The following is a 70,587-nucleotide window of genomic DNA, read 5'->3' on the forward strand; positions in this document are numbered from 1 at the left end:
CAAATGGCTTTTTTGGGTAAATTACTTATTGAAGTATAACATGCGGGCAGAAACTGCAAAAATCATAAATGTACAGCTCCATGAATTTTCACAACGTGTAAACTATTTTTTAAAAGATTCTGGAAAAAGGATTATTCTTCCGTTCATTGGATTCATTTGAAGTGAGGATCACAGGCGTTTGAAATAGATGACATCATCTCTAAGCAGAGACGCGAGGCGACTTGGGGCGGGATGTGGAGGCTTGACGTCGTCGCGCAGCAGCTTCCTTTCCCCGCCCACTTTTCTCGCCTGAATAGGTCGTCACTTTAACACGCACCTAGGTGAACCCGGAAGCAAACTGCCCAAACAACCAAACCAAGGACAAGGGCGGGGCGGGCCCTCAATAGGCGCCTGCACACTGGCTAAAGTGAGGCAAAATGCCGGGCTTTGGGGGGTGGGGCTCCTGGCAACAGCACACCGTGCGCGTGCGCAGAGGCGACCTCCACCCTGTGCCAGGTGGTGGGGGGGTAGGGTCCCGTGGCGCCCTCTGCGCCTGCGCCCGGGCGCAAGGTGGGGCCGCAGGCGCCCGCATTCTGGGGTGTGCGCAAAGGTAGGGGGCAACGGTCAGCTGTCACCCGGAGGCGGGTGGTGGAGGGATGGCGACGGCCTCTGGATCCTCGGACTTGGCCGGCTCCGCAGCGCCCCCGCCTGGTGGGGGAGCCCAAGCGGCGGCTGAGGAGGAAGAGCGAGAGGTGGTGCGGGTCCGAGTCAAGGTGAGGCTGGCGGCCCGTCGTCCAGCCCGCCCCGAGCTCCCGGGGGAAGGGAAGGCGGTGGCTGTCCTAGGCTGGAGGGCGGGACCTGAGAATTGGGGTGTTACGTGAGGGGCGAGGCTTGAGGGCAGAGTGATGGTGGCGTGAGTGGAGGGTGGGGGAGAGGCTGGACCTGGGAATGCGAGGGCAGGGCATGGGGCGTGAGGACTGCAAATGAAAAGGTAGAGGCCTCTGGAATGGATGGGTGGAGATTGTGGGTAGAGAGGAGGGGCTATAGGGCTGGAGGAGGGGCCTTAATAGTTGAGTGGGGCCTTGAGAAATGAGGGAGGCTGTTGCTGTCTGAAAAGGAGCCTCTGACATCAGTCAACATATGTGTTGAGAGTGCACTTTTGTGCAAGTCCCCACCCTGGATGAGCGGACATACTCGTCGGGGAGACAAACAGCTCAGTAAATGAGATGCTTCAGACACTGGTAGATGTCATGGGGAAATAACGAAAAAGGTTCGGAACTAGGGAGTTACTTTAGCCAAGGTCGTACAGGGAAATCCCCAGAGAGGTACTGAAGGAGCAGAGACGCAAATAAAAAGGAGTCAGGCATGTGCATATCAGGGGGGAAGAGTGTTCTAGATAGAGGGAACAGCAAGGGCAAAGGCTGGGAGGTGGGGATGAGCTTGGCATGTTCCCTTAGGTTCCCATGTTGCTGGAGCCCAGAGAGTGAGGGGAAGAGTGGTAGGAGGTGAATCGGAGAGGTAAGAGAGGGGCAGATTGTGAAGGGCCTTTGGCATGTACTCTTGAGTAAGAAAGCTGTTGCAGTAGTTCCAGCAGGCAGTCAGTGATGGTGGCTCAGACTAGGGTGGTGGCACTGGTGGTGATGAGAAGAGGGTAGATTCTGGTGAGAAGTAAACAGATCACTTCAGTGTAATAGAGGAAGCTCAAAGGTAGAGGTTTGGGAGTTCAGAAAAGAGAAGATGCCTGAGCTGTGAGTGAGCCAGCTGAAGAAAGTGGGAAGGACGTACCAGACTGGGGGATCTGCATAAGCAAAGGCCTGGAGCCAGAATGTATTCAGAGTATAACTTCCAGGAGTTTGGTAGTACCAGAGTGTAAAGTTCAAAAAAGCTGACTGGAGAGAGGCTGGCTGGGGTCCTATAGGCCCACCTGTTGGGGATCCTGGGGTTCCCTTTGAAGAGATTTAAGCAGGGGAGTGTTGTAGATAGATGTGCTAGATTTCAGCGCGGAGGACTGGTTTAGTGAGGGCCAGACTGGACATGGTGATCCAGGCAACCATCATTGAGGGGATGTAGAAGAAGGATTGGGTGCCTGGACTATTGCAGTAGCCCCCTCACTGGAACACTCCTTTCTCCTTTGTCCCCCACAGACTGTTCACAGAGCAGCCAGAAGGATCCTGTTAAATCCTGAGTCAGACCACATCCCTCCTCTGCTCAGAACCCTCCCAAGCCTCCCCCACCCTCCATTCAGAGCAAAAACAACAGTTCTCCCCATGGCTCAGAACTCCCACCTTGATCTGGTCCCTGCTACTCACTCCATGTCAGCATGATGATGTGACCCCTGATGGCCTACCCCTGTCTTCTCTCCCCAGAAATGTGAGAGCTTCTTGCCACCTGAGTTTCGCTCTTTTGCTGTGGACCCCCAGATCACCTCACTCGATGTGTTACAGCACATCCTCATCCGAGCCTTTGACTTGAACGGGTGAGTAACGGGATGCTGGGGAAAGCCAGTGGGCCACCCACCTCGACAGCGGTTGTTTGGCATTTTTCTTGTTGTTGTTTGGTAAAGGGGGAGGTTGTTTTCTTGTTATTATTACTATTATTATTATTATTGAAATAATCCCACAGTGAACAAACAGCCACATACATATCTTGGAATATTTGGGGAAATCTAGTCATAGGAGTAATATTGCTGAGTTAAACGGTGTATGCTTTTTTAAAACTTCAACAGATGTTTCCAAAATGTTCTCCAGGTAGGTATTACCAATTTACGGTCTCACCAGCAGCCCATAAAATTCCTGTTTCCCTCACACCCTCACAAACACTGGCTACTAGAAAACATTGGAAAATTTGCCAACCTGATAGATGAGGCAGATGTGATGGTTATTTTGTTGTCGTTGTTATTTTGGACGAATGCACATGGTAACAAACTCAAATAATACAAAAGTGATGGGTATTTAGGATGTTTCCATGGTTACAATAGTTACCACACAACATACTTCTTTGCATAGTTGCACAGGTGTATCTGAAGAACAAATTCTTAGTTGTTATTTGACTTTTTGTGCATAAACATTTTTTGTTGTGAAATATAACAAACATACAGATTGCTTTTTTTTTTATGCACGAGGCTGCTTTCTTCCCACTTCTGTCCCTCAGCTACTCTGTTACCCTCCCTAGAGGGGACCAGGTTACCAGTTCCCAATGTGCTCTCCAGATACAAGCCCGTGTGTATCTGCTTCTGTTTGTGAAACAAAATAGAAAAAAACGATCTGACCTCAGGCTGCCCGAAATCCTTGGCACAGTGCCCAGCACACAGTAGGAAGTTGTTTTCAAAACCATCTGTCCTCCTCGGCTTCTTTTGGAAACTGTCCCTGAGGCCTCCAGGGCACTGGGGCACTGAAAGATGCCATGTCTCCTCTGTCCAGGAAGAAGAATTTTGGTATCAGCTACCTGGGCCGGGATCGACTGGGGCAGGAAGCTTATCTCTCACTCCTGTCTGACTGGGACCTCAGCACGGCCTTCGCCACCGCCTCCAAACCTTACCTGCAGTTGCGTGTAGATATTCGGCCCACTGAGGATAGTGAGTACCTGGTGCCTCGCGGGCACTGCTCTGGGATGCCCCCCTTTCCCCGTGGGATGACTCCACTCCTCACAATGCACTCCCTCACAGTGGGCTAGGGAGCAAGGAATCCTGGGTCCAAATCCTGGCTTGGCCACTGGCCCTCAATTTCTTTATCTGTAAAGTAGAGATAAGGGTATCTTAGGGCCATCATGATGATTAAACAGGGAATTCATGTAAAAAACCTGGAAAGGTGCATGGCTGCATAGTGAATGCTCAAAAAGTATTATCTCTAATAACAATAATGATCACATTTATTATAGCATATAATGTAGTAATATATAACTGTATAATGCAATATAATAATAGAGCATGGAGTGAGTATTATATGTTTCAGTTATAATAATATTGTAAATATAACAATGCTGATTATAGTCATGGTAATTGTATTTATTCATTCACTCACCCTGCACTCATATTCATTTGTTTGTTCCTTTTATCTCTCAGCCACTTCCAGTCTTCTCATATTTGTTCCCCTAGTCTTACCTGTACTGGTCCCTGAGAGCCCACAGATAAATTAAGACACAGTCCCCAAAATTTGATTATGGAGCATACATTAGAAAATAATAGTGTGTCAGTGTTAAAGTTCCTGGGTATGGTAACGGTATCATGGTTATAGAAGGAAAATATCCTTGTTCTCGGGAAAAACACAGTTAAGTATTAAGGGGTAAAGCATCATGATATCTGCAAATAATTCAGCAAAAAAATATACAATGGAATATTACTCAGCCATAAAAAGAAACGAAATTGAGTTATTTGTAGTGAAGTGGATGGACCTAGAGTCTGTCATACAGAGTGAAGTAAGTCAGAAAGAGAAAAACGAATACCGTATGCTAACACATATATATGGAATCTAAGGGGAAAAAAAAGGTCATGAAGAACCTAGGGGTAAGACGGGAATAAAGACACAGACCTACTAGAGCATGGACTTGAGGATATGGGGAGGGAGAAGGATAAGCTGTGACAAAGTGAGAGAGTGGCATGGACATATACACACTACCAAACGTAAAACAGATAGCTAGTGGGAAGCAGCTGCATAGCACAGGGAGATCAGCTCGGTGCTTTGTGACCACCTAGAGGGGTGGGATAGGGAGGGTGGGAGGGAGGGAGATGCAAGAGGGGAAAGATATGGGAACATATGTATATGTATAACTGATTCACTTTGTTATAAAGCAGAAACTAACACACCATTGTAAAGCAATTATACTCCAATAAAGATGTTAAAAAAATTAAAAAAAATTTTAAATGTATATATATATGGAGAGAGCAAGATGAAGCAAATGTGGCAAAATGTGAACAGTTGGGGGAGCTAGATGAAGGACATGTGGATGGTCAATGTATTCATCTTTTAACTTTGTCATAGATTTGAAATTTTTTTAAAATAAAAAGTTGTGGAGTGGAAGACACGGTTGCCAGCCTCGGGGAATTCACAGTGCCTATTTGGGGTGACTGAGGCATTTTATTTTACTTTATTTATTTATTTTTAATATTTATTTATTTATTTGGTTGTGCCAGGTCTTAGTTGCGGCTCGCGGGCTCCTTAGTTGCGGCTTGCCAGCTCCTTAGTTGCGGCATGCATGTGGGATCTAGTTCCCTGACCAGGAATTGAACCCGGGTCCCCTGCATTGGGGGCACAGAGTCTTAACTACCGAGCCACCAGGGAAGTCCTGAGGCATTTTATTGATGTCATAATAACATATAAATAGCTAACATGTGTCAAACACTTGGGGCCATTCTGCACACATAATGTTTATTCATTGGATTGTCAAAACAATTCTACAGGGTAGGGACAGTCGTTATCCCCATGTTATAAATGGGGAAACTGAGGCTTATAGAGGGGACAGGACTTGTCCATGTGACACAGACAGTAAGTGGAGGAGCAGGATTTGAACCCAGGTGGTGGCTGAACTGTCTTCAGAGTCCTTGCTTTTAACCATTTAACTCTACAAAATGTGGGGCTTGTTAAGAAAAAGAAACTAGAGAAAAAGATAGGCAGAGGGAGAGAGAGAGAAACAAGAGTCAGAGGGAAAGATAGTGACAGAGACAGGCAGAGAGACAAATGGGAAAAGACAGGTAGCCAGAAACACAGGAACCTCTGCACTGAGCAGCCCTATGTGCTACTATGTGTCAGTCACTTAGCTAAGTCCCCAAGCCTCCATTTCCTCACCTATAAAATAGACACAATAGCACTATTTCAGTAAAGAAATAAAATCTGCCCCACTAATAAACATGTGAAGAAAACCCCAACTGCACAAGAACTGAGAGGAATGCAAATTACACAGAGAGACACACACCCATCAGTTTGGCAAAAGGACATTTAAAAGTTATCTTTTTAAAGAGAATCAACTTTCCAGTTACTGATGAGTTAGTTCTGTTCCTACCATTGTCTTGTTTCCCAAACTCCTGCAAATACACGAGTTTGTTTCTGAATTCCTGATCCCCTTACACTGATCTCTTTGTTCAACCCTAAGCCAATTCTATGTTGTCTTAATCATGTAGCTTTATGATATGTTTTAATGTTCTCCTTTTAAAATTTTTTCTTGAATATTCTCACGCACTTACTGTTCTTTTTTTAAAAATTATTTATTTTTTTTTGTATGCGTTGGGTCTTGGTTGCTACGCACGGGCTTTCTCTAGTTGTGGCAAGTGGGGGCTACTCTTCATTGTGGTGCATGGGCTTCTCATTGTGGTGGCTTCTCTTGTTGCAGAGCATGGGCTCTAGGGTGCGTGAGCTTCAGTAGTTGTGGCACGCAGGCTCAGTAGTTGTAGCGCACAGGCTTAGTTGCTCCGTGGCATGTGGAATCTTCCCAGACCAGGGCTCGAACCCATGTCCCCTGCACTGGCAGGTGGATTCTTAACCACTGCACCACCAGGGAAGTCCCACTGTTCTTTTCATTTAATAGAATTAGCTTATCATTTCATTAAAATCCTGATGGGAATTTGATCGGAGCTGCTTTTTTTGGGGGGGCTGTGCCACACAGCTTGCAGGATCTTACTTAGTTCCCTGACCAGGAATGGAACCCAGTGAACCTGGGCCCACGGCAGTGAAAGTGCCAAGTCCTAACCAGTGGACCGCCAGAGAATTCCATGGAGTTGCATTTTTTAATGAAACTATTTTTTTTTTTTTTTTTTAGCCGCACCACGTGGCTTGCGGTATCTTAGTTCCCCGACCAGGGACTGAACCCAGGCCCTCCACAGTGAAAGCACAGAGTCCTAACCACCGGACCGCCAGGGAATTCCCTAATGAAACTAATCTTTAATTATCCAGTAAATACATTCTCCTTATTATAAATAACGCTGAAGTCTCCTGGAACCAGTGTGCCTAATCTTTTTTTTTAAATTTATTTATTTTATTTATTTTATTTTTGGCTGCATCGGGTCTTCGTTGCTGCACGCAGGCTTTTCTATGGTTGCTGCAAGCAGGGGCTACTCTTTGTTGCAGTGCGCGGGCTTCTCATGGGGCTACTCTTTGTTGCAGTGCGCGGGCTTCTCATTGTGGTGGCTTCTCTTGTTGGGAGCACGGGCTCTGGGCTCACGGGCTTCAGTAGTTGTAGCACACGGGCTCAGTAGTTGTGGCTTGCAAGCTCTAGAGTGCAGACTCAGTAGTTGTGGTTCATGGGCTTAGTTGCTCCGCGGCATGTGGGATCTTCCCGGACCAGGGCTCAAACCTGTGTCTCCTGCATTGTCAGGCGGATTCTTAACCACTGCACCACCAGGGAAGCCCCCACTGTGCCTAATCTTGTTCCCCTACCCTTTTGCCCTGCAGGAGCTACTTTGATCAGTTTGATGTATAACCTTACAGGTCCTTTATTTATTCACACACACATACACACAGACAAATTAATCTACATATAGAGATACGTAAGTGTATTCATATTTGTATATATACACAGACGGTATGTGTTTAACATTAATGGTATCATGCTATACATTAATAGGTAAGTAAGGGCTTCCCTGGTGGCGCAGTGGTTGAGAGTCCGCCTGCCGATGCAGGGGACACGGGTTCATGCCCCGGTCCGGGAAGATCCCACATGCCGCGGAGTGGCTGGGCCCGTGAGCCATGGCTGCTCAGCCTGCGCGTCTGGAGCCTGTGCTCCGCAACGGGAGAGGCCACAACAGTGAGAGGCCCGCGTACCGCAAAAAAAAAAAAAAAAGGTAAGTAAGTGTCCAATCGATGGAGCTGTTACAAATATTATTAATGGAATTCTTGGGATCGTGTTCATGACTGTGAAAGCAACAGGCATGTTGTGACCACTTAGATGGCCCAGTCCCTCTTTCAGGGAAGAAGTCAGTTTCTGTCACCTCTACAGTTGGAAGATTACCAAGCCTAGACCATCAACCAATCTGTGCATTTGTGATATGAATCCTCTTTCTGTCATATGTATTGCAGATACTTTTTTCCAAGCTTATCTTTTTGTTTTATGGCTTTGTTTATGGTGCTTTTCTGATCCTATCAAAAACTAAAATATGTATGCAGTCTTATACATATATCTGTCTTTTTCTTTATGATTTCTGAATTTCTCCTTACTTTGGAACATCCTCCCCATCCACAAGCTTATACAGATATTCTCTTACATTTTCTTCTAATATGCTTATTATTTTCTTTTCTACATATAAATCTCTGTCAGCATTGTGATTAGTAGACCTAGCTTTAAAAAAAAAATTCCAGACAAATAGGTATGTCAGCATCATTTATTAAATAACCACTTTTTCTACACTGATTTGAAATGCCACTTTTGTCATGTACTGAGTTCCCATATGTCCTTGGATTTATTTCTGGGCTTTCTATATTGAATTCCACCAGTTGGCTCTGTTTGTCTCATGCTATGCTAACACCATATTTTTATCACAGTGGTTTTCTGATACATTTTAATAAGGCAAGCATTGCCTTCCTCCCACTATTCTTTTTTTTTGGGCTCTCCTTTTTCTTAACTATTCTTAAATGTGAATTCTTTCATATGAACCTTAAAATAATTTTATCCAGTTCCAGGAAAAAACCCACTACATCACTGATTGGCATTGCACAACATATATAATTTAGGATTTGGGAGGCTTGACAATTTTATGGTAAGGAGGTGCAGTATGTATAGTACATATTGTGTAATACTGCAAGAAGGGCCTGGGGCAGCACACCATAATGAAACGTGCATGTTTCTTCAGAGAAGTGTGTGCATATTCACACTTAGTGAGTTACATAAAGACCAGATATAGGGTTTCCCTGATGGTGCAGTGGTTAAGAATCTGCCCGCCAATGCAGGGGACACGGGTTTGAGCCCTGGTCTGGGAAGATCCCACATGCCGCGGAGCAACTAAGCCCTTGCACCACAACTACTGAGCCTGCGCCCTAAAGCCCATGAGCCACAACTACTGAAGCCCACGTGCCACAACTACTGAGCCCGTGCGCCACAACTGCTGAAGCCCACGCACCTAGAGCCCATGCTCTGCAACAAGAGAAGCCACTGCAGTGAGAAGCCCACGCACCGCACCAAAGAGTGCTCACCACAGCTAGAGATAGCCCACGCACAGCAACGAACACCCAACGCAGCCAAAAATAAATAAATAAAGTAATTTATTTTAAAAAAAAGACTACATATAGTCACACGTCAGTTCAGATCCGGTTTTGCCACTAGATGAGTTTGGGCTTGTAGAAATCCTTTGTCCATTTTATTAACAGGTTCTTTCTTTCTTTTAAAAGTGAATATAGAATATCTCTTTTCCTGTCATGTGTTTTGTCTTTTATTTTTTTTTTAAACTCACTGAGTTATACACTTTATTTATTTTTTAATTTGGTTGCACCGAGTCTTAGTTGCGGCTCACAGGCTCCTCAGTTGCAGCATGTGAACTCTTAGTTGTGGCCTGCATGTGGGATCTAGTTCCCTGACCAGGGATCAAACTGGGGCCCCCTGCATTGGGAGCGCCGAGTCTTAGCCCCTGCGCCACCAGGGAAGTCCCGTGTTTTTGGTGTTGAGCGGTGCTTTTTCTGATATTCACATGGCTGCTCTTGCTTTCTGCTTGTGTTTGCCAGGTATACCTTCATGTTTCTTCAATTTTTAACCTTTCTTTGTCACCTAGTTTTAGTATGTCTCTCACAAAATCTCCGTAGCTGGATTTATGCTTTTTTACACAATTGACAGTGAAATCTTTTGAGCACTTTTCCCCTCCGGTCTCCCCCACCCTCCGTAGCCCGTGAAATGGAAGCTTTGGAACACTTCTCATTCTCATCCTTCTCCTGCTCCCTAACCCTTAACTTCTGGGCTTTGCTCCAACAGTAATTTTTTCTCTTTTTGAATTCCAGTCTATCATTATCTTTTCTTTAGAGTCACTCGCTTATGTTTCAGGAATCCTAACGTAACAATGTTACAAACTCCCAGTCACAGTCTCTTTGTCATTTTATGTTTAACTGTATATATTAAAAACTTGTGGCCTGTCCCCATTTACCCTCCCTTTTGCCTTCCCCCACCCACCTTGAGCCCTTGTAGTCATTCAGTAGTCATTTCTTAGAGAACTTTGTTCTCCTCCAGTAAGGTGCATGCGTTAGATGTATGCTAATGATCAGAAACTTCAGTCGTGGTGGATACGTACTGGGTTGGCTGGATGTGGGACCCTTGGATCTCAGGCCTCTCTTGTCAGTACTCCGTGGGTGCTGCAAGCCACTGTCTTGCTTCCAGAGTTGTGGAACAGAAGCCCATCGGCAATCGGACCTTCTTTCAGTTGTAAGCAGCCTGTTCTTCATCTTTGGAAGCTGGCAAGAGTTTGTCTTCATTCTTAGAATGTGGGCACTTCGCCAGCAGGCGAATAGAGTTGGGGGAGCCCGTGGTCTGTGCTGTTCGTTGATTCATCCTACCTGAGACCTGCCGAGCCACTTCTTCATCTCAGGGACAGTTTCCTTCATATCTGGGTAATTCTGTCTCCACCTGACCCCTTTGCTCCTCCTGCATTTCTTAGGGTTTGCATTGTCAGGTCTCCTGGACTTGTCCTCCAGGTCTCTCTGCTTTCCTCTCAAATCATCAAGCTTTAGCTCTGTGCCTTGACAGGGGCTCCTCTCTTTGGTATTTCAGACCATTGGTGTGACCTTCTTTATTTTACCTGTTGAGTAGTGCAACCTTCTTTATTTTATGTGTTTTCATGTTTTAGAAAGCCCACTCTGGCAGCTGTTGGGAGAGGGTGCAGAGGGGCAAAGGGGAGGCAGGGACTGGTTGGGAGGCAGTTTCAGGTGAGAGGCGTGGTGTGAGCTGAGAGAAGAGGTGGAATTGAAGTGTGTTCTGCATGCAGAAGCTATGGAGCTTGGCGATGGTTTGGCCCTGGGAATTGAGAGAGTGGGAGGTGGCAAGGACATCTGTGAGGTGTGGGACTTAAGCAACTGAACAGGTAGAGACACTGTTCACTCACATGAGGAGCGGAGGAGGAGGTTATGTCTAGAGTGGATCTTGGGCTCCCCTTTTGGACCCCTTAGGTTTACAGTGCCCCATGGGACACCTAAGGAGAGGCAGTGACATCCACTTGTGGCCCAGGGTTTGCTTCCCCCTCAGCTCTGTGGGAGAAAGTACAGTGGACTTCATGGAAATGTTGCTTAGTGACGGCATTTGCCTGCAAATGACAATGGCTTGAACAAATCCCAGTTGATTTGTTTCGTATAATAGAGTTTGAAAGCTACTGGTCTTTGCTGTTGTCAGCTTAGCAGCTCTGGGGCGCCAGGGCCGACATCTCTTAAGTCTCTCGAACTTATTCAGGTGGCCACTGCTGGTTCAGCCACATGACATTTGAGGTGGGCAGAAAGGATGCAAGGGGGAGTAAAGAAGAGAGAGAAGGGACAGACTTCTGCTGATGTTCCAAGGGCCAGAATTGGGTAATATCAAGCATAGCATTGTTTCTTCTGTCTAACATGCATGGCATACCTGTTCTACAAATACTTTTGCTAAACTTTATCTGGGCCCTGGAGTAAGGTAAATGAGATTCACATCCCAGCCCTACCATTTCCTTGGCCACTTACTAACTGTTCCAAGCTGTTTGTCATGGTCTGCAAAATAAGAATGATAATGGTAATCTACACCAATTGTGGGAGGAAAACTAGCAGGAATATAAGATTAAAAGAGTTTGGGCTTTTGAGCTTTGGGCCTGGCCTTCAAATTTCGGTTCTTTCACCCACTTGCTGTGGGGCCTTGGGCAACTTCTAGTCCTGACTCTGCATGTTTCCACATAGAGTGGCGATAATAATAGTGCCTAACTTAGAGGATGGATGTGAATATTAAATGAGTTAATATTTTCAAAGGGCTCAGAACGCTTCCTGGCACTTAGCCGTATGGAAGTGTTGTCTACCGTTCTTATTGTTTATAATGACGTTAAGCCCTGTCACAGTGCCTGGCACATAGTAAGTGCTTGATAAATATTACCTTATATCATTAAAATACTACTATTAGAGTCTGCTCAGCCATTCTGTGAGACAGTTTCCACAAGAGGATTATTCATGGTTTTATTTTTTACGTGATTGGGATGACATGGGAAGGGAGAGTGGAGTGGCTCATTGCCCTGTGGGTGGCCTGGCTTTGGAGGGAGAGGAACCCGGCCCTGAGGTCTGGGGTTCTCATCCGCATTCTCATACGGCGTCATTCTGTGTGCCCAGGCCCGCTGCTGGAAGACTGGGACATAATCAGCCCCAAGGATGTCATTGGCTCCGACATGCTGCTGGCTGAGAAGCGGTCATCGCTGACGACAGCTGCCCTTCCCTTCACACAGTCCATCCTCTCTCAGGTGCTTTCAGGGAGCCACGGGGCCCAGCTGTGATTGGAGGGCAGGGCATCCCTGGCACCCCCGATTCCGAGCATGCCGGTTGGTACCTGCCCCTGGCCTGCCCAGCTGAGTGGTGGCCTCCCTCCCTCCTTCCTTCACAGGTGGGCCGCACCTTGTCCAAGGTCCAGCAGGTGCTGAGCTGGTCATATGGGGAAGACGTCAAGCCCTTCAAGCCTCCCCTAAGCGATGCGGAGTTTCACACATACCTGAACCACGAGGGCCAGCTCTCACGCCCCGAGGAGTTGCGCCTGCGGATCTACCATGGTGGTGTTGAGCCCTCCCTGCGAAAGGTGAGCCTTCTTGGTCACTCATTGGATCCATCACAGCAGTCATGAATAGCTCAAGAGACACATGCGGTGGGCCACACTCTCGGCGGATGGCGTGGAAGTATTCCAGCACAGCAGGCTTACCTTCAGGAGGGGCAGGCTTTTCCAAAGGAGGGCAGAGGCCCAGGGTGGCTGGGTGGTGATGGATCCACACGAGGGTGTGGCAGCTCATCTGTAGACCCTCAGCCTCATCCCTTTCATCCCTGGCCAGGTGGTGTGGAGGTACCTTCTGAACGTGTACCCAGACGGGCTGACAGGCCGTGAGCGGATGGACTACATGAAACGCAAGAGCCGCGAGTATGAGCAGCTCAAGAGCGAGTGGGCCCAGCGAGCGAGCCCCGAGGACCTGGAGTTCATCCGCAGCACGGTCCTCAAGGACGTGCTGCGTACCGACCGGGCCCACCCCTACTTCGCAGGGCCCGAGGACGGCCCACACCTGCGGGCTCTGCACGACCTGCTCACCACTTACGCCGTTACCCACCCACAGGTGTCCTACTGCCAGGGCATGAGCGACCTGGCCTCGCCCATCCTTGCCGTCATGGACCACGAGGGCCATGCCTTTGTCTGCTTTTGTGGCATCATGAAGCGCCTGGCTGCGAACTTCCACCCTGATGGCCGCGCCATGGCCACCAAGTTCGCTCACCTCAAGCTGCTGCTGCGACACGCCGACCCTGACTTCTACCAGTACTTGCAGGAAGCCGGTGCTGACGACCTCTTCTTCTGTTACCGCTGGCTGCTGCTCGAGCTCAAGCGCGAGTTCGCCTTTGACGACGCTCTCCGCATGCTGGAGGTCACCTGGAGCTCACTGCCCCCCGACCCTCCCGAGCATGAGGTAGAGCTCGTGGGCCCCCCCAGCCTGGTGGCAGACACTGGCTTTGGGGGCCACAGGGGACGGCCCGTGCGGCAGAGGCACATGCTGAGGCCCGCCGGTGGAGGAGATGGTGCTTTTGAAGATGCTGTTGACCACTTGGCCACCACCAGCCAGGGGCCTGGTGGTGGAGGGCGTCTCCTGAGACAGGCCAGTCTGGATGACCTCCAGCAACTCAGGGATAACACAGGCCCCAGGAGGGACCTTCTGGTCCAGCTGCCCCACCCAGCTGCCCTCATCAGCTCCAAGTCTCTCTCTGAGCCCTTGCTGAACTCCTCAGACCCACTGCTTTCCTCCTCTTCCCACCCTGATTCCCCATCGTCTTCATCTCCGCCATCCACCCAGGACGCCTCTCCCACTGGTGACATGGCTGCAGGATCCCCCTTGATGCCAGAGGTGGGCTCCCCACAAGACCCTGGGAAGTCCCTGCCACCCCCACCCCCACTGGGCCTGCCCCCGCCCCAGGAGTTTGGCCGAGGGAACCCATTCATGCTTTTCCTGTGCCTCGCCATCCTGCTGGAGCACCGCGACCATATCATGCGCAACGGGCTGGATTACAACGAGCTGGCCATGCACTTTGACCGCCTCGTGCGAAAACACCACCTGGGGCGCGTCCTACGCCGGGCCAAGGCTCTCTTCGCTGATTACCTGCAGTCAGAGGTGTGGGACTCAGAGGAGGGGGCCGAGGCCACAGCCCCATCTTGATCAGACTCCCTCCAGCCCACTATCAGCCCCACCAGATATCCGTTCTTTGCCAAGAGGGCCTACACATGAGACCCCACCTCCCTGCCTGCCAGCCCTAGACACGTGGGAGCATAGTGCCCTCTCTCCCCAGGTCTGAGAGTATGGGGCTCTGCTTCAGTACTGCCCCATGGCAACCACGGCCTCTTTTTTCTGTTTTTGTTGTTTTGTTTTTAACAATTGTACTTTGCACACATGAAGGTCACTGTGGTCTGTGTATTTCTCTGCCTTCTCCCTGGTTTTTGTTGTGGATGGAGTCCCCAGGGCCTCTTTACCTGCTGGAGCTGAAATACTTCCCATTTCAGGTGAAGGGCGGCTCCTGCTTCCCCAGTGGCAGGAGAATGGATGCTGAGAAATCAGTTCTAGAAGGTGAGCCCAGGTCGAGGACTGCTTGAGGAGGCCTGAGGCTGTTTTGTCGTACATCTGTCTGCCTGTAAGGGTCTGGATGATGTCTGTGAATGTAAGTTTTTAGGACAGGCCCTTTGAATGAGGGATGGGAGAGAGAGTTCCTGATTCAGAAAGGGCAAGATTCATTACAAAGACTGGGAAGTATGGGCTACTTAGAAACATTGGGCCAGCTACCTCTAGCATTCCACACGTCACCATTTCTAGGATCCAGCCCCTCCTCTGTGAGTCTTATGCACTAATGCTAGTGGTCCTGGACAGGGGTCTAAGGTTCCTATTCTCGTCACTTGCTCTGGGGACAGCTTAAGGGACTATGGCCTTGCCATGCCTCAGGCTGTCAGCACTAAACTGGGTTTCCAGCTCATGGATACCTGTCTTAACCATTTCAACAATAGAAACCATTTATTTGCCTTCTCCATCCCACTACTGTGGACAAACAAATCAAGCACTGATAAAGCTCAGGCCCTAAAAGGAGTCACCTGCCTGTGTGGAGGATAATGATCCAAAAGAAGTTCATTTTTCCCACTTACCTTCTCAGAAGGCAGATTCTCTCACAGGCCGAGTTGTCTCTCCACAGAAGACATGGCAGATGATGGATGAAGTAACTTGGGGTCCTTCAGGTCGTGGCCTCACTGTGCCAGGTTCTGGCCAGAAGTTGCTGCCCTAGGCAATACTGACAGGTGAGGGGCACGAGGGCAGCTATCCTCTCATCTGTCTCTCCCAAAACAATGTCATATAAAGCTGGAGTTAACTCTTAAAAGGCTCCCATCACCCCCCAGTATTGGACAGGAGGCTGACCACTCCTCAGATGAGGGCTCAGTCACCGGAGGCAGGACAAGACCATTCTGTGCCTAGGGTCTCCAAGACGGTGGGTCTAACAAGTGCGGATAAGGGGCTCAGGCACGCTGGCCCCAGGGGCCATCCAAGATATGGGAGAATCTGGCCCTCTGAGGACCTGAAATGTCCCCTTTGTCAGTAACCAGCTGACACCCTCTGGGTGTATTCTGTGATTTATGAGCTTAGATATTTGAGAAGTCAGACAACTCAATTCTGTGTATGGCAGCTTGGGACCTCTGAAGGCCAGAGGAGTCCTTTCTGTGAACAGGAGGCTCAGATAACCTGAAGGACAGAAATCTCTATTAGTTTCCGAAGTTACTTGGGACTTCTGGTTCCTGCTAAGATGGCAGACAGCACAAGCCACTGATTCCCTTGCCCAAAAACTACTCTGGAGAAACTACAGAGGGAAACATGAGTTCCAGAAACTAGCACAGCTATGAAGACCTATGAGGAGATGGAAGGTTATCTTTAACTGACCTGTGTTTTGAGTGGTAGATGGCTGGAGGCAACAAATACAGGACAGGTTAGAGATTTAAGTTCTGGCTGGTGCCTCTCCCCCATGTTGCCTTGCCTGCCCCCTCATTGCAGAAATCATCCAAACCACTGGTACAGGTGTCTGGTGGGGGGGCTAGTATCAGGGTATCAAGAACCCTGCTGAGGGGAGGAAATGAGCAGCCAGAGGAGTGATTACTCCCCCACTGTCCCCCTCCAGACACCAGGGCTAGTGGTAACACCTGGGAGATGACCCCCCCTCTTAGGGTTTAAGGATGAAACCTACCAGCAGAATTGTTGGGTGGTGTGATCGTAGATGGGAGTGAGAGCTCTACTTGTGTGGTGCCTGGGACTCTCCACCCTTTGGCTCATCTCCCCTCACACCCCTTTACCCCTTGGACTCCAGGTGATTAACCAGAGTCAAGTCTGGCCTTCAGCCTTCCCTCAGTACAGTTACCAGCCAGAACAGCTGCTCACATCAGGGGAATATGAGCTCACTGCCAAAAGAACAAGACACCCGGGCAGTATAATGACCTCCAGTGAAAAATAAACTGGATGTATTAGTTATCTATTGCTGTATAACAAATCACCCCCAAACTTAGCTTAAAACAACAAATATTTATTTTCTCAGTTTCTGAGGGTCAGGAGTCTGGGAGCAGCTTAGCCATGAGGTTTTGGCTCAGGGTCTCTTCTGAGGTTTCAGTCAAGTTGTCAGCCAGGACTGCAGTCAGCTGAAGGCATGACTTGGCTGAACGACCCAACACTAACGTGGCCCACTCACAGAGCTATTGGTAGGAGGCTTCAGTTTTTCACCACGTGAGCCTCTCCATGGGGCTCCAAACAACACGTGGTCCCAGCAGGCAGGCAAGAGATCATAACCAAGAGAGAACTGCAATGTCTATTATAACTTAACCTCAGAAATGGCATACCGTCACTTTTGTTGTATTTTCTTGGTCACATAGGCCTATGTGTTTTACTAGGCCCTAGTAAAACATGGAGGGGAACCACGCAGGATGTGAACATCAGGAGGCAGGGCTCATTGGGGGCTATATCAGACTGGCTACCACACTGGGTGACATACAATATCTGAAGCAGAAATACTGGGACATACAGATGAAGACTTTTAAATAAGTACAATAAGGGAGAAAATATAAAACAGGAACAAGAAATAGAAAAAGGACTCAAAACAAAATAAGGTATGAGTATGATGGTAGAAAAAAGAAACAAAGATACTGTAAATGGAGAAGATGAAATGAGATGTCAAGTTTTAATATAATAGTAAGTACAAAAAACATTTAGAACACCACCCTCAATGGATTTTGTTTTTCTTAAAAAAGGTCCAGCTGTACACACACACACACACACACACACACACAGGGATGTTGAAAATGAAAGGATGAAGAAAATATATAGCAGACTAATAAAAGCCCAAAGAAAGCTGGGAGAGACATCTTAATAACTAACAAAATGAAATTTCAGATCGCAAAAAACAAAGAAGGACATATACTCATTAACAAAGAATATATGCCTACCATAAACACATATACTCCTAAGGAGACCTGAACAATACATTTTTAAGCTTGATATATAATTTCATATATATGACACACATTCCTATATAACCCTCCACTTAACAAATGGAGAAGACTCCTTTTATGCTTACACTTAATTACAAAAAACAGACCCTGTTAGGGCACAAAGAAAGCCTCAGTGAATTCAAAAGTATCAATATCAACCATGTTCTCTGGCCACAATGCAATAAAATTAGCAATAATGAAAAGCAATTTAAAAAAAGGGCCCAGGAGTTCCCTGGTGGCCTACTAGTTAGGATTCTGGGCTTTCACTACCATGGTCTGGGATCAATCATTGGTTGGGGAACTGATATCCCACACAGCACGGCCAAAAAAAAAAAAAAAGGTCCCCAGTTTTGGAAACTAGCATCACTAAATAACCCCTGGGTAAAGGAAGAAATAAAGGAACTTTAGAAATACTTAGAACTAAACAGTAAAAACACTACATGCAAAATTTCTAGGACACAGAAAAATCAGTTATTAAAAGAAAATACATAGCTTTAAGTACATTTATCAGGAGAGAAGAAAGGTTGAAAAATAAATGACCTAGCATTCAAATCAAGAAGTTGGGAAAACAGCAGAGGAACAAACCCATGATTCCATGAGTCATGAAGGAAATATCGTTAAGGAAGGACATAAGTGCCAAAGAGAATTTTTAAAGTAATGATAAAGAATAGCAAAATGAAAAGCTGGTTCTTTTAAAATATTAATGATAGGCCTCTGCCAAGACTGCTTTAAAAGAATGCAAAATACAACACAGAAAAAGGGAAATTATAGACACAAAAAGGCTCAATATTGGAAGCTAATACATTCGAAAACCTTGATGAAAGGCTTAAGTTTCTGGAAAAATTAAAATGTGCTCAGACTGATGCAAAAAGAAATTGAGAAATATAACAAGTTTTAAGAAAATTTGAAATGATAGTTAAAGACACTCCATCTCGGGCTTCCCTGGTGGCGCAGTGGTTGAGAGTCCGCCTGCCGATGCAGGGGACACAGGTTCGTGCCCCAGTCCGGGAAGATCCCACATGCCGCGGAGCAGCTGGGCCCGTGAGCCATGGCCGCTGGGCCTGCGCATCCGGAGCCTGTGCTCCACAACAGTGAGAGGCCCGTGTACCGCTAAAAGAAAAAAAAAAAAGACACTCCATCTCATTGTAACAAAAAGCTTCAGGCCCAGACCCAGATGGTTTTGCAGATGTAGTTCATCAAACTTCCAAGGAACTGTTAATTCCCAAATATGCAAATCGTTCCAGAAACTAGGAAAAAAGCAAAAGCTGCCCAACTCATTTTTTGAGGCTACTATAGTCTTGATTCTAAAACCAGATAAGGAACATACAAGACAATAAAGTTATAGACCCATTTCACTTATGAATATAGATGCAAAAATTCTAATAAAATATTAGCTACCCGAGTTCAACAGTGTTAGTTTAAAAAAAATCATAAGTAGGGCTTATCCCAGGAATTCAAACATAATCCAAATTAGAAAATTAATGAGTGAACTACCACATTAATAAGGAGGAGAAATCATATGATAGTCACAAAGCAGAAAAAAAATTTGATAAAATTCAGCACTTGTTTATGATATTAAAAAAATAACTGAGCAAACAAAATAAGAGTAGAAGAGAACATCTTTGACTTGATAAAGGTTATGTGGCAAAAAGAGCAAAAATGCCCAATAGTAAAAAACAAAACCAAATTTTTTTAAAAGAAAGAAAACAACAAACAAAATGCCTAACAGAGAAAATTTAAACACATTTTCCCTCTAAGATCAGGAATAAGGCAATGATGTTCCCTCTCAATATTGCTACTTAACATACAGCTGGCCAGTGCTGTAAGGAAAGAAAAAGAAATGAGATGTAAGTTTTGGAAGGAATTGATAAAAACCCATTTGTAAATGATATGACTGACTACCTTAAGGAACTAACAATGACCAGAAAAACTGTTAGGACCAATAAGACAGTTCGGCAAGGTTTCCAGATCAACCTATAAAAACCATTTCTCTACAATAAGAAAATAAAGTATCTAGGAAAGAATTTAACCAATACAAAAGACTTCTATAAGAAAAAAAATTGGGGGGCTTCCCTGGTGGCGCAGTGGTTAAGAATCCACCTGTCAACACGGGACACAGGTTCGAACCCTGCTCCAGGAAGATCCCACAGGCCACGGAACAACTAAGCCCGTGCACCACAACTACTGAGCCTGCGCTCTAGAGCCCGTGAGCCACAACTACTGAAGCCCACGTGCCACAACTACGGAAGCCTGCGCGCCTAGGGCCTGTGCTCCGCAACAAGAGAAGCCACCGCTGTGAGAAGCCCTCGCACCGCAACGAAGAGTAGCCCCCACTCGCCGCAACTAGAGAAAGCCCGCGCGCAGCAACGAAGACCCAACACAGCCAAAAAATAATAAAATCTATTAAAAAATTTTTTTAACTCTAATAACAAATACTGTAGGTGATCTGAATAAAAGGAGAGACATCTCATGCTCTTTGCTGGGAAGATTTCGTGATGTATTAGCTATGTATTGGCAACAAATTACTCCCAGACTTAAAACAATAATCATTATCTCAGTTTCAGAGGGTCAGAATTCTGGGAGTGGCTTAGCTGGGTGGTTCTGAAGCTGCGTCTCTCATGAGGTTGCAGTCAGGATGCGGAAGGGGGCTGCAGTCATCTGAAGGCTTGACTCCACTTCCAAGAAGGCCCACTCACATAGCTGTTAGCAGGAGGCTTCAGTTCCTCCATAGGGCTGCTGCATGAAGTACCAGGTACCATCCCATAGAGAAAGCAGTCTGTGTGAAAGCAGGAAACTGAAGTGCCTTTTCTTTTTTTTTTTTACGGTACGCAGGCCTCTCACTATTGCGGCCACTCCCGTTGTGGAGCACAGGCTCCGGAGGCGCAGGCTCAGCGGCCATGGCTCACAGGCCCAGCCACTCCGGGCATGTGGGATCCTCCTGGACTGGGGCATGAACCCGTGTCCCCTGCATTGGCAGGCGGACTCTCAACCACTGCGCCACCAGGGAAGCCCCGAAGTGCCTTTTATGACCTAGTTTTGGAAGTGATGTGCTCATTCTGTGCATTACAAGTGAGTCAAAAGTCCAGCCTACCCTCAAGGGAAAGGGAACTAGGCTCCAACTCTTGAAGGGGGCATTATCAAAGAGTTTGTGAACATATTTTAAAACCTCCACAGGTAATATTATTAAGATATTATTTTGCCCCAAATCTATTAATTCAATGCAATCCCAACAAAACTCCCATTAATGTTTTTTTTTGTTTGTTCTTTTGTTTGTTTTTTGTTTTGGCCACACTGCACAGCTTGTGGGATCTTAGTTCCCCGACCAGGGATCGAACCTGGGCCCCAGGAATGAAAGCACAGAGTATTAACCACTGGACCACCAGGGAATTCCCACAGATGGAATAAAAATATAATGCTGGTTGAAAAAAAGAGTAAAAAAAACCAAAAACAAATGACACTACCATTTAAATTAAAAGCATACCAAGGGACTTCCGTGGTGGTCCAATGGGTAAGACTCTGTGCTCCCAATTCAGGGGGCCTGGGTCCGATCCCTGGTCAGGGAACTAGATCCTGCATGCATGCTGCAACTAAAGAGTTCGCATGCCCCAACCAAGAAGTCTGCATGCTGCAACTAAGATCCTGTATGCCACAACTAAGACCCAGCACAGCCTAAATAAATACATTTTTAAAAAAGCATACACAAAAATGCACATTTTATATGAAATCACACCAAGAGATAACATTAAACCCAATAAAATAGTTAACGGTGGGAGGAAGAGAATGATAGTTGGGTGCAGGAATAAAAGAATAAATAAAATGAGAGGCTTTGCATAGAACAACCATGACGATGTGTCACGAACTGTGAAATATGATCAGAGCGCAGACACCTTGAGAGGTAAATAAGTACCTCTAATTTTTGCATGGGGGCTCAGATTATCAGAGGGCTAAGACTAGCACATGTGTGGACAATGTGAAATCTCTTCACGTCCATCCTGGGCATAGAAGTCTGGATATGGCAAAAGCCAGACAAGTCCATTTTGTGGATGCATACCATACTGTACTCCAAAAGTTAAGTCTAGTCTGTGTTTGGGGTGCTCACCCTTAGCAGGCTGGACAAGTCCATTCTATGGATGACATATTTAGAGTCTCTGAGGGAAAACTAACCCATTCTTCCTTGATGGGGAGTTCAGAAACGAAAAGTCTGTCAAATCCATTCATTGTAAAAGTAGCTCAGACACTCAGAAGGCTGAACAAGAACAAACTGTGGGGAGTGGGCTCAGACACTCTTTGCTTTGGATAAGTCCATTATGTTTTGTGAAAGTCCTTTCTGTGGATCAAGGGTTCAGCAACTCTGAGTGACAGCAAATAATCGTTCTGTTGGATTGGGATTTACTCCTTCTGAAGATTGAAGCATCCTCTTCTGTAGAAGGCACCTCAGGTGGTCCAATGGTAGGGAATTCGAGAAACTGGCTTCAGGAGACTGTCAGATAAGGATGAGGGCTGAAGTTATAAATGAGAAGGAACGATGCCAGGGAAAAGGGTCCCATAACAAGTGGCTAGATGTTGGGCACAGAGAAGGAAACGTAGGGGTCAGGGTCAGGGACTAAGAAACAAAGGGTCTGATGTTAAGGACTGTGAAGGGCGATGACGTCAGGGACAGTGGGGAGATAAAACATCGAGGCCTCGAGAGGTATGAGGTTAGAGGACTAGAAGGTGACAGAAGTTATCAGAGGACGGTAATTATGTCCTCAGGGACCTAGAGGAAGACGTCAAAACCAATGGGGGAGACGACGTCAAAGATGGTGAGGGTGATGTCCGGGACGGAAATGGGTGTGACAGGAAAAAGGCTCGTGCGTGTAAGGGATGAAGACGGCTGGGGCCAGTGGAAAGACGCTGATGCCAGGCGGAAACAACTACACAAGCCACGCCTCCATTTCCGGAAGCGTACTGAGCGCATCGATCCCTTTGCATTGCCGTCCCTTCCTCCCACCCCGCCCCCTCACTGGCGTCAGCCAATGAGCGCGCACGCCGGCACGCGTGACGGACGACCCGTGACGTACCGCTACGTACGCTTTATCAGGAGTCTTCCCGCGCGGCGCCCTTCCCAGTCTCTCGGCTTCTTGGCGGTAGCTGTGTCGTCGGCCTTTTACTTAATTTCCAGGTAAGCAGCATGGTTTGCGGAGCAACCGCTTCTCGCCCCACTGACGTGTGCCACGCCGGGCAAGAGCGAGGTGCGCGAGTGGGGAGAGTACCGGCTTTTGACACGTAGGCTTGGGCTTCTCCGGGGCGAGTGGGTCCCGTGTTCGGAGGTGACACTTTGTTTGGTGTGAGGTTGGCGCGCTCTATCTAATTGCGAGGAATGCCGGGAGGGCTGGCGGCGTGGCTGGTGGCAGTGACCGCGCGACAGCGGAGGCCTGGGTGGGGGTGGGGGGGTTTTCTTACGTTACCGCCGCCATCTTGTTTTGCGGGTGAGGAGGGAGCGCAAGGGTGTTCTGGGCATGCGCGGCCGCACAAAATGACGGGCGCGGTGGCGGGGGATGTTGTGGGCATGCGCGAAGGCGGCCCCCAAATGGCTACCTCGCTGAGTTCGCCCCGTAGATTCCCGCCGGTTTGGCCTTTCTGTGTTTCTCCATAGTTACCCCTTATTTTGTTCCTTTTGTCTCTTCTGTGTTCTCTCTTCTCTTCTCTTTATCTTTTCTCATTTCTCCAATCTCTTTCTCCCAACTACGCTGCTTCTTCTACTCTTTTCCATATTCTCTCCACAGGACTTGAATTTACCGCCATGTCCTCTGAAGAAGGGAAGCTCTTCGTGGGAGGGCTCAACTTCAACACTGATGAGCAGGCTCTGGAAGACCACTTCAGCAGCTTCGGACCTATTTCTGAGGGTGAGACATGGGCCAGACACGTGATGGGGGGGTGTGGAAGGAAGTTTGGGGCCCATGCATTTCAGGAAATGGGAGAAAAGGGTCAGGACCCCAGGCCTTTACATTACTCCTCCTGCTTTTGTTCCTAGGTATAAGACTGAGAACTCGATAACTTTCCATTCAGGATTGGTGGGAGGAGGGTCAAACACCCTTTGCCACTTGTCCTCTTACCTCTCTCCCCTCTCCCTTTTCCAGTGGTTGTTGTCAAGGACCGGGACACTCAGCGATCCCGGGGTTTTGGCTTCATCACCTTCACCAATCCAGAGCATGCCTCAGATGCCATGAGAGCCATGAATGGAGAGGTGAGGCCGCCTACCTGCATAGGGGCCCTGCTCCTATCTGTCACTTCGACCATTCTTTCTGTTTTTCCCTCTGTGTCTGCTAGGGGCAGCGCGGCCACCAAGCTCCGCAGTGCCCACTCACAGGAGCGTGACTGCCTTCTGTTCTAGGGGGTGGAGGGCAGCGGCAGACAGAGCCGGGCTGCCTGGGAGGCGACGACTGGTCCTGCATGAGGCCGAGAAGCCACCTGTGGATGGTTGACCTGCTCTGGGCTTAGGTAGTAGAGTCTGCAGACCTGCGGGCCTGGCCCGGAGAGGACCTCGTGAGTCTTCTGGGATGGACTCTGAAGCCTCAAACCAAGAGAGGTGTCTATCTAGCCCTAATAGTCGGGCAGCTTAGAGGAGTGGGGAGGAGAACTCAACCTGAGTTCAGTCAAGATGTAAGTAGTAGCAGGGGGAACACGGTGGATTCAGGTCATTTTGTGGGATTCTGTAGCTCCTGATAAAGCCATTCTGGTCAAAGGAGCTTGTTCTGGAATGTGGTACCCAGAACCTGGTGCCCAGCAGGAATTTCTGGGCTCTTTTGCCCACCTGCCCAGCCCGCTCTTACCTCATCCCTGCTCTGTTTGACCACCAACCCATCCATCCTCCTTGTGTCTCCCCACACCTAGTCTCTGGACGGTCGTCAGATCCGTGTGGACCACGCGGGCAAGTCGGCCCGGGGAACAAGAGGGGGTGCCTTTGGGGCCTATGGGCGTGGTCGCAGCTACTCTAGAGGTAAGTGCAGTGGTAAGTTTGATAATGGGATATGGAGGAGAGTTGCCTGTTAGCCTATGTCTGGATAATTGTCACTTGAATATTTTTTATCTGCTGTAGGTGGTGGGGACCAGGGCTATGGAAGTGGCAGGTATGATAGCCGACCTGGAGGATATGGATATGGATATGGAAGGTCCAGAGACTATGGCGGCAGGTGGGTAGCCAAGGGGTTGGGGTACTCTGGTGGTGCTCTTCCCTCTCCCCAAGATCTCAGCTCGGCTGCCTGAGTATTCATACATTTCTTACTGTGGTGCTATACTAGTGTTTGTTTTTACACATTATAATGAAACTACAAAATAAGTGTGAAACGATAATTTGGGTTAAATATAACAATAAGATATTAGGTCATATAATTGCAGTGTGCAGTAGATAGTGACACATACACGTTTATTGTACTGTCTTGGTTAATTGTGTGTATTCTATTAATGTTTAATATGGTTTAAAATGCTGTACGTAAGTTATACATAATGTGATTATTTGATGTTTACTTGGTGTTCACGTTTAACATCTCATTTTACACGTTAAAGTTTATATTATAGTACATAAAAATGTGACAGGATTTGTAAGTATACATGGTTTTTAGTATTATCAGAAGGTGTATATAAGATGTTCCTGTGATACTATGTGTTTTTTCCCAGAAGCCAGGGTGGTTATGACCGCTACTCAGGAGGAAATTACAGGGATAATTATGACAACTGAGATGAGGCATGCACACCTAATGTAGGTGAGGCTTCTGTGTTGCCACCGAGCAGACTTCTATGTGTACCAGTCCTGTCCCTCTCACTTTTCTCCTGCCTATGCATACCTCAACAAGCCCACCTGGCACCATTCCTAGGCCTCCCTTGCTCTCAGGTGCCTGTTAAAGGCTAGTCTGCTTTGGCGGGGGGTGGGGGGGGGGTGGGGGTGTTCAAACCTGTCTTGTCTATAATCATCTACTCCTATTGAGCATGGAAGAGGTGGAGGGGTGTCCCTGTTGTCTAGCCTTTCAGCATCCTCATCAGCCCTGGGAAGTGAGCATGTTGGCCTATTCCCAACATCACAATTCTCCCCCTTCTTACTGTTCTCAGATACACAAGGAATAAAACTTCTTCTGATCCAGGACCATCCCTCCAAATGGCTGTATTTATAAAGATTTTTGGAGCTGCACTGAAACATCTGTTTTAGTTACGTCAACTTCTTTTTTTGAGTAGAGCTCCCAAGGTAGCTTGTTAAAGACCTTTCAGAAAGTTCCGTGTGTTTTTTTGTTAAATTTTTCTCCCATTTAAAGACAAATTCTGAGACATTTGTGGAGTCTGGATATATTTTCCTTTTTTTTTTTTTACCAGTTTTTTAGTTCAGGCTCTCAGGAATGTTGGTTCTGGCAAAAAAATGTTTGGCCAGACTGATTTTTTTTTTTAATAATGTGCATTTAGGAACATTTTGAACACAATGTTTAATTATGATTAGGAAGCAATCTCTGTAACTATAAGAAACGAAGAACATGATTACTTAGAGGTGTTTTTTACTCCAGATCTCTGCCTTGATTATATAGAAGTTTCTTAAAAATATTTGTGTCATTTTTTTTAATACTGGAAGAAAAAAATATTCTGTTGTGTTTCATGTAGTGTTTAGGATGTCTTTCAACGAGTTGATTAAAAAGATGAAAACAAATCGATATTGATAGTGCTTTTTCCTTACTCAAATTAAGGTATAGAGGCTTATTACAAATTAAAAATAGAAGAAGTTCAAGAGGGAGACTGAGAAAAGGATTTAGTTAGGGGGTGGGCAGGGACTGCCGAAGGGGTAGAGACCTTGAGTTCAAAGTTTGGTTGAGTTTGGGATTGGTTTTGGTATACATAAGGCTTGTGGGAAGGGTGGGGAGTCCAGGTGAAATCCCCTCATGGCTGGAATTGGGTTTCCTGAGATGGTCTCTTGGTCCTGTTGTGATCATCTCGGTGTCACCTTTGGAATGACTGCTTGGGTTTGAATCTCCCTGTCTTTGAGCATCAGGTAGGTGCCCTTCTCACAAGATTGTTCTGAGAATGTAGGCTAAATCCTGCTGTAAACAGTGGTGCCAGCTCCTCCTCCTGAAATACTGGGGGTGGGGGCAGGTATAGTAAACTCACCTTGGTGTGAGGGACACAGGAGAATCCTGGTTTGAAAACAGGGTTCTAGGAGCACAGCCTCTGGCTTCTGATTCCAGGATTCAAATCCAGGCTCTGCTGCTTTCCACTTATTTGACCTTCGGTGGGTCATTTAACATGTCTTTCAGCCTCATGGACAATTTACATTTTCTGTTGGGGGGGGGGGGTCAAGTGCATTTAATAAGCATGTTTATAGCTGTTAAAAACAGTTGGCAAAGGCATCAACCACAGGCGTTCAGTCTTCCATGGTGGTGTGAGGGTCTTCAGTGGTAAAGTGGTAGTTCCTCAGTTTTAACTCCCTTTAGTCATGGTTCTGGTGCCTGCATTGGAGTCCCATGGGCTCTGTCCCTCTTTAGAGTTTCTGATCAGTTATGTCCATTGCTTCTAATTGGCAGATACTGAGCCAAGTACCACCAGATTGTAAGTTTCAGGACATCCTAAACTGCCTTATTCACTCATTCATGGGGCAGGTGTTAATGGACTGATAGTGTACTCCCCAATGTGATGGTATTAGGAGATGAGGCCTTTGTGGGGGGTTATTAGGGTTAGATGAGGTCATGAAGGCTCCACTGTCATGATGGGATTAGTGCCCTTATAATAGTCACTAAGAAAGCTTGCTTCAGTCTCCTGCTCTCCGCCATGTGAGGATGCAACAAGAAGTTGGCAGTCTGCAATCTAGAAAGTTCTCCCCCAGGAGAGCTTGGACATGCTGGCACCCTGATCTAGGACTCCAGCCTCGAGAAGTACGGGAGATTTCTGTTTATAAACCACCCAGTGTATGGTGCTGTTAAATGGCAACCAGAGCTGATAGGTTACGTGGGTCCCTGTATTGTGAGAGTTCCAGTATTGATGGCCTGTGCCTCCCAGCTAGTTGAGACAGGCCCCAGGACCATTCCTCCCATCCAGTCATGAATTTGTTTTGCCAGGTGGATGGAGACGAGAACTTCAGAGACCTGCCTGGACTGCTGATCCAGGCCCAGGTAAAGGGACATTGTGGCTACTCCTTACTGGTTGAGTACTCAGTCTAAGGCATTCTGTGCTGGGCCTCCAGGGAGTTAAGGCTGTGGGATCTGGCGGGACCACCACTGTTACTGTCTAGGGCGGGGGGCACCTCTGCATCCTACCTCTCAGGAAGTAAAATGTCCGTCTCACAATGTGGCCTGAGACAGGATCCCATAATCACAAAGTTCTGCAACAAAATGATCCCCCAAGTGACATCAACAAAAACCATAAACGTCCTTTCAGAAGGTGCTGTTTAGTAATCCAGCCTTCGGAGGCCCAGTCTCTTGTTTACCTGCTCTAAGGAAGGGGCCTAGAAGACACAGTTTTCTTTGGCACATACTCAGCAATATAATTTCTGGACTTGAGATTGAAAACCCTTATTAAAAGCTTAGTCCTCTTCACTTTGACCAGCATCTCACTAGTGTGCATGTTTCCCGAGAACCCACTGAGACCACAAGCACATTCAAAGGTTCTTTGAGAATCTGTGTCCCAAAGCCTGTGAAGACCAGACTCCTGGCCTACAGGTATTTGTATTTATCTTGCCTACCCCCCACCAAACTTGATACGAACATCTCACAGACCCTGCTTCCTAGCTTAGTTTTTTTATCTGCCTCAGGTTCAACGTGCAAAATGGGAATAATAGTGCCACCTCACAGAGCGGTACTGGAGGTGACATTTAGAACAAGGTAGGTCTGTGATGCTACCCCCAAACCTTGCCCTACATTCTGTTTTGAGGGATGTAAACTTTCAAAAAGCTTTTTAAAATAAGTTGCTGTAAATACTTAGGTATGTAAGAAAGCATATCGGATAACAGTGGGCAGTGTTCCTTCCACTCCTGCTTTTGGAGACAAAGCATGCCACAGTTCCTGCCTAGCTGCATTCCTCTTCCACCTCTCACCCCACTCCAGGCTAGCATGATCCCTTATAATTCGAAGTGCACAGATATCTGCAAAACTAAAAGTCATTTTATTTCAAATTCAGTGACAAGACCTGAAGCTTTTCATAATCTTTATTTTTCCCACTTAGTGTGAATATGTATGCAATACACTGCAGAAGTATTAGTGTTAGGTTATGGAGAACTGCCCTGGAGTCTATGGGACATGGGTTCTAACATAACCAGTGAAGGCACAAAGAAACCTAAGGCTTCTAAATTGTTGAAAACAATCTGTGGCATTGTTCTGCGTAAACATTTCTAATATGCTGTTCTAAATTCAGTTTTAAGCTTCCTTCAAGTAAAATTCAGAAAGTTTTCTTTACTCTGTCTACTTAATAGTCATTCAAGCACAGTACTTGTGGTCTCCATTTTAAACTTTGACTGCAATCCTTAGTAAGAAGTACATTTTTTTAAATTGGGATACAGTCTACCCATTTGTCTATTTAAGTGGAAGAAAGGTTTAATGAATTAAATGTGCAAAATGCCCTGATGTTTTCTAGTTATATTTTTGTTAACAAAAACAGTTGGCTCCAAACCACTGAAATGCTTATGGAGCCTGCAGTTTAGAAAATGCAGTGTGTTTATTATAATTGTTGAACCTGGGTGATAGGTACATGGAAGTATATTAAATCACTACTATTGTAAGTTTGAGACTTTCCATAATAAAGAGTTCAAAAGAAAACTGTTAAGGGTGTGGTTTGTTAGACCTTTGCGTTGGCATGGGAAGTGGATGGCTGTCAGCTATTTTTGGCTGGCTTGCCCCTGTTCCCCAAAGCCTTCTCCATTGTTACAGGAATCTCTATTCCAAGGGCCTCAAGAAACCCTGCAATGCTAGCTTGTATTTCTTGACATCTGACAATACTTTCCAGATGCTGGTCCTAGGGAATTCCCTGGTGGTCCAGTGGTTGGGACTCTGCACTTCCACTTCAGAGGTCACAGGTTCAATCCCTGGTCAGGGAACTAAGATCCTGTATGCCATGCTGCATGGCCAAAAAAACAAAACCAGATACAGGTCTTAGAACCCCTTCCTGCCTCTCCCCACCAATCACAGCCCTCAGGACCCCTCTGGCTTCTCCAGGCAGATGGATCATTCTTTGCCCAGCACCAGAGGTCCTGCCTTCCTTCAAAACCCAGGACCACTTAGAAACCTTTCTCCTTAAGGGTAAAATGGGGATCATACCCATTGAATGAGTCAAGACATGGGAAACACCTAGAACGGTGTCTGGTAGTTAGTTACGTGTAGTCAATAAATGTTACCAAGCATTTGTTATGTGTGCCAGATAATAATAGTAGGAACACAGCAACATAATGACAAATTTCTTTGCTTAGGAATCACATATTGGGGTCTACGGATGATAAAGTAATAAATTGGTATGTGATGTAATGTTAAAAAGTGACAAGCATTAAGGAGAATAAAGCAGAGGGAATGAAGAGTGTGGAGGTCTTACACAAGATGGTGTAGGGAAGGCGACTCGAAGGAGGTGACCTTACAACAGAGACTTGAAATTAAGAGGGAGAATGGTAGGGGAATGGGTCCGCCACGGTGCTCTGGCTCCCTAACATGTCTCCTCATAGGCCACGTAGGCAAGCTGATCTAAGTATTGGGAGAACGCCCTGTGATCCTTGGAACACAGAGCATGAGAGGCTACGTGGCCATTTCTCATTAACACCCTCTCTACCAAGGAGACTGCCATGAGACGGTTTCTCATCTCCCGAGGTTCTGGTGAGGTATGAGGCTTTCTGTTCCTTCTCTCCCCCAATTTAAGGTTATAGAACTGCTTAGCATGTACTAGCTTCTTGGCAACACAGTATCCTACCACCCGTGCTGCAGTCATCTGGCCCCTTTTTATTTCTGCGTTACCCTGCATGAGGGACATGAGCTGGCATCTGTGGCTCTTCTTGTTTCTGCTGTCTATGTAAGTAGCAAACATCTGAATCGAACCAGGGTATGTTTCTTTACCAGCCAAATATCTCAGCCTTGCCTTTCCTTGACATCTGGAAGAGGAGAATTAGAGGCAGAAGAAAAAGCAAGTAAGTGCAAAGGCCCTGAGTTGGGAGCTTGCTTGGTGTGTGTGAGGAACAGCAAGAAGGTCAGTGCAGCCAGAGCAGAGTGAGTGAGGGGACTAGTGACAGGAGGTGAGGTCGGAGAGGTGACGGGGCCTGCTTCTGTAGGGCCTCTCTGGCCACGGGGAGGACTTTGGCTTTTTCTCTGAGAGAGATGGAGCAGGGGTCTGAGCAGAGGAGGGAGGGCCATGGGCTGACTTGGGTTGTAACAGGACCCTCTGGCAACTGTCAGGACAGACTTGGGGAGGGGGGCAAGGGCAGAAGCAGTGAGGAGGCCACCACAGTAGTCCAGGCCAGCAGTGGTGGTGGCGGCAGTGGATGTGGAGAGGAGAGGTTGGATTCTGGTTACGTTCTGAAGGTAGAACCGACAGGATTTGCTGACAGATCAAAAGCAAAGGGGGTGGGATGAGAGAGAAATTGTTAGGAATCCACACTGGAGAACCTCACACAAAGTAACTTGGGAATTGGTGTTAAATAGTGTAGTGGTTAAGAGCAAGGATTCTGGAACCAGGTGGCCTGGGTGTAAATCCAACTCCATTGTTTACTGGCTGTGCAGCATTGGGCAGGTTACTTCATCTTTTTGTCTTCATTTCCTGATTTGTGACATGGGATAATAGTACCAACTTCATAGGGTTGTTGTGAGTACTAAAGAAGGTTTTCTATGTAAAATATTTCGAACAGTGTCTGGCACAAAGTGCTTTGTTATCAGTAATGTTAGCGTAGGATGAGTAGAAGTATTTGTTTGCAGGCACAGAAGAGAGTGTTCCAGATCTCAGGAACAATTTGTGCAGTTTGAAAAGGATGTGCAAGAAAGCCAGTGTAACTGGAACATAACCAGATAGAGTAAGAGCAACAGGGGATGAAGTTGGAGAGGAGGCCTAAAGAGGTCGGCTTCTCACAGCAACTGGAAGCTGTTGTAGATTTCAGGGCCGATCTACCAGTGCAGAAGGTCAGAAGAGAGACAGGAGTGGAAATTGATTTGGGACTTGATGCGGGGATGGGGGGTGGGTGGGGGCACATACAGAGAGGTGAGAGAGGGATAGGGTACTGTTGTCAACACTCCTGGCTAGTTATCGGAGGTGGTAGTTTCTGGTATCCAGGATAAGAAACAGTCCAGTTCTACTTCCTGCCTGGGTCCAAATGCTAGTTTTAATATTTTCTATGTCTGTGGCCATGGACAGTAAACCCCTCCAGGGTTCACTTTCCTCATCTTCAAAGTGGGGCTAAATGTTGCACCTACCTCATTAGGGCTGTTGTGACAGTTCTATAAGATGGATATTGTAAGAGCTTGGTAAATGCAGGCGGTCACCAAAACCAGGTGAAACGTACCCCAAGAAAGCAAGGATGGCTTAATATTTAAAAAGCAACCAGATGTAGGTCAGTGTATTAACAGAAAAAAAATGAGACGAATCAAGGGCTGTGCCCATGTAGCTATATCACCTGAGACTGAGGTACCAAACCCAGGGTCCAGTTTTGTTTTGTTTTGTTTTGTTTTTTGCGATACGCGGGCCTCTCACTGTTGTGGCCTCTCCCGTTGCAGAGCACAGGCCCTGGACTCACAGGCTCAGCGGCCATGGCTCACGGGCCCAGCCGCTCCGCGGCATGTGGGATCCTCCTGGACCGGGGCACAAACCCGCGTCCCCTGCATCAGCAGGCGGACTCTCAGCCACTGCGCCACCAGGGAAGCCCCCAGGGTCCAGTCTTGCTCAGGCCCTCAGTTTGGCCCTGAATCACTCACTGGGTAAATGCAATTGAGATCTTAAGAGTAGAGTGGGGCTTCCCTGGTGGTGCGGTGGTTAAGAATCCGTCTGCCAATGTAGGGGACACGGGTTCAAGACCTGGTCCGGGAAGATCCCACATGCCGCGGAGCAACTAAGCTCGTCTGCCACAAGTGCTGAGCCTGTGTGCCACAACTACTGAAGCCCACGCACCTAGAGCCTGTGCTCCGCAACAAGGGAAGCCACTGCAATGAGAAGTCCACGCACCGCAGGGAAAAGTAGCCCCTGCTCCCTGCAACTAGAGAAAGCACCGCGCAGCAACAAAGACCCAATGCAGCCATAAATAAATAAATTTTTTTAAAAAAAAAAGGAAAAGAGAAGTGTGACTCCAGTTCTAGCCCTGTGAAGTGATTTCTCTTCTGCATCAATCACTTCCTGGCCTCACTGGCCTTATCCACACATTCACTGTCCAGAGCTTTGCGTATTTGGCTCCTTTTCATTCAGGTTCCAGCTTAAATTGTTTTATTTTAAAAAATTTTATTTTATTGAAGTGTAGTTGATTTACAGTGTTGTGACCAGCTTGAATTTATTTCTCATCCCTGCCCCCTTCACCCACCGCTCAGCAATGCTAACCAAACTACTATTTTAATGATAGCACCAATTTAAAAAAGTGATCTTATTTATCAATTATCTTTCTAGCTAAAATGGCAGTACCATGAGAGTGGGGACCTTTTGTCTGAGTTACTGCTGTTTTTCCAGTACCTGGCACCTAATAGGGGCTTGATAAATATTTGTCGGAAAGCTGGCTTGCTATTGCAGCTTGCTGGAGGCTGCTCAAATGGTCTGTGAGGCTTTTCCCAAGTGTAGGAATCTGGTTTCTGACTCAGACCATGGAAAGTTGTCACCATTAAGACTTTGGGGATTGTGAGAACTTTGGCTTCAGAGGCAAACATTTTCCTATCAGGAAATGGTCAGATTTAAATTATGATCTTGTGTCCCAACCCCCACTTCTCCAGTTTGGGAAGAAACCTCAGGGATGAGATAAGTGAATAAGGACTCAGGGTCTACACGCCAGTTACACCTCAGCTCCGTGTGTCCTCCCACTTTGCTCTCTGGCCTTGATTCTTAGCACACCCCTGTCACCCCAAGCCACCTGAGCTTTCCCTCAAATGGTGCTCCTTTTAGTTCCTGAGGATGAGGCCCAACTTCAGGTTTCATTTCAGCCTGTGATAGTAATGAAAAGCAGACACAGCCGGTGGGGTCCAATGCTCGCCTTTGCAGTTATAAACTCTGGAGGCCAAATAGGCAGGAGGCACATGAAGAAAGGAGTCCTAAAAAAGACATGGCCCCTGCCTGTTTCTGCCGTCACTTAAGTTACTATTGTGATGTGGCATTATCTTTAAACTGCTCTGGCTTACCTGTCTTTTCTGTCCAAATGTGTTTTTGTTTGTTCATTCAGCTAGGACCCTCAACCATCACTCTGACAGTAAAATAACCCCAGACTCTGTTAGAGTGGGTGGGACTTGTGGTCCCCCATGGACTTGAGCTTTTTCAGATATCATGATTGTAACCAAGGTCACTCACAACCTCCAGGAGCTGCTTCTGGTGACTTGATACTCCCAGGCCTGAGACCCTTCTTTCCCCACCCACTGACCTGCCATTCATGTACATAAATTCTGCCCCTTTCTCTCCAGGCTCCCAACAAACAAAGTGCCTTCTGTCATCAGCTTGTTGTTCAAAACCCATTTTTAATCCAGTAAGAGTGTGTAAATGTTTAAAAACAAAAATTGAAAAAATGCAGAGCACATAAATGTAAGAGGTGGCTGTGGTCATTCTCATTCACATTATTCTGTACCAGATTTACCTCTGGCAGATGGATCTGTTATCGGGAAAAGTTATTAAAACAACTAACAGTAGTCAGCATTTAGTGGATATCTTCTCTGTTCCAGATGCTTGTCTAAACTTTAAAAATATTAACTCATTTAGTCCTCACACTAAGTCTATGAGGCAGTTTTTTTCAGATGAGGAGGCTGAGTCACAAAGGGGTTAAGTGACCTGCCCAAGACCACATAGTTGTCAGAGCCTGTGGCAGTGGCCAGGTTATACTGCCTTCTGAAAAGTACTGTCCTACTTCCTGGAATGACAGCAAATGTTCTCGCAACAGGTGTCGTTCTGAACACTTTCTCTGCATTAATAGCTAATTCATATTTATAACAACCCTGTCATTAGTATCTTATATATAGTATCTTATATATAGTCTTCTAGGAATGAGGTTTTTAAAATAATTTTTGAAATTTTAACATGAATATTGTAAAAACAAGAACAAAAAATCAATTCTGGCAGTGAGACAGTAGATCTCCTTGGTATTGCTGACTCCTGTGATTTCTTCCCACTACGTTTCTTTGTTTTGTTTGTTTGTTTTTTGGCTGCACCGGGTCTTAGTTGTGGCACGCGGGATCTTTTAGTTGTGGCATGTGGGCTCTTAGTTGCAGCATGCAGGATCTAGTTCCCTGACCAGGGATCGAACCCGGGCCCTCTGCATTGGGAGCATGGAGTCTTAACCATTGGACCACCAGAAAAGTCCCCTCACCACGTTTCTTTGGAAGCTGAATGGTGGGGTGAAGGGGTGGGGTTCTGTCCTGGGAGGGTCAAGGTGAATGGGAAAGGCATTGATTGTATCATCCTTTACGGCAAAAAAAAAAAAAAAAAAAAAAAAAAAGAAATACAGTTGTTCATCAGTGTCTGTGGCCGATGGGTTTTAGGACCTGCCATGGATACCAGAATCCGCAGATGCTCAAATCCCATAATTGGTCCTCCGTATCCGCGGTTATGCATATGCGGATTCAACCAACCACAGATGGTGTAATACTGTAATATTTATTGAAAAAAATCTGTGTGTAAGTGGACCCGTGGAGTTCAAACCTGTGTTGTTCAAGGGCCAACTGTAAACCCAATGCTGGTCACAGATAGGGGTCCAGTTCAACAAAATGTCACCCTTGAACTTCCTGGGCTTCAGGTTTCCTTATCTGTAAAAAGGAGGTAGTAATGGACCCACAACATTCAGCTATTAGGATTAAGTGGATAATACATGTAAATCACCTTAAACAGTGTCCAGCACATTGTCCAATAAATGTTAGTGGTTACACGTTTGTGCAAAGTTTATTCTTTAGCAATCGTGAAACAAAAGAGTGTTCAATATCCTGAAAAGACCACCCATAGCTTAGTTACATGGACAAGGGAGGTTGCTGCATTAGTACAGTACAGTGTGGTCTATTTTTGTTAGAATACAAAGGGCAATACGTTTTTGGCCGTGTCTCATTTAAGGTTGCTTTAAAAAATACTGTTCAGATTATTGTATTATAAAAATAGTGTGGGGACTTCCCTGGTGGTGCATTGGTTAAGAATCCACCTGCCAATGCAGGGGACACGGGTTTGAGCCCTGGTCCGGGAAGATCCCACATGCCGTGGAGCCCACATGCCTAGAGCCTGTGCTCTGCAACAAAGAGAAGCCACCGCAATGAGAAGCCCGCACACCGCAGCAAAGAGTAGCCCCGCTCGCCGCAACTAGAGAAAAGCCCACGCAAGGCAACAAAGACCCAACGCAGCCAAAAAATAAATTTATTTTAAAAATAAATAAAAATAAAAATAGTGTGAAAATAACACTATTTTTATAACACATACAATAATCTGAACAATAATGAGAATTGTGTCAAAGTCAAGATCCGAAAGGAAGCTACTAAACATTGTGTTCCAACTTCGTACATTGTATATCCTGGTCACCTTAAGATGAATAGAGATGCAGCTTCTTGTTGGAGTTGAAATAAGGATGATTTCAGATAGCCTCCTGGGATCCAAACCCCAAAGCTTGTTGTACCTATTTATATCTTCTGGCTTCAGAGACTCACGCCCAGACCAAGCTCCCTGGGAGTATCCAAGCCGCCCACCCCAACACAGACACACAGAAAGGACTCTTCTTACTCTGGGCGTGCCTGAAGGCCCATCAGTCACCTAGGAACTGGAGAATTTTCTGGGGGCCTCTGCATGTTTGATTATTTTTTATTCTGCACTTCAAATCTTGCTTGGCCAAGATGGTGCTGCTAAAAAGCAGCTTATACCACTCTTTCAAAAAAAGTCCTTTCGTTTTTTTTTTTTTTGAAAGTCATAGTTCTGATTTTCAGTGAGTGATTCGCATACTAGCCCCTGTCCCTGTGGTCCCTGGACATTGTTCTTGTGTACACAAAAAAATGCCATTAGGGACTGAGGCTGGATAGACCTTAAAAGGGCGGAGCCTCCATCCTTGTGTCAGAAGCTACTGTCCCTTAATGCGCTTGCGTGGTTCTCCCACGCCCTGGGGAGGATTCCTATCGATCTGTTCTGCGCTCGGAAGTTCTTCCTGGCAGCAGGCGGCCATCTTGCTGGAGCTTGAGAGAGGAGAGAAGGGTGACACTGGTTTCAGGGCCGCCCCGGGAGCCTCAAGAGCGGGAGGCAGCCCCGGAGGTGGTCCCTAATCCCGGGTCCTGCTCTTGGACCCGAGAAGGGAAGGCGGGGGGCGGTGGGGGCAAGATGGGTGGAGAATGCCAACAAGGATTGCTAGGCGGCGGGAGGAGGGGCGTTGCTATGGTGACCGGGGAGGGGCGGGGCCAGGTCTGCTGTGAATCATCTGGGCGCTGCCTGGGAAGGGCAGGACTGGGGTGGTGACCATGCTAAGAGCCGGGTGGGATATCGTGACATCCTGGACTGGAGGGACTCCGTGTCTATGGCAACGATCGCCTGGCGGAAGGGGCGGATCTAGATCTCTTCACTTGAGACGCTGACATTCCAGGCCCTTGTCCCGCAGGCTCCCGCGGGCGGACGCGCCGGAAGAGGAGGCCGGGGAATGGCGGCGGTGTGGCAGCAGGTCTTAGCAGTAGACGCGAGGTGAGGCGTGGGGTCGAAGCTCGCGGGAGCGGAAGTTACGTGGTGCATGCGCAATGGCGATAAATGAGGCTGGGCGGAGAACTTGCCTTATGCAGCTGAGTGGGCTTGCTGGAGGTGAGCATGCGCAGTAGCAGGGTGTGGGGCTTGCCCGCAGGGAATGACTGGCAAGCGAGGGTTGTTAAACAGCATGCTAGGTTAATGCAGTCACATGTGGGCATGCGCAGAGTCTGTGGTATTGGAGCCTTTGTCGGTGGGGGGGTGATAGAGCCCATGCTGGTGACATCCTGTTCCCCACTTTTGCCCCCAGACTTCTCTTACCATCACTTCCCCAGTCTGACCCAATCGCCATACTGACCCACCATTGCCCCATGCTAACCTCCGTCACCATGTCAGATTGGTCCCTATTGTCTACACTGACTCAGTCACCCCATACCAATTCCAGCAGAACTGCAGACTGCCTCCATTGTGCCCACACTGCCCTCATTGCCATGCCCATTATTACTGCGGACACACCCTTATCACAACACTAGAGTGACCCCCATCACCACTGCTGATCACTTGCCATCCTGACCTATCACTGCCACACACCTCATTCTCCTTCCCTATCCCCTGAGCTGATTGATTCCCTCTGTCCTGTGCCTGCTGCCCGCCTTGCCTCCTGCCATCGCAGGTACAATGCGTACCGCACACCAACGTTTCCACAGTTTCGGACACAATATATCCGACGGCGCAGCCAGCTACTGCGGGAGAATGCCAAGGCTGGGCACCCTCCAGCATTGCGTCGGCAGTACCTGAGGCTGCGTGGGCAGCTGCTGGGCCAGCGCTACGGGCCCCTCTCTGAGCCAGGCAGTGCTCGTGCCTATAGCAACAGCATCGTCCGCAGCAGCCGCACTACCCTTGACCGCATGGAGGTGAGCTCCTCCCCACGCCACCTGCCTCCATATATATTCACTCAACAGACTTGTCGAGCACCTGCTATGTTCCAGGCACTGTTCCTGGCTCTTAGGATGAGCAGAGGGCAAAAAGAGATACTGTATGTCATAAATCAACAGACAATAAGATAAATAGGTTGATAAGCAGGCAATAAACAAGATAAATAGGTCAATAAACATAGCAAACCAGGTAAACAAGTGAATAACTACCATGGCTTGTAGTGAGGAGTGCTAACATGGAAAAATAAGGCTGACTTGGGGAATGAAACAGGACAGGTGTTGGGAACAGAGAGAAGCTATTTTTAATGGGGATGCTCAGGGAAGGCGTCTCTGAGGAGGTGACAATTGAGCTGAGACTTGAATGAGGCAAGAGACAAAGCTGAGTGGTTTTCTGGGGGAAAAGTGTTCATTCTTTGTTCAAAGAGCATTTGTTAAGTATTTGCTGAGTGGGGCAAGGGTGAGAGTAGGGGAACTAGTGCAGAGGACACCACAGTAGTCCAGGTGACGGTGGTGACAGTGGAAGGGGTGAGAAGGGATCTGGTTCCAGCATGCGGTACCTCAGTTGCCTGACCAGGGATCGAACCTGCGCCCTCTGCAGTGGAAGCGCAGAGTCTTAACCACTGGACCACTAGGGAAGTCCCATGGTTCTGGGTATATTTTGAAGACTCTAGATCTCATAGGTTCTTGAGGGCTGTTTGCAAGGTGTGCCTACCCTGACCCTCTGTTTGCAGGACTTCGAGGATGACCCTCGGGCCCTGGGGGCCCGTGGGCACCGCCGCTCTGTCAGCCGAGGCTCCTACCAGCTGCAGGCACAGATGAACCGTGCCGTCTATGAGGACAGGTATGCACCAGGGGCAGCTGAAGGTTTGTGAGGAGGAGGGGAGCCACAGGGCGATGGCAGGCCAAACGCTAGTACCTCCCTCCTCTCACCCCTCACTCCTGTTGGGTCCTAGGCCCCCCGGCAGCGTGGTTCCCACGTCAGCGGCAGAAGCAAGTCGAGCCATGGCCGGGGACACATCGCTGAGTGAGAACTACGCCTTTGCGGGCATGTACCATGTTTTTGACCAGCACGTGGATGAGGCAGGTGAGCCCGTGGATGGTGGGTCCCGTCACCACGCATTTGCCCAAACAACTGGGTGACAACCACCCAGTGCATCCTTTTCTGGAATGCAGAGTCTCAGGCCCACCTCGGAGGAATTGCTGTTCATCACACCTTTCGCAAAACCTAAAAGCCCTCTGCAAAGTGATCTGCAAAGTCTTGGTTACTTTGTCTACCGTAAAGGGGCTCAGCAGTTTAAAAGAGCACTTTGCAGAAGGCTTCTGGGGTCATGAGTCGCTTGAACGAGCTTAAAACCTTTGCTGCAGAGAAATCTCCTTGCAAAGGGCAGAGTGGGTTTTGCAAACTGCCAAGACCCTGGTAACTGTGAAGTGCTTACTGAGATGTAGAAGGCTTTTCGCATTGCAGAAGTCATTTGCAATCCATAAAGTACCTGCCAAGATTTAGGGAGCTTTGGGTAGAGGGCCTTCTGGGGTTCCAACTCTCTTTCTCAGCCAAGGAAAACCCTTTGCTGAGGCCACTGTGCCTGGTGCAGTCGGTCCCGGCCCCTGGCTCACACGTCAGAACCTTCTGTAAATGAAAGCACCCGGTGAGCGTGGCAGCTCTCACAAATGGCTCCTTGGCCTTGCAGTCCCCAGGGTGCGCTTCGCCAATGACGACCGGCACCGCCTGGCCTGCTGCTCACTCGATGGCAGCATTTCGCTGTGCCAGCTGGTGCCCGCCCCGCCCACCGTGCTCCGAGTGCTGCGGGGCCACACCCGCGGGGTCTCCGACTTCGCCTGGTCCCTCTCCAACGACATCCTCGTGTCCACCTCGCTTGATGCCACCATGCGCATCTGGGCCTCTGAGGACGGCCGCTGCATCCGGGAGATCCCTGACCCAGACAGCGCCGAACTGCTCTGCTGTACCTTTCAGCCGGTCAACAACAACCTCACTGTGGTCAGGCTCCAGAGCACCCCCTTGCCGAGGGCGGGATGCCAGGCCAGGAGGGCTGTCGCAGGGAGTCGGGATAAGGGGGTCCCCTCTAGTCCATCGCCTCCGTCCTCCTCTGACCAGACTCAGAGGGAAACAGGGCAGAACTGGGGACGTGGTTCTTGGTCTGGGATGGCCTCACTGTGGTAGACTCCGGGGATGGGGGGCGGTCTGGGGGTAGGGTCACGGTCCCATCAGCAGTAGTCCTACCGTTTTCCAACTGCAGGGGCTGCTGGTTGGGGAGCAGGATTACTAGTCGGAAACCTTGTTTCATCTCAGTGGCAGCATCATGGTGGTCCGACCCTGATAGAGAGTCAGAGGACAGGGGAAGGAAATGAAAAGTCTGGCCAGGTCCTGAGTGGGGAGTAGGGGGAGCTGGCCCCGTGAGCCTGTGCTCTGGGATCCTTTCAGCTGTAGCAGCAGCCGCCGCCCTAGTATAGTCAAGGCTCCAGGAAGGACCAGGCAGGCCCCTTGAGTTCTGGGAGAAGCTGTCTCTTCTGTTCAGATTGCAAGAGGGACTGGCTGGGGAGGATGACCAGCCTGAGTCACCTTCCAGTCTACCGGCCCACCCTCACTGTGATGAGAGTCCAGTAGGGATCAGCCAGTCCCATCAACAGCAGCCCTGCTGTGGTCAGACTCAAGGAGGGAGTGGCTGGGAGCAGGGTGATGGTGTGCGGGTCTCACACACAGGTGGGGAATGCCAAGCACAACGTGCACGTCATGAACATCTCCACGGGCAAGAAAGTGAAGGGTGGCTCCAGCAAGCTGACAGGCCGTGTCCTCGCTCTGTCCTTTGATGCCCCTGGCCGGCTGCTCTGGGCGGGTGATGACCGCGGCAGTGTTTTCTCCTTCCTTTTCGACATGGCCACAGGTAGGCAGACCCTAGGCCTGCATCCAGCTGCTCACACCCTCACCCTTCTGGTGCACAGTCCCAACCCTCACCGTTGCCTCCCCTCCTTCTGCTGCCACAGGGAAGCTGACCAAAGCCAAGCGTCTGGTGGTACATGAGGGCAGCCCTGTGACCAGCATCTCCGCCCGCTCCTGGGTCAGCCGCGAGGCCCGGGACCCCTCGCTGCTCATAAATGCTTGCCTCAACAAGCTGCTGCTCTACAGGTGGGTCTCCTCTCTGGGCCGCCTGGAGGTGGGGGGCCTGCCGCCTCTGTCAGACTGAGACGAGAGCCCTGTCTCCCCAGCAGACTAAGCCATGGAGGTTAACTTCATTGAGGGGAGAGGTTCGGTCTCCTAATAATAGTAAAAATCTGATCATGGTGACATCAATAGGAGCAGTAATAGCAATAGCTATCATGTGCGTAGCAGTTGCTGGGCCAGGCCCTGTTCATATCCCCTCATTTAATCCTCACAGCAACCCTGTGAGGTGGGTGCTGTAATCATGTCCATTTTACAGATGAGCAAACTGAGCCATAAAATAGACTAGAGTCCCCTTAGAGCAGTGGCCTGCTTTCCCTTCCTTCATTTTTTTTTAAATTTTTTCTTTTGAAGCTGGGAGTTTTACTATCCCCACTCACTTATGCCTGTCATCTAAATGCAGTTCTCGGCCTGGGCTGCATGCTGCTCCCTGCAGTAGCTCGGGTTCATTCCTTTGAATAGCCATGTGGTATTCCACGGTGCAGGGGTGCTGTAGTTTGGTCAGTCATTCCCTCTCTTTGTGCCTGTCCTAAAATCAGGATCTCTTAGGGACCCTTAGGAAAAGAAACTAGCAAATTAAACAGCAGAGGCTCCCCATTTGTATCAACAGATACAGTTTCCAAACTGTCACTAACTCACACACCATCCCGTGCTTTATAGGTTTATGCAGTCGTCTCAAAACTGGATTTCATGAACCTTGAAAAGACCTCAGGTGCAGGGGTGGGGACACAAACTGGCCCACCATTCGTCCCCCTCTGGGACTGAGGCTGCCCCCTAACCCACTCTCTTCCTCCTCTCAGAGTGGTGGACAACGAGGGGACCCTGCAGCTGAAGAGAAGCTTCCCCATTGAGCAGAGCTCGCACCCCGTACGCAGCATTTTCTGCCCCCTCATGTCCTTCCGCCAGGGGGCCTGTGTGGGTGAGTCCCATGGGGTCGGGGTGTCTGGGTGGCCAGGGAGGGGCAGGGACCAGGGCTGGTGCTGATCTGGCTCAGCTGTCACGACATCCTAATGCCCAGCAACCTCACACTTTGAACACAGACCCCCCAGACAGCCCAGAAACCTCACAGCCTAAGACACAGACCCCTCCCCGCCACCAACAAAGAGCTCAGAGACCTCACACTCTGGACGCAGAGCCAAAACAGCTAGGTGACCTTGCATCTGGGGATGGTCCACCCCAGAGCCCCCAGCCCCGGGACCTTACACCTTGGACATAAATCCCTCAACACCTCAGAGACTTCACATGCAGGGCACCCCGCTGCCTCCTGCAACACCTCCTGATGGTCTCTCATCTGGGCAGTGACGGGCAGCGAGGACATGTGCGTGCATTTCTTTGACGTGGAGCGGGCAGCCAAGGCCGCCGTCAACAAGCTGCAGGGCCACAGCGCGCCCGTGCTGGATGTCAGCTTCAACTGCGATGAGAGCCTGCTGGCTTCCAGCGACGCTAGCGGCATGGTCATCGTCTGGAGGCGGGAGCAGAAGTAGGAGACTTCCAGCCTTGCCACTGTCCACCTTCCCACCCGCCTCCGGCCCCAGCCTTGTGTTTGTAAATAAAGTTCCTGTGGTTGTGCCGATGACTGGCTCCCAGGTCTTCTGGGGTTGGGATGGGGGAAAGGGCAGCTCTAGGACCCAAGATGGGATGGGGGTTCACCTCCTCATTCATGCCTTCATGCATTGATTCATTGATGGATTCATTCAACAGCCGTTTATGAACGTCTGCCATGTCAGAGGCACCACTTCAAGTGTTTTACACAGTCACGCTTTGGACAGACATCGTGGAGCACCTCTGTGCGCCGGGACCTGTTCTAGGCACTGAGAGTACAAGCTGTGACTTAAACTGACAGGAATGGCTGCCCCTCGTGGGGCTTACGTTCTAGCGGAGGCAGGTAGATAATAGACAAATATATAACAGGTGAGCTAAAGCTGAGCGTTGTGAGGAAAAAGGGCAGGGGATAGAGTGCAGGAGTGAGGGGAGGGTTAGGCTCTTTTTGGTGTCCTGATCAGGGAAGATGTTCCTGACAGTGTGAAATTTATTTTTCTTTAATTTTTATTTTATATTGGAGTATTACACTAGGTCCTAGTTGATTATTTTATGTATAGAAGTGTGTATATGTTAATCCCAAACTCCTACTTTATCCCTCCCTCCCACCTTTCCCCTTTGGTAACCATACACTTGTTCTCTAAGTCTGTGAGTCTGTTTCTGTTTTGTAAATAAGTTCATTTATATCATTGTTTTAGATTCCTCATATAAGTGATACCATATGATATTTGTCTGTCTGACTTACTTCACTTAGTATGGTAATCTCTAGGCCCATCCATGTTGCTGCAAATGGCATTATTTCATTCCTTTTTTATGGCTGAGTAATATTCCATTGTATATACGTACCACATCCTCTTTATCCATTCATCTGTCAGTGGACATTTAGGTTGCTTCTGTGTCTTGGCTATTGTAAATAGTGCTGCAGTGAACATTGTGGGTGCATGTATCTTTTCAAATTATGTTTTTTTCTCTGGATCTATGCCCAGGAATGGGATTGCTGGATCATACGGGTGTTTTTTTTTTTTTTGGTTTTGGGGTTTTTTTAAATATCTTTATCAGAGTATAATTGCTTTACAATGGTGTGTTAGTTTCTGATTTATAACAAAGTGAATCAGCTATACATATACATATATCCCCATATCTCCTCCCTCTTGCATCTCCCTCCCACCTTCCCTATCCCACGCGTCTAGGTCATCACAAAGCATCAAGCTGATCTCCCTGTGCTATGCGGCTGCTTCCCAGTAGCTATCTATTTTACATTTGGTAGTGTATATATGTCCGTGCCACTCTGTCACTTCGTCCCAGCTTACCCTTCCCCCTCCCCGTGTCCTCAAGTCCATTCTCTACGTCTGTGTCTTTATTCCTGTCCTACCCCTAGGTTCATCAGAACAACTTTTTTTTTAGATTCCATATATATGTGTTAGCATATGGTATTTGTTTTTCTTTTTCTGACTGACTTCACTCTGTACGACAGACTCTAGGTCCATCCACCTCACTACAGATAATTCCATTTCATTTCTTTTTATGGCTCAGTAATATTCCATTGTATATATGTGCCACATCTTCTTTATCCATTCATCTGTCGATGGACACTTAGGCTGCTTCCATGTCCTGGCTATTGTAAATAGAGCTGCAGTGAACATTGTGGTACATGACTCTTTTTGAATTATGGTTTTCTCTGGGTATATGCCCAGTAGTGGGATTGGTGGGTCGTGTGGTAGTTCTATTTTTACTTTTTTAAGAAAGCTCCATACTGTTCTCCATAGTGGCTGTATCAATTTACATTCCCACCAACAGTGCAGGAGGGTTCCCTTTTCTCCACACGCTCTCCAGCATTTGTTGTTTGTAGCTTTTCTAATGATACCCATTCTAACTGGTGTGAGGTGATACCTTATTGTAGGTTTGATTTGTACTTCTCTAATAGAGAAGATGGGAGATAGATAACCCAAATTAGTGATGTTGAGCAGCTTTTCATGTGCTTCTTGGCCATCTGTATGTCTTCTTTGGAGAAATGCCTATTTAGGTCTTCTGCCCATTTTTTGATTGGGTTTTTTTTTTTTTTAATATTGAGCTGCATGAGCTGTTTATATATTTTGGAGATTAATCCTTTGTCCGTTGATTCAGTTGCAAATCTTTTCTCCCATTCTGAGGGTTGTCTTTTTGTCTTGTTTATCATTTCCTTTGCTGTGCAAAAGCTTTTAAGTTTAATTAGGTCCCATTTGTTTATTTTTGTTTTTATTTTCATTACTCTGGGAGGTGAAACCAGAAAGATATTGCTGCGATTTATGTCAAAGAGTGTTCTGCATATGTTTTCCTCTAAGAGTTTTATAGTTTCCGGTTTCACATTTAGGTCCTTAATCTGTTTTGAGTTTATTTTTGTGTATGGTGTTAAAGATTTGTGTTCTAATTTCATTCTTTTACAGGCAGCTGTCCAGTTTTCCCAGCACCACTTATTGAAGAGACTCTGTTTTCTCCATTGTATATTCTTGCCTCCTTTGTTGTAGATTAATTGATCATAGGTGCGTGGGTTTATTTCTGGGCTTTCTATCTTGTTCCATTGATCTGTATTTCTGTTTTTGTGCCAGTACCATACTGTTTTGATTACTGTAGCTTTGTAGTGTAGACTGAAGTCAGGGAGCCTAATTCCTCCAGCTCTGTTTTTCTTTCTCAAGATTGCTTTGGCTATTTGGGGTCTCTGACAGTGTGAAATTTAAACAAAGACCTGAATGAAGTGAGAGAGCCATAGTGTGTGAGGAAGAAGAATATCATAGGTAGAGAAAAGGCAGTTCAGAGGCACCAAGGCTGGAGTGTGCCAGGAGGACCATTGTAGAGGCCAGTGTGGCTAGATTAAGGTTTGCTAAGAGATGAGGTTGGACAGGCCCAATCCTGGAGGGCTTTGGGGGCACAGTGAGGACTTGAGCGTTTTTGCTGAGTGAGGCGTGAGTCACCAGAACATTTTGGGTGGAGTAGGGACATGATCTCACTTGGTTGTAAGAGGATCCTTGTGGGCACTGTGAAGAGAACAGACTGGAATGGGGGAGCGGGAGCAGGGGGATCAGTCAGGAGACCCTGCAGTAGTTGAGGTGAGCAGTGATGGGGACTTGCACCAAGGTGGTGGCAGCAGAGGGGCTGAGGTAGGAAATGTTGGCTTCTACCACAGGGGTTTCATCCTGTTAAGTCTGCAGGACTCCGCTGGCTCCTCAGGGAGGCTGAGGCTTCCAGGCTCCCCCCACCCCTGGGCCAGCCGCACCCTGGGCCCCACACCTGTCGGTGCATTGGTTGTTTTCCGCAAGCAGGGAGCAGAGGTGTTGAGAGCGCCAAGGTGGTGCAGAGCAACTATGGACCCTGAGGCTGAGGTAGCGGCTCCTGTTGTGGGAGGAAAGGGATGGGGGATCTCTCTCCACCCCAGAGAAACTCCAGACTACCCCTAGCTCCTCCCATGCCCACCCAGGGCTCAAATTCGAGGCCTGGAACATCTCAGAGAACACTGAGTAATGTTCAGTATTTGAGAGGAGCCCTGAGTGAGGTCAGAAAGCTTGGGGTGTAGACAGGGAGATTGATAACCCAAATCCCTTGTCAATGACCTGAGTCACCAGGAAATGTCAAAGTTCCAGGGTATCAAAGAGCCTCTTGCTCCAGCTGCTCCCTTCCCTCCAGCTCCATAGGCTGCCACATCCAGATGTATCAATGGGAATTATAGCTACCGTCTTGAGACCTCAGGGTCAGTCCACAGAGTCAGAGACCCCGACCTGGCCCAACATTGTTGAGCTGCTGAACTAACACCAGCAGTCTTGTTGAGGGAGGAAAATAACCTCTTGTTCATTCAAGCCACTGCTATTGGACAGTGCAATTACTTGTAGCCAGAAGCATTTCTATCTGGTACTTCCATCTGACAGACCTTAAGGTAAATGGTGATGAGATGTGGTGATAGTCCAGAGAGCTGGACTGTTCACAGACTCAGTGATTTGCTAGGAGGATTCTCAGTCTCCTCAGATGGTTGTATACATGGCTATGATTTTTACAGCAAAAAGATACAGAGCACAGTTAGCAAAGGGAAATGGCACATGGGGTGAAGTCCAGGGGAAACAGGCACAAGCCTCCAAGGGTCATCTTCCAGTGAAGCCTCACAGGACACCCTTAATTCCCTCAGTTGTGACAACACATGTTAAACACTGTGAACCACGGAAGCTTGTTAGAGACTCCGCCCATGGTTTCTATTAGGGGTTGGTCATGTAAGCACCCTCTGCCTGGCACATACCCAACTCCCTGACACCCTGAAGGAAAGCAGGTGTTTAGCATAAACCACGGTGCTTGGACGAACAATTCAGGCACAGTGGGTCACTCTTATCAATTAGAGAGTGGTGGGAATCTTCCTGGAATCTAAATTTCCAGATGCCAGCCAAGGGCCCCCCTTAAAGCAGGCCTTTCCAAAGACAGCAATTGAGGCCTGCTGTTAACTCTTTTCTGCACAGTATGGAGCACCAAAAAGACGCTTGGTTTCCACTAAGGTTAGCAGATCACAAAATCATTTCGGGGAGCCTCATTTTTCTCTAATACTTTCTTCTTTTCTTCACATTTTTCATGTCTTCATTGCATCTGGATTCAAGATGGCTGATCACAGATGTTGTTATACATGATTTGGGGGACTTCTTCCTTGCGAAATTTTGAGGTAACAGAGTTGACCTTCTGCTTTAAATTCTTCATAATGATTTTCTTGACTTACAACCTAAGGGGAAATAAATAAAGAGCAAATAATAAAAAAAAAACTTACTGGTCAGACTTGGACCTCTGTTAACTTGTTCGTCATCACTGTGCCTCTGATTTAACATCAGATCTGAAACCCTTTTTTTTTTTTTTTTTTTTGTGTGTGTGTGTGTGGTACACGGGCCTCTCACTGTTGTGGCCTCTCCCGCTGCAGAGCATAGGCTCCGGACGCACAGGCTCAGCGGCCATGGCTTACGGGCCCAGCCGCTCCGCAGCATGTGGGATCTTCCCGGACTGGGGCACGAACACGCGTCCCCTGCATTGGCAGGCGGACTCTCAACCACTGCGCCACCAGGGAAGCCCTCAGATCTGGAACTCTTAACCACTCCACCATCAATACCCCTTTGGTCTTATCTGGAACTGAAATTCTGCTGACTATTCTTTGGTCCAACCTTGAATGCAGGCCTCTAGTTAATATCCCACTATCACTGGCTTTCTGCTCTGACTGGGCCTTTTTAAAAAATTTATTTATTTTATTTTATTCATTTTGGGCTGTGTTGGGTCTTCGTTGCTGCATGCGGGCTCTCTCTAGTTGCGGTGAGCAGGGGCTACTCTTGTTGCAGAGCATGGGCTCTAAGCACGCCTGCTCCAGTAATTGTAGCTTGTGGGCTCTAGAGCACAGGCTCAGTAGTTGTGGCACACGGGCTCAGTTGCTCCATGGCATGTGGGATCTTCCCAGACCAGGGCTCGAACCCATGTCCCCTGCATTGGCAGGTGGATTCTTAACCACTGTGCCACCAGGGAAGTCCCAACTGGGCCTTTTTGAACTCTAGAATCATCAAGGCATTTCTGGTCTGACCTCAAATTCGGGCTCTGTTAGCCTTTACTCCTTCAAGACCCGCTTTGATCTGAAGTTTCACGTGGGTATCTCTTAACTAATCCAACATGATAGGCTTCTCATTCAACCAAAGCCCAGAGCTTTTTCAGTTATTCCACTGCTGGTGCCCTTCTGCCCTGACCTCTATAAACTGTTCCACCATCATCAGCCCTCTGGTCTGACTGGGAGTGGAGACTTCTGTTAACTATTCTAACATCAAGGTCCTCTGATCTGATTTTTTTTTTTTTTGATCTGATTTTTTTTTTAAACAACTTTCTTGGAGTATAATTGCTTTACAATGGTGTGTTAGTTTCTGCTTTATAACAAAGTGAATCAGCTATACATGTACATATATCCCCATATCTCCTCCCTCTTGCATCTCCCTCCCACCCTCCCTATCCCACCCCTCTAGGTGGTCACAAAGCATCGAGCTGATCTCCCTGTGCTATGCGGCTGCTTCCCACTAGCTATCTGTTTTACATTTGGTAGTGTATATGTCAATGCTACTCTCTCACTTCGTCCCAGCTTACCCTTCCCCCTCCCCGTGTCCTCAAGTCCATTCTCTACGTCTGCGTCTTTAGTCCTGTCCTGCCCCTAGGTTCTTCAGAACCATTTTTTTTTTAGATTCCATATATATGTGTTAGCATACGGTATTTGTTTTTCTCTTTCTGACTTACTTCACTCTGTATGACAGACTCTAGGTCCATCCACCTCACTGCAAATAACTCAATTTCGTTTCTTTTTATGGCTGAGTAATATTCCATTGTATATATGTGCCATATCTTCTTTATCCATTCATCTGTCAATGGACACTTAGGTTGCTTCCATGTCCTGGCTATTGTAAATAGAGCTGCAATGAACATTGTGGTACATGACTCTTGTTGAATTATGGTTTTCTCAGGGTATTTGCCCAGTAGTGGGATTGCTGGGTCATATGGTAGTTCTATTTTTACTTTTTTAAGGAACCTCCATACTGTTCTGCATAGTGGCTGTATCAATTTACATTCCCACCAACAGTGCAAGAGGGTTCCCTTTTCTCCACACCCTCTCCAGCATTTGTTGTTTGTAGACTTTTTGATGCTGGCCATTCTGACTGGTGTGAGGTGATACCTCATTGTAGTTTTGATTTGCATTTCTCTAATGATTAATGATGTTGAGCATTCTTTCATGTGTTTGTTGGCAATTTGTGTATCTTTGGAGAAATGTCTATTTAGGTCTTCTGCCCATTTTTGGATTGGGTTGTTTGTTTTTTTGATATTGAGCTACATGAGCTGCTTGTAAATTTTGGAGATTAATTCTTTGTCAGTTGCTTCATTTGCAAATCTTTTCTCCCATTCTGAGGGTTGTCTTTTCATCTTGTTTATGGTTTCCTTTGCTGTGCAAAAACTTTTAAGTTTCATTAGGTCCCATTTGTTTATTTTTGTTTTTATTTCCATTTCTCTAGGAGGTGGATCAAAAAGGATCTTGTTGTGATTTATGTCATAGAGGGTTCTGCCTATGTTTTCCTCTAAGAGTTTTATAGAGTCTGGACTTACATTTAGGTCTTTAATCCATTTTGAGTTTATTTTTGTGTATGGTATTAGGGAGTGTTCTAATTTCATTCTTTTACGTGTAGCTGTCCTGTTTTCCCAGCACCAGTTATTGAAGAGGCTGTCTTTTCTCCATTGTATATTCTTGCCTCCTTTATCAAAGATAAGGTGACCATATGTATCTGGGTTTATCTCTGGGCTTTCTATCCTGTTCCATTGATCTGTATTTCTGTTTTTGTGCCAGTACCGTAGTGTCTTGATTACTGTAGCTTTGTAGTATAGTCTGAAGTCAGGGAGCCTCCGATCTGATTTTGAACTATTCCAAGATGCCAGCCTCTCTGGTTTGACCTCCTCTATTAATAATTCCACCATCAGTGCCCTTCTGGTCTGCCATAAAAACAAGGTCTCTGTTAAGTATCCTCCCGTCACTGCTCCTTAGGCATGACCTTGAACCCAGGCCTTCATTTCATATTCTAACTGAAAGGCCCCTCTGGTCTCAAATCAAACCCAGACCTCTTATTAATTCTTCATCCAAGACTCTGACACTGTTGTACCTAGGCTTCTTTTTTTTTAATTTTTTTTTGTGGTACGGGGGCCTCTCACCGCTGCGGCCTCTCCCATTGCTGAGCACAGGTTCCAGACGTGCAGGGCTTCTTTTTAACTATTCAACCTTCAGTCCTTTCTGATCTGACTTTGAACCCAGGCCATTTTAACTCTTAAGCCACAGTGCTCCATTGGTCTGACCTCAGACCTGGTCCACTATTAACTGCTGCAGCATCAATGTCCTGCTGGTCTATTCTCAAACCAGGGTCTCTTTTATTGTCATTTCACCTTCAGTGTCATCCTGCTTCCTTATCAAAGCTCTTCCACTATCCTTGCTCTGCCATCTGTCTGATGTTTACTCTTCCAAATTCAATGATCTACTTGTCTAATTATCCAACACAGCCATTTAAATCCCTCCACTCCAGGCCTATCCTCAAACCTCTGTTAAATATAGCACCATTAACTCCCCCGTGATTTGACCTCGAACCTGATCCTCTGATAACTGTTCTGTTACCAGTAGCCTGTGAGTCTGTCATTGAACTTGTACAGTTATTTCTTCCAACATCAGTGCTCCTGGAATCTGAACTCAAACCCCGGACTCTGTTAACTATTCTAGAATCTGTTCCTCTCTTGACTGAGCTCAAACCCAGATATTTATTCAATTGTCTCCATCTCTGTTTCTTTGGTCTGACCCTAAACCAGGGCCTCTGTTAACTCTTAATGCCCCTCTAGTCTGAGTTCAATCATTTGCTAACTATTCTAACATCAACATCTCTCTGTCTAGGTAATCAAACAGAACTATTGTTAACTAATTAAAAAAATCCCGGCCTCTCTTACATAACCCCAAATCTGGGTCTCTTTATTCCACCATCAGTGATTTTCTTGTCTGTTATTGAACACTGTGTGTAAACTCTTCTACCATCAATGCTCCTCTTCTCTGACTTTGAACCACAGTCCGTGTTAATTCTTCCACTGTCAGTTCCCTTCTGGCAGTGTTGCCTTCCACTGGGGCCTCTGATAAGGCTAGCACTGTTATTGCCCCTCTGGCCTGACCTTAAACAAGGTTAGTAATTTCACTGTCAGTACTCTTTTAGAGCACGGACCCTAGCATGTTAACTAGTCCATTATCCATGCCCTACCTTCTGACCTTGAACCTGGACCATTGTTAAGTCTTTCACCATCTGTGCCCCTTTGGTTAAGACTTCAAACCTGGGCTTATGGAAAATACTCCGGCATTAATGGCCTTCTTGTCTGAATTCAAATATAGGGGATGAAAACTACTGAACTTATAAGGACTTCAAAGTGGTCACTACTGGTGAAATACAGACTACAGTCAGATATAATAGGGTGGGAGATTGCAATGTGGACCAAACTGTTCACAGTGATAAATGTAGATTCTAGTGGAGTCACAGACTGGAACACAGACTCTCCCATGATCCATACCTGACTCTGTGTGAGCCGAGGAGTCTCCACGACCTAGTCTGCATGACCACATATGTCCAAAGTCCAGTCTGTGTGACCCCCAAAGTGTCTACACCCCAATCTGTGTGACTGCAGGAGGTCCCTACCCTAGTACATATGTACCCAAGAGTGTCCACACTCTAGTCTTTGTGACATGAGGCATGTCGACACCCTAGTTTGTATGACTCCAGAAGTGTTCATACCACAATCTGTGTTACACCAGGAGTGTCTGTACCCAGTCTGTTTGACCTGTTTCCAAAGTGCTCTGTGCATGACTCATGGGACTCCACATCCCGGTCTGTTACCCTAAGTGTTCAGACACCTATCTTATGACAATAGGAGTGTTCACACTCCATTCACAAAGGAGAGAAGAGATGAATAGATATTCTTTCATTTCTGCTGCAGATAATTAGATAAATGTAGATTCAACTAAGTTTTTTTTTTAAAAAACGTAACGATAATCACAAGTTGAATTAAAGACAGGAAAGAGAACTTTCAAATCACTTGAAAAAGAATGAGAAATGATTCCATAACAAAAGGTAGACCACTAAGGAAATACCAAGAAGGCATAAAAAAATACCAAAAACATAAAACAACACAGAATTTCACTTTCTGACAATAAACATTAATGGATTAAAGTCCATACATTAAGTAACAAGGGCACGCAGGTTGAGTAAAAATTCAAAAATCAACCAAATAATGTCTAAATCAAAATGATTCAGAAAGATTGTTTTAAACAATGAGTAAAAATGTGTGAAAAAGTAAAGACAGAGAAAACAGTAGTTGCAATATAAATTCAAGATAAAATTAAGGAAAAAAGCATTAAGCAGTTAAAAAGGACCCTTTTTACTGATCCAGGGCATGACCAACATTGAAAATATAACAGTCATAAATTTCTATAGTCCGTATAACAGAGACCAGACCTTTAGCTAAAGAAATAGAAGACAGCCAATTGAATGCTTGCCAACTTATCCATACGGTTGGATCAAGTTGAGCAGTCTCCACACCAGACATTAAAAATATGATATAGGCTTATAAATTAGGTTTCGTGGAAAATGCAGCAAAATAGAGGAAGTGGTCTACTTGTTTTCCTATCCCGGACTCAAAGAGGGACACTCTCATGGCCTTGGGTGTTCTCTCTTGCAGTGAATGTGAGTGGCCACAGGTACAGTGTTTAACGTTCCTATTAGATCTTGACGACGCTGGGTCCGTGTTTTTTTTTTTAATTGTTTTTTAGGGAATTCCCTGGTGGTCCAGTGGCTAAGACTCCGCACTCCCAGTGCAGGGGGCCTGGGTTCGATCCCTGGTCAGGGAACGAGATCCCCCATGCTGCAGCTAAGACCTGGCACAGCCAAATAAATAAATATTTTTAAAGAAAGATTTACTTTCAAATATGCAATACAGAATTATTAACAGTATTACTATAATATTACAGTATTATAGTTGCCACAGTGTACATTAAATCCCCATGACTTATTTATTTTATAACTGGAAGTTTGTACCTTTTGACTCCCTTCACCCATTTCACACTCCCCCCACCATACCTCTGGCAACCACCAATCTGCTCTCTGCATCTATGAGCATCCACCTCCCACAAGGTCCATTTTCAGGTGCTTATTCAAAAGAAGAAGTCACTGATGGTCAAATTCTACCTCACAGCCTCGTCTGACTAAAAAAGATGTGCACTGCTCTATTACTGAACCACAAGAAACCCTCAATTTATAAAAACAAAGAACAAAAAACAGGGACTTCCCTGGTGGCGCGGTGGTCTGCTCGTCAGAGCGCTCCCTGTTGGGAGGAAATGCTGGGCTTCACGTCTCAGCCTCTCTGGGTCACCAGATGTGGGCTGGCCCCGGCAGGGCTTGATCTCAGGGAGGTGGCTCTCAGCAGCGGAGGCCCACCCTGCCAAGCTGACAGCTGCAGCCAGTGCTTCCTTGAAAGGGGGTCCGGGTGGTGCACATCCGCATCTACCACTGCCAGGAGAGACCTGAGGAGAGGGGCTGGGAAAGAAACGTCTGGCCACTGGGTGAGCAACTGGGGACCCAGTTTTTAATCCATGGTCCTGAGCCAGTCACCACTCCACTCTGTGCCTCAGTTTTATCCAGACCCAGTTGAGAGTTGGGGAGTCAGTTCATTCATTCTTCTGACATATATTGCCTGCGCCTCTACAGTGTGCCAGGCACAGTGCCAGGATTTAACAGGGAACAAAACAGGTAAAACCTCTGCCCTCAGGAAACCAGCATTCCCAGCGACCCCTAAAATCCATCCAGTGATGCAGCCTCAGAGCAGAGGTCACCTCTGGCCTTGCTTTTGATGATTGTGACACACAGTGAGTGCCGTGGCCTCAATGCATATTAGGACAGATGACTGGCTGGCACAGAAGCCGAGGAAATGATCAGTGGGATCCATGTGATAACAGGAAGAAGGGAGCCACTGTGGCTTCTTGAGCAGGAGAGCAAAGAGATAAGTGTGAGTTTTAGAAGGGCTATTCCAGCAGCAGTCAATAACAAAAGTGCAGGAAGAAGAAAATTTTACTTCGTGTCACCCTGCTCCTTGCAGGGGTCAAATAAAGAAAAATAGATAGCCAAGGCCAGGCCACACTGCCTGCCGAGCCGTGTGTTAAATGTTTTCGGCTTGTTGTAACCAAGTTATTGCCCATCGATGGCAGCAGTGATTGGGGATTTGCCTTTATGATCTGACCACAGGGTATCTGGTTTGTTAGGCTGTACCTTTTGCAGCTAGACCCTCCAGGGCCTCTCTCCTCCATGTGGCCTTCACAGGATAGCTTGGACCTCTTTATATATTGGCTGGGCTCCAGTTGAGGGAGGGAAAAAGAGAGAGAGAGAGAGAGCACCAGCAAGTGAGAGAGTGCACCTAAGACAGAAGCTGCAGTCTTTTTATAAACTAACCTGAGATGATGTTCCATCATTTCTGCCTTATTCTATTTGTTAGAAGTGACTCTGTAAATCCAGGCCACACTCAAGGGGAAGAGATGACACAAAAGCATGAGCACCAGGAGGAGGGGGTCATTGGGAACCATCTTAGAGGTTGCCTCTAAGGTGTGTGTGTGTGTGTGACTTCCCTGGTGGCGAAGTGGTTAGGAATCTGACTGCCAGTGCAGGGGACACGGGTTTGATCCCTGATCCGGGAAGATCCCACCTGCCGAGGGGCAACTAAGCCCGTGCGCCACAACTACTGAGCCAGCGCTCTAGAGCCCTCGAGCCAGAGCTACTGAGCACTCGAGCCACAACTACTGAAGCCCGCGTGCCTAGAGCCCGTGCTCCGCAACAAGAGAAGCCACCGCAGTAAGAAGCCCGCGCACCACAACGAAGAGTAGCCCCGCTCGCCGAAACTAGAGAAAGCCTGCGCACAGCAATGAAGACCCAACACAGCCATAAATAAATAAACAAACAAATAAATAAATATAAATTTAAAAAATAAAATAAATTAAAAAAATAAGGTATGTGGGACCACAGACATATTTTTTGCAAGGCCTCTGTCTATATGAATAATTTGAATAAAAATGTACTAAAATCATGGGTCCATATGAAATATTATGATTTATTGATGAAGATTTAGAGAAAAGTATAGAGAAGAGGTATTTATGTATTCATTTATTGTCCAATCAATACACCTGAATAATCCTTGTGTGTCCAGGCTCCATCTCTTCCTCTTAGGTCCAGGAACCATCTCCTTATGTTCTTTATTGTCAAATATGCCTAAAAAGGAAAAACAACCATTTTTCACCTCCCATGTAGGGAAAAAACAAGTTTTCCACCTCCTTTTGTGTTTCTCTTTCCAATGTGTCTCCTTTACTACTCACACAGAACACTCACAACACCTCTGACACCAGATGTGTGGGTTTTTTTCCCCACACCAAGCAATTCTCTGTGACATCAGCTGGGTGTCTTACAATTGAACTCAGTTCTGACACTGTCTACCTGGAGATCCCACAGGTTAAGGGCTCAGCCCCACAAGACTGGCCCCCACCCTGCTTCAGATGCCATTTGCAAGTAGTAGGTCCCCAGGTTACCCACAAATTCTGATTTGGTTGCAACTTGGAGGTTCCCACGACCTCCTCTTCAGGTTAGATTAATTTGGTAGAGCAACTCACAGAACTCAAGGAAATACTTACTTACATTTACCAGTTTATTAAAGGACACGATAAAGGATGCCGATGAACAGCCAGATGAAGAGATACATAGGGTGAAGTTTGGGAGGGTCCCTAGTGCAGGAGCTTCTGTCCCTGTGGAGTTGGGGTGCATCACCCTCCTGGTATGTGGATGTGTTCACCCACCCGGAAGCTCCTGGAACTCCATGCTATTGGGATTTTATGGAGGCTTCCTCACGTAGGCATGATTGATCATTAACTCCATTTCCAGCCCTCTCCCCTCTCTGGAGGATGGGGGCCTGGGGCTGGAAATGCCAAGCTCCTAATCATGGTTTGGTCTTTCTGGTGACCATCCAGGAGCCCACCCAGAGTCGCCTCAGTAAAATAAAGGTGCTGCTAATGCTCTTATCATGTAGGAATTTACAAGGGTTTCAGGAGCTCTGTGTCAGGAACTGGGGCAGAAACATATATTTTCTATTATCTCACAGGGCCATTCCTGGCTAATTTCATCTTCACCACAAGAAGGTAGCAACGCCATTATTACTCACAATGCCATGGCTCTTTAGAACCTGTTTGTACTGGAAAAATACAGATCTCTTGCCTCCACAGTTCCCTAATACCATTTATTTAATGCTGGTTACATCTTACTTGGGACATCGCATCATCCATTGGCCTGCCCATAAATACTGGCTTCCAGTGACTCCTCATACAGAAGTTACTGTGTTTTGTTGATAAGAACCACAAAAGCAAGCCTTACACAGAGGATGTGGGGAAATGTGAATAATACTTCATTTTCTGGTCATGTTAAATTTTCTGTTTGGAATTTTATAGCATAAAGGTAGAACAAGATAACTTCTAACCACATCTTCTCCTGAACTCTTTGAACAATAATCAGTGCATCCTAGAATGAGATCTATTGCAAGCTTGACTGCACCCCTGCCTTCCACTCACCACCACCAAGGGGGAGGAAAGAAAGGTGCCCATGGCAGAAGTCCCAATTGTACAAAGAAAGTCCGTTCTTCATCTGGCATGGCTTGAGACTGACCTGGGGAGCATGATGTCACCACATTGATAAGCCAAGAGAGCCCATTGGAGTTGTGGAGCAATTGTCTTGAAAGTCTCTGCAGGAAGTGGACATGGCCCAGAGTACTGCTTGACACCTGGTGCAGAGCTTGTGGAGGGAATGACAGCCCTGGGTGCCATACAAGGTAAAGGCATCTGCCACCACCTCTGCACCTTTAGGTGCCCTAGACTGGAGGTAGTCCCACAGGTGGAATAGTCACGGTGAGAGCTGATACACGTGCAACTCAAGCCCAAGGACTGGCACTGAATGTTCAGGCCTAGAGCCTTGAACTTGGCCTATAAACAACATGAGTGATAGTCACTCAAAATCAGGCTGTCGCCACCATTCTGATGCCCCAGTCTCATAAGATCTTATGAAAGAAATGCCACACCAGCCATCAGGAGTGATCTACTTGCCAGCCCCACGCCCCAGCCCAGAACTGGCCACAGAGCTCTGGGACAGTCCTATAGGTGTAAGTACCAGAGCTCATCAGGGCATCTGTCTGACCCTATACATAGGGTAAAGGGTAAGAGAGAGCACCTTCAAAAAGGAAAAATAGGGATCAGGGCTCATGTGGGTCCTGGTCCAGACCAGGACCTCACTCAAATGGTACTTCTGGCCCGGCCAGTCCCAGCCACCAGACAGGGTTTTAGGCCACTTTGAGGAAGCCACTCCAAAGCATGGGGGCCCCTGCATCTCAGGGCCTGGAGCAGGGATCCTACTTGCACTGCCTGTGGCTTATGTACAAGATGTACTAGGTTCCATATAATCTTTCATCAGAAAATTATTAAAGAAAGTTAACTTGTAATATGTTAATGTGGTGGGTTTAGAATATGTCCATGAATTCTTCGACACTCTTCCATTCCAGAGATGGTACTTAATTCCCCTCCCCTTGAGAGTATGCTAAACTTAGTATAGTCTAAGTATAGTATAGTGAGTATGCTCACTTCTAATGAACGGAATTTGGTGAAATGTACAGTATGTAATTTCCTAGACTAGCTAATAAAAGGCACTGCAGCTTCCTGCCTGTTCTTTCTCTTGGATCACCTGTCTGTGGGAAGCCAGATGTCATGTTGTGAGGCTGTATCAAGCGGCCATATGGAGGGGTCCATGTGATTAGGAACTGAGGCTTCCTGCCAACAGCCTTGTAAGTAAGCTTGGAAGCAGACCCTTCTGTCCAAGTGAGACGTCAGATGAGACCACAGCCCCAACTACCATCCTGGCCGCAAACTTGTGAGAGAACTGGGGCCAGAACAATCCAGCTAAGGCACTCCTGGACTCCTGTCCCTCTGAAAATGTTCAAGATAATAAATGTTTGTGGTTTTAAGCCACTAAGTTTTGGGGATAATTTGTTACACAGCAAAAGGTAGCTAGTACAAATACTATTGGTTAAATTTATTCAATAGAACTTTATAAATTCAGTTCAAGGGTGGGGTGAAGTGGAGAAAACCGAGAAGGGATATACTTAGCTTTCCAAAATGGAAAGATCTTCATGCTTAAGTTTGTCAGCAGCTACCATTTGTATATTAGAAGTTGTGCTAATTACAGATGTGTGTCATTTTAAAAGCCCCCAAAAGAGCTACTGAATAATTCTTATTAACCTTGAGTTACTGGATATATTTTAAAATATGAAACTTCATTCTAAAGCTATAATTAAAAATTACAAAGAATTTATACTTGTTTTCCTTCCAGGTAGTCTGGATAGGTGTTTGTTTATGTTTTTGTACAGAGTTTGCTTTCCACTGACACAATTAAAGACTCAGCAGAGCTCTTACACAGCGTGACAGAGATGGTGGCGCCATGGGATGTCAGGAACCAGGGTTTCTGAGTCAGTGATTGGAGGAGAAGCCACCTGCCCATTAGAAATACCCATTTTAGATTTTATTGCTTCCTGGAATCACCTCCCAGGGCTAGGATGAGGCAAACAAAGTGTCTAGAGTGTAAAATTTAAGGAGACATGTCAACTGATGAATGGATAAACAAAATGTGGTCTATCCCTATGATGGAATAGTATTTAACCATGAAAAGGAAAGAAGTACTGATCCCTGCTACAGCGTGGATGAACTTCAAAAACATCACTTGATATGGGGAAGCAGAGGTTACCGGGGGACCCCAAGAGGAGCTGGAAAATGAAGACAACATGGAGAAGGCAAAGTTGAGGAATGCAGGGATTCTGAGTCTTGATGGTATTATCTGAGCCCCTGGATCCAGCCTTGTCCAAACTACACCTGAAGCTCCCAGTTGTATGCTGTGAGTCAGGAATTCAGACAGAGCACATCAGCAATGATGGCTTATCTCTGCTCCTCCTTGTCTGGGGCCTCAGCTGGGAGGCTTGAAGGCCAGGGGCTGGATCGTCTGAAGGCTCTCTCACTCACATGCATGGTAGTTGATGCTGGCTGCAGCCTGGGCCTCTCCATGTGATTGGTTTGGGCTTCCTCACAGCATGGTGGCTGGCTTCCAAGGCCAAGCCCTGTGAGAGAGAGACAGGTGGAAGTTGTATCGCCTTTCATGACCAGTTTTGGAAGTTACATAGTGTTACTTCCCCCATCTCCTATTCATTGAGGCAGTCACAAGGTCCTGCCCAAGTTCAGATGGAGAAGAAAACAGGTTCTGCTTCTTTTTTTTTTTTTTTTTTAAAACCAACCTTTCAATACCTAGGTGTTGGGTAGGAGTTTTTTAATTTACTTATTTATTTATGTATGTATTTATTTTGGCTGCGTTGGGTCTTCGTTTCTGTGCGTGGGCTTTCTCTAGTTGCGGCAAGTGAGGGCCACTCTTCATCACAGTGCACGGGCCTCTCACTATCTTGGCCTCTCCTGTTGCGGAGCACAGGCTCCAGACGTGCAGGCTCAGTAGCTGTGGCGCACGGGCCTAGTTGCTCCGCGGAATGTGGGATCTTCCCAGACCAGGGCTCGAACCCGTGTCCCCTGCATCGGCAGGCGGACTCTCAACCACTGTGCCACCAGGGAAGCCCCAAGGTTCTGCTTCTTGATGGGTAGCAACAAGGTTCTAGAAAGGCACATGGGGCCAGAAATATTGCTGTGACCATTTTTGGAAATTATAATCTACCACTAACTGAATAAGACACTGGGCAAGTTGCTTCACCTCACTAGGCCTCAGTTTCCTCATCAATTAAATGGGGATAATAATAGTGTCTATGGTGGAGGGAGAGAATCACATGAGATAATGCATATAAAGTACTTAGCCCAGTGCCTGCAATATGGCAAGTGCTCAGGGAAGATTAGAAATTATTGTCAGAATTCCCTGGCGGTCAAGTGGTTAGGACTCCATGCTTCCGCTGCAGGGGGCATGGGTTCAATCCCTGGTCAAGGAACTAAGATCCTGCATGCTGCATAGTGTGGCAAAAAAAAATTATTATCAATAATCATTAGCATTGATCAATGAGGCATCTTGGTACAGCCAAAACAAGGTGTTGTGGGTTGAATTGTATCCGCCCCTCAAAATATATTCAAGTCTTAACCCCTGGTACCTGTGAATGTGACCTTATTTGGAAATTAGGTCTTCGCAGGTGTAATTAAGATGTAAGTTAAGGGACTTCCCCAGTGGCGCAGTGGTTAAGAATCTGCCTGCCAATGCAGGGGACACGGGTTAGAGCCCAGGTCTGGGAAGATCCCACATATTGCAGAGCAACTAAGCCTGTGTGCCGCAACTACAGAGCCTGCGCCTGCCAGCCACAATTCCTGAGGCCTGCGCGCCTAGAGCCCGTGCTCCGCAACAAGAGGAACCACCGCAATGAGAAGCCTGCGCACCGCAACGACAAGTAGCCCCCGTTCGCCCCAACTAGAGAAAGCCCGTGCACAGCAACGAAGACCCAACGCAGCTGAAAATAAATAAATAAAATTTTAAAAAAAGATGTAAGTTAAGATGAGGTCATACTAGATTAAGGTAGATCCTGGTTCCAATCACTGGCTCCTGATGAGAAGAGGCACAGAGATACATACACAGTGAGAATGCCGTGTGACGAAGGAGGCAGGAATTAGTGATGCGTCTGCAAGCTATGGACTGCCAAGGATCTCTGGCAACCCACCAGAAGCTGGAAGAGGCAAGAAAGGACCCTCCTCCGGAGCCTTCAGAGGGAACATGGCCCTGCCACCAGCACCTTGATTTCAGACTTGTAACTTCCAGAGCCATCAAAAATTTGGGGGGTTTTTGTTGTTTTTTGCCATGCCGCACAGCGCCATTTGTGGGATCTTAGTTCCCTGACCAGGGATTGAACCTGGACCGTCCGGCAGTGAAGGCGCGGAGTCCTAACCACTGGAACACCAGGGAATTCCCCAAATGTCTGTTGTTTTAAGCTTCCCCTGCCAAAAGACTCAGCAGACACAGGCACCCTACTCTTTTCCTGGCACTGAGAATACAGTAATGACTAAGGTAAGGACTCTGCCTCCGAGGGGCTGGCAGCAATACAAGCAGTAAAGCAATGAATGGAGGGGCTCTGAGAATGATGGCATGCTACTATGGACAGGAGGCTCTGTGTCGGGGGTACCTAAGTTTGATGATTTACTCTGAAGCCTCACAGGACTCTGTGTAGTCGTATTCACGGCTATGATTTATTACAATGAAAGGACACAAAGCACAGTCAGCATAGGGAAAAGGCATGCAGGGTGAAGTGGGGAGGGAACCAGGAACAAGCTTCTAAGACTCCCGTCCTGGTGGAGTCCCACAGGATACGCTTAATTCCTCCAGAAGTGAACAGTGACAACGCATCTGAAATGCTGTCTACAGGGAAACTCACCCAGGGTTAGAGTCCAAGATTTTTATCAGGGGCCAGTCACGTAGGCACCCTCTGGTTAACATGTACCAAAATGCCAGACCCCCAGAAGGAAAGCAGGTGTTCAGCATAAACCACAGGGTTTGTACAACCATTTAGGCAGTCAGCCACTTGCCATTTAGAAAGTGCTGGGAATTCTCCCCACATCTGAGTTCCCAGATGTCAGCTGCATTAGTCAGCTGCCATGCAAGTTACTGCAGACTGGGTGGCTTAAACAGCAGAAATTTATTTTCTCACAGTTCTGGAGGCTAGAAGTCCAAGATCAAGGTGCCACCAGGGTTGGTTTCTAGTGAGGACTCTCTTCCTGGCTTGTAGACAACTGCCTTCTCGCTATGTCCTCACATGGCCTTTCCTCTGTTTGCACCGAGAGAGCGAGATCTCTGGGGTCTCTTCCTCTTCATCTAAATACACCAGTCCTACTGGATCAGGACCCCGCATTTATGACCTCATTTAACCTTGTTTACCTCCTTAAAGGCCCCATCTCCAAATACGATCGCTTTGGGGGTAGGGCTTCAACATATGAATCTGGGGTGGAGACACAATTAAGTCTGTTACACTAACCAAGGGCCAACTTTGCAAGCAGGCCTCCTATGTTAACTCTTTCCACCACAGGCTCCAAACTCAATTCCAGAAGCCTTGAAATGGCTGACAGTCACATTGTTCCCTGGGAGGAAGGGGGCTCCATTTGGTGCTTGTGGTCCAGGTTAAAATGATCCCTTCCCTGTGTGTTGAGAACCTTCTTGCTACCTTGGCCACAGCTGACAAAACCAGAAGTGGAAGTGTGAGCAGAAGGCATCCCTACAGGTTAAAGGACAGAGTGTGTCTTTTTTTTTTTAAATAGATATGCTTGTTGCTTATCTATTTAAAAATTTTTTAAATTTATTTTTGGCTGTGTTGGGTCCTCGTTGCTGTGCGCAGGCTTTCTCTAGTTGCGGCGAGCAGGGGCTACTCTTCGTTGTGATGCGCGGACTTCTTACTGCGATGGCTTCTCTTGTTGCGGAGCATGGGCTCTAGGTGCATGGGCTTCAGTAGTTGTGGCGCACAGGCTTAGTTGCTCCACAGCATGTGGGATCTTCCTGGACCAGGGCTCGAACCTGTGTCCCCTGCATTGGCAGGCGGATTCTTAACCACTGCACCACCAGGGAAGTCCCCAGAGTGTGTCTTTTATTTGGCGGGGAGTCATTGAAGGGTTTTAAGCAACACAACAGCTAACATTGCTGATTGAGAGAAGCTTCATTTCTCACAAGTAGTTGAAACATGAATTTCCTACATGTGCAATTAACTATGAAATGGTTCAGGGCAAGTTGAGAACCTCTGACTGTGTTTACTAGACCCCTATGAGTAAAACATAATTCCATGTACATATAAAATGCAGCACCACACAAATTTGTGTCAGTCTTTACTAGAAAAAGAAAAGCTGAACATGGATTGAACTGCTACTTCCTTAACAGTAAGTAGGTGTCATGGATTTGGGAAATGACTCATAAGTGTTGACATGACTCAGGATTGTATGAAACTAGGCCATGTAAAACTTTATTAAGTCCCATTTCACTCAAGCTTTTTGTATACAAGTTATATAAATGGAATATATGCTAAGAGTGTATTCAAAGCTAGCTCTGAATTAAGGGCACTGTGCTTATAAAAGGCATAATTCCACTAATCAAATTTTATTTTTACTTTATATTAGGGTACATTAGAAACTTACACAGAAGTCTAGAGAACATCAAAATGAGCATTCTGTACCATCACCCAGCTGCAACCTTTATAAACTATGGCCAACCTTATTTCATCTATATTCCACGCACTATGTACCCTTCAGATTATTTTGAAGCAAATCTCAGATATCATATTATTTTATCTAGAATATGTCGGTATGTGTGTCTGAAAGATAAGGACTCTTTAGAAAATCTAACCTCAGTACCATTTCCTCATCTAAAAATATTTAAAAATCCTAAATAGTGTCAAATATCCATTCAGCCTTCATATTACCCTGATTTTTTGTATATATTCAGGATGACTTCATATGGATAGGCACATACTGTTGGTTGTGTCTCTTTTTGTGATGTCATCAGTCATTGATGGGCGATGCCTGGATCCATTTATTCACAAGGGGGTGACAAAATGGAATGTTCTGATTCTCTCATTCCTTCTTCATTTATTAGCCCAAATACATCTATAAAGGGAACTTCCCCTTGCCAATTCTTTGCCTTGTATAAGAAAACCAGGATAGGACTTCCCTGGTGGCGCAGTGGTTGAGAGTCCACCTGCCAATCCAGGGGACACGGGTTCGTGCCCCGGTCCGGGAAGATCCCACATGCCGCAGAGCGGCTGGGCCCGTGAGCCATGGCCGCTGGGCCTGCGCGTCCGGAGTCTGGCTCCGCAACGGGAGAAGCCACAACAGTGAGAGGGCCGCGTACTGCAAAAAAAAAAAAAGAAAACCAGGATAAATGCTTGATTCTTTCCCTGTATTTACCAGTTTCCAATATAAAGAGTTGTTTCCCAGGACTTTCCTGGCGGTCCAGTGGTTGAGACTCTGCCCTTCCACTTCAAGGGGTATGGGTTTGATCCATCCCCGCATGTGTGAGCAGTGTGGCCAATAAAATAAAATAAAAAAGAGTTGTTTCCCAAGGTGACCAATAAGCTATTTTTATTTGTATCATCATGAATTTGTGGATTTTAAACAGGTTTAGGGACTTCTCTGGAGGTTCAGTGGTTAAGACTCCAGGCTCCCACTGCAGGGGGAGCGGTTAGATCCCTAGTCCTATCCTGGTCTGGGAACTAAGATCCTGCCAGCCGCCAGGTGCGCCCTCCAAAAAAAATAAACAAACAGGTTTACATTTCATGTATTTCAATACATTACAATTAAAACCTTGGTGACGCTCAAATCGTCCCATCTACAAATCAGTGGGATCATCTTCAATTTGTTTTCTGAATCAATCACTCATGACTTCTGGTTTTTCTGTTCCAACAAAGCTTTCCTTTCTGTTATTGTAGCCTCATTTTGTTTGCCCACATGGCTTGAGGTTTTGTTAAATTTTCCTCTTGATGGCAATGTTGCTCCAGAAATGCCAAGATGCCCTCAATCCCTCACCTCATCTGCATCTACACTGTTTCTTCGCCCGCCTTTCGCGTCTGAAAAAAACGCCTCGGAGACAGATGGCTGCTGGAAAGGAAGTTGTTTGCTGCAGGGTTTGCGGGAAACCTGCTCACTGCCGGAGAACTTGTCTTTCTTTCTCCTTTGAATATGAAATAAATCTGAGGTCTAAACTGCAAAGTCCCATCAGACATCACTTCTAGAGTTCCGTTTCTACTCGATCTAGGCTTTGTAAATCCGCACTAGTTAACCCCACATTTGATCCCCGCAATTTTCCCAAGTTGTCAAGAAATGCTGTAGGCTAAAGGCCTGGAGGAGGGCGTCCCTAGCCACCAAGGCCTGAGGTCCCGGGCCTCACACACCCGCCAGGCTCTGGGTGTCCTCCTCTGTTTGTGGACCCAGACGGGAGGCCGGTAGTTCTCAAAGCGGGGATGCAGCCGCATACTGCGGACGTGTTAGAAATGTAAATCCTCGGACCCCACCCCAGACCCACTGAAGGGGAAAACTGGGGTTGAGGCCCTGCAGCCTAGGTTTTAACAAGCCCTCCAGTAGATTCTGTGAACCAGTGCACTAGGCCAGGTGTGCTAAGTGGGAAATAACTATTTGGGGCAAGTCCTCAAAAGCCCGGTCAGAGGGTCCCCATCAATTGATCGGTGTGCACCATACAATGCTCACACAGAGGACGCGCGCGTGCGCTCTAGGGGAGGGATACAGTTTTGTCTTGCGGTTTTATCATTTATATTGGAACGGGAGCCCTTTCCCACCCCATTAAATAGCCTTCCGTTGCCTCCTATTTCTTTTACTTTCATTCCAGAAATGGTGTTTTCTTTTATCATTAGAAAGGTCATCCACGCTGCTTGCAAGTTTTTCAGAAAAGAAGGAACTACGACGTTGTAGTAGAAATAAATTACAAACATAAACCCAACATCCTAGGAATAGTTTCTCATTTCTGTACTTTACAAGTTTATATATTTCTAAATTTCCGTGTTTTTATTTACATAAATATATTTTTCTAAAATTGGGTTCGCTTGTACGTACTATTATATTTTGGATCATACCTTTTCACTTCTGTATGTATTGTTATATAATATGCAGTTTTCCAGTAATGATAACTTCTGAATGCGTATTTTACAATTTTAAAATTAAAATGTAATACTTGATTATAGTGAAAATTTTAAAATATAGAAACATAAAATAAATATTTCAAATCTCAACCTAACTTTCTAGAAATATATCCAACATTACCAGCTTGATTTGCATAATTTCAGACTATATCTATTTGTATACAATCATTCAATTATATCTAATATATATGAGCATGAATACAAATGCCCAGGGTTCATCAGACCAATCCATATAATATTAATCTTGTAAGATACATCTAATTGTATATGTAAACATAGTTATAAACAACACATTACACATTTTTATACAATTAAGATCATATCACATATAGTGTTTCATGCCCTCAATTCATCATTCACCCTCATGTTATAAAAATGTCCCATATAGTTATTCTCAAAGTGCCTGCTATTTCTTTATTTTTTTATAGATTTAAAAAAATACCTAGTGTTTATTCTAATTGGAAAGTCAACACATTCATTTACAAAGTTTAGAAAAATTAGAAATTATAAATGAGAAAATCATTTACTTTTAACCCTCATATAAAATCACATGTTTAAAAGTTCTAGGTGCATTCATTTTCTGCATGAATAATATTTATATTTCACATAAAAATGAAATGAATTTCTACAGTTTTATATAATATTTCTCTATTCCTCATATTATGACCATTACTCACAAGTTTGCATTCCAAAAATTATCCAAAAAGTAAAGGCCTAAACAGGCTAATCCTATTCCTCAGACCTAATTACTTTTATATTTAATTAGCAGTATGATTTAATTTAATTAGTAGTATAACTTCTAATTTTATTTATTTTTATTTTTTTATTATTTATTTTTGCGGTACGCAGGCCTCTCACTGCTGTGGCCTCTCCCGTTGCAGAGCACAGGCTCCGGACGCGCAGGCTCAGCGGCCATGGCTCACGGGCCCAGCTGCTCCGCGGCATGTGGGATCTTCCCGGACCGGGGCACAAACCCGTGTCCCCTGCATTGGCAGGCGGACTCTCAACCACTGCGCCACCAGGGAAGCCCCATAACTTCTAATTTTAATCTACCCATATATGGCTATAAATATTTTTACAACAAAATATCGATGTATATGTACATTTGTTTTACTTCTTGGATTGATTTAGGAGTTTTTATTCTTTTTTTTTTCCTCAGTGGCTTGCAAGTTATATTTTCTATTCCTACCAATGACTAGAGTTAATTAGTATCTCTATTGTCTGCTTTTTAAAAGTCCGAGGAATCACTTTAACCAAAACAGATTCATCAGCATCACAGGACACTTTTCTTCCTCCCATCTCTCCTGTTAATATTTTTGGTAATTTAATGCCTAGCTTGTTATCAAAACTTATCAGAAGTGTAACGTATATAATTACTGTTATCTTTTTTGATAGTCAATGTTTGTTTGTCTATACCAGCATTCTATACCAAATTCTTTGCTCACTTTTGACCCTTGCATCCCACTACTTCGTTGTGTTATATTCCTGTTAGCTGGAGTACATTCTTTGGTACATTTTTCACCTCAGGTCTGTGGGCATTGATCATCACATCCTTATTTGTCCAGTCATAACTGTATTTTGTCCTATTCGTTAATTGAGTAGTGTTATAGATCTAAGTTTAAAGCTAGTTTTCAAGCTACTACTCCAATCAGTCATATAACAAATATTTATTGAGTGCCCACTTGGTGTCAGGTACTGTTCTAGAGACTGCATACATGAGAGGAAAAACAATGAACAAATAGCTCTTATCTTCACCATTCAATCGAATGAGAAATGAGATATCACTTTGATCCTATTCTCACAAATTTAATCTGTCCTTTTTTATTTTACCTTTTTAGGATTTTCTTTTGATCTTTACATTTTTTAAGTTTCACTCATTTACCAAAGTGATAAGGAATGCTGTGAGGAAGCCTCAGCTTCACTGAAAGGATGGGTGGGGACGCTCCTCTGTCAGCCATTGCCAGTGGGAGCCAGTCAGGGAAGGAGGTGGATGGGGCAAGGGGTGGGGAAGAAGTGGGGTGAACAAGAAGGGCCTTGGGATCAGCCTGGGGTGATCCACCTATCCTTCAAGTTGTCCAACATGAAGGTCCATAAGGGGTTCAAGATCAACAAAAACATCTACTCTTCTTCTTGCTTAAAAATAAAATTGTGTTTATTACAAACTTACAACACACAAATAAAAGGAAAATAAATGGAAAAATATACAGAGATAAAATCCAAAGTGTTCTCTTTAATACATAAAGAATTCTTACAAACCAAAAAAAAAAAAATTCAAATTTTTTAAATGGGTAAAGGATGACAAATTATTTTTTTTTAAACACCACAAGTGGTCAGAATACACATGAAAGGGCTTCCCTGGTGGCGCAGTGGTTAAGAATCCACCTGCCAATGCAGGGGACACGGGTTCGAGCCCTGGTCCGGGAAGATCCCACATGCCGCGGAGCACCTGGGCCTGTGATTCACAACTACTGAGCCCGTGTGCCACAACTACTGAAGCCAGCGCCCCTAGAGCTCGTGCTCTGCAACAAGAGAAGCCACGGCAATGAGAAGACTGTGCACCACAACGAAGAGTAGTCCCCGCCCGCCGCAACTAGAGAAAGCCCGCGCGCAGCAATGAGGACCCAACGCAGCCAAAAATAAATAAATAAATAAATTCACATATTAAAAAAAATACACATGAAAATATATTCAACAGCTGCCTGATAATCAAAGAAGTGTTATTTCTCTGTGATGCCCTCTTTGATTCCCACCCCCTCAAGTGATAATTTCCTTGCTCTGTGCTCTCACAGTGCTGTCAGTGACCTATGTCTTATACAGTGTAGGATATGTCTAAACCTCCAGCTCTCTGACTGATCTGCGTACTCTTCAGAACAAGGGTTGTGTCTTTTATTTTGTTTTATTTATCATAACACAGAATGGACTTTTATCCTTTTATTGTACAGTTCTATGAATTTTACCACATATTCACGTGAGCACCACAGCAATCAGGATACAAAACACTTCCATCACCCCAACTATCCCTTTCTAGATACACCCCACCCCACCCCAACCCTCTGTAAACCACTGATCTCTTCCCATCACTAGAGTTTTGATTTTTCAAGAATATCGTATAAATGTAATCATAAAGTATGTAATCTTTTCAGACAGGTTTCTTTCATTCAACATAATGATGTTGAGATTTCTTCAAGTTGTGCTGTGTATGAGTAACATTGCAGTAATATTCTATTATATGGATGCACCATAGTTTGTTTATCCATTTATATATTCATGGATACTTGGATTGTTTCCAGCTTTGGGAAATTATGCTCAGAGTTTCTATAAGCATTCATGTACAAGGGTATACTAGTTTATACTCAGAAGTGAAATTGCTGGGTCACGAGGTAAGTGTATATTTAACTTTATGTGAAACTGCGATCAATTTCCAGAGTGGTTGTGACATTTTGCTTTCCCACCAGCAATGCATGAGTGATCCAGTTTCTCCATATTCTTGCCAGCATTTGGTGTGGTCAATATTATTTATTTTAGTCATTCATTAGAACGTGTGTATCTCATCATGGTGGGTATCTGCATTTCCTTAATTGTAATGAGGTTGAACATCTTTTCATGTGTTTATATTCCACCTTATATCTTCTTTGATGACATATCTATTCAGATCTTCTCCCCATTTTAAAAAATGGGCTTGTTTTCTTATTGTTGAGCTTCAAGAATCCTTTACATACTCTGGATACAAGTTCTTTGTCTGATGTGATGTGCAAATACTTTCTCCTAATCTGTAGCTTCATTCTTTTAACACTGTCTTTCAAAGAGCAAAAGTTTTTAATTTTGGTGAGGTCGAATTTAATCATTTTTCTGTTATGGATCGTGTGTTTAATGTCATGTTTAAGAACTCTTCCCCTAATTCCTGGTTAAAAAGTTTTTTCTTTTTTTTTTTTTTGCTGGGCTGAGCGGCATGCAGGATCTTAGTTCCCCAAGCAGGGATAGATAGAACCTGCGCCCCCTGCAGTGGAAGCACAGAGTCCTAACCACTGGACCACCAGGAAAGTCCCCCAATGTTTTCTTTTAAAATTTGATAGTTTTATGTTTGACATATAGCTCTATGATCTGCTTTTGTTAATTTTTGTCTAAAGTTTGAGGTTTCCATTGAGATTCATTTTTTGCACATGGATTACTAATTTTTCCAGTACCACTTTTTAAAAAGACTATCCTGCTTCCATTGAATTTCTTTTGCAACTTCATCAAAAA

General features: G+C 46.2%; 3 protein-coding genes across 4 annotated transcripts; all 3 read left to right on the forward strand.

Moving 5' to 3' along the window:
- Nucleotides 1-508: 508 nt before the first annotated feature.
- On the forward strand, nt 509-14,510 carry TBC1D25 (TBC1 domain family member 25). 2 transcript variants are annotated; one of them, XM_065900706.1, is made up of 6 exons: nt 509-752; nt 2,346-2,455; nt 3,399-3,553; nt 12,213-12,340; nt 12,481-12,669; nt 12,917-14,510. In XM_065900706.1, exons 1-6 carry the CDS (start codon nt 636-638, stop codon nt 14,276-14,278), a joined length of 2,061 nt encoding a protein of 686 aa, XP_065756778.1. In that variant the 5' UTR covers nt 509-635; the 3' UTR covers nt 14,279-14,510. The 2 variants fall into 2 exon arrangements, with proteins under 2 accessions (XP_065756778.1, XP_065756777.1); XM_065900705.1 differs by having other exon boundaries at nt 636-764; nt 12,917-14,278.
- An 8,886-nt stretch (nt 14,511-23,396) lies between these two features.
- On the forward strand, nt 23,397-25,348 carry RBM3 (RNA binding motif protein 3). Its single transcript, XM_065900785.1, has 5 exons — nt 23,397-23,510; nt 23,745-23,851; nt 24,499-24,604; nt 24,704-24,797; nt 25,282-25,348. Exons 1-5 carry the CDS (start codon nt 23,408-23,410, stop codon nt 25,340-25,342), a joined length of 471 nt encoding a protein of 156 aa, XP_065756857.1. The 5' UTR covers nt 23,397-23,407; the 3' UTR covers nt 25,343-25,348.
- An 11,529-nt stretch (nt 25,349-36,877) lies between these two features.
- WDR13 (WD repeat domain 13) lies at nt 36,878-43,081 on the forward strand. The gene is made up of 10 exons (XM_065900708.1): nt 36,878-36,981; nt 37,322-37,401; nt 38,072-38,312; nt 39,065-39,174; nt 39,287-39,417; nt 40,022-40,329; nt 41,053-41,233; nt 41,334-41,475; nt 42,309-42,427; nt 42,808-43,081. Exons 2-10 carry the CDS (start codon nt 37,361-37,363, stop codon nt 42,990-42,992), a joined length of 1,458 nt encoding a protein of 485 aa, XP_065756780.1. The 5' UTR covers nt 36,878-36,981; nt 37,322-37,360; the 3' UTR covers nt 42,993-43,081.
- The last annotated feature ends 27,506 nt before the right edge of the window (nt 43,082-70,587 follow it).

Source organism: Phocoena phocoena, chromosome X (genome assembly GCF_963924675.1).
Source record: "Phocoena phocoena chromosome X, mPhoPho1.1, whole genome shotgun sequence".
Taxonomy (NCBI): Eukaryota; Metazoa; Chordata; class Mammalia; order Artiodactyla; family Phocoenidae; genus Phocoena; species Phocoena phocoena.

What these genes read in the sequence shown, in the direction of transcription:
- TBC1D25 (XM_065900705.1), top strand. Translation starts at nt 636, where the DNA reads ATGGCGACGGCCTCTGGATCCTCGGACTTGGCCGGCTCCGCAGCGCCC. An exon ending in TATTCGGCCCACTGAGGATA is followed by an intron (nt 3,554 to 12,212) that starts GTGAGTACCTGG and finishes CTGTGTGCCCAG; the next exon opens with GCCCGCTGCTGGAAGACTGG. An exon ending in CACAGTCCATCCTCTCTCAG is followed by an intron (nt 12,341 to 12,480) that starts GTGCTTTCAGGG and finishes CTTCCTTCACAG; the next exon opens with GTGGGCCGCACCTTGTCCAA.
- RBM3 (XM_065900785.1), top strand. Translation starts at nt 23,408, where the DNA reads ATGTCCTCTGAAGAAGGGAAGCTCTTCGTGGGAGGGCTCAACTTCAAC. An exon ending in TGAGAGCCATGAATGGAGAG is followed by an intron (nt 23,852 to 24,498) that starts GTGAGGCCGCCT and finishes CCCCACACCTAG; the next exon opens with TCTCTGGACGGTCGTCAGAT. An exon ending in TCCAGAGACTATGGCGGCAG is followed by an intron (nt 24,798 to 25,281) that starts GTGGGTAGCCAA and finishes GTTTTTTCCCAG; the next exon opens with AAGCCAGGGTGGTTATGACC.
- WDR13 (XM_065900708.1), top strand. Translation starts at nt 37,361, where the DNA reads ATGGCGGCGGTGTGGCAGCAGGTCTTAGCAGTAGACGCGAG. An exon ending in CTACCCTTGACCGCATGGAG is followed by an intron (nt 38,313 to 39,064) that starts GTGAGCTCCTCC and finishes CTCTGTTTGCAG; the next exon opens with GACTTCGAGGATGACCCTCG. An exon ending in CCTTTTCGACATGGCCACAG is followed by an intron (nt 41,234 to 41,333) that starts GTAGGCAGACCC and finishes CTGCTGCCACAG; the next exon opens with GGAAGCTGACCAAAGCCAAG.